The sequence below is a fragment of the Heterodontus francisci genome, chromosome 34 (assembly GCF_036365525.1).
Source record: "Heterodontus francisci isolate sHetFra1 chromosome 34, sHetFra1.hap1, whole genome shotgun sequence".
NCBI classification, from domain to species: Eukaryota; Metazoa; Chordata; class Chondrichthyes; order Heterodontiformes; family Heterodontidae; genus Heterodontus; species Heterodontus francisci.
Genome location: NC_090404.1, coordinates 37,157,320 through 37,229,408, shown reverse-complemented (window position 1 = coordinate 37,229,408; position 72,089 = coordinate 37,157,320). Strand labels below are relative to the sequence as shown.

Here is a 72,089-nt window from a genome sequence, read left to right as displayed (position 1 = left end):
CACTGAACACACTGCACCCTCCAGGATCATCACAAACTGCCCTTCCATGAGACAGCTCAGGGTCAGACACTGAACATACTGCACCCCACAGGAACATCACAAACTGTCCCCTCCCTGGTTCACTCAGGGCTGTACACTATACATTCTGGACCCCACGATGAACTGACAAAATGTAGCCTCTCTGGGACAGAACTGGGTCAGACTTTGAACATACTGCAACCGACAGGGACATTACAAACTTCCAAAACACTGAGATAGCTAAGGATCAGACACCGAGCACACTGTATAGCACAGGGACATTGCAAACTGCCCCCTCCCGGGAACAGGTCAGGGTCAGACACTGAACACACTGCACCCCACAAGGACAACACACTGTCCTTCCCTGGGACTGCTCAGGGTCAGACACTGAACACACTGCACCCCACAAGCACAACTCACTGTCCTTCCAGGGAACAGCTGAGGGAGCGACACTGAACACACTGCATGCACCAGGGACATCAGTAACTGTCCCCTCCCTGGGAAAGTTCAGGGTCAGACACCGAACACACTGAACCTCACAGGGACATCACCAACCATCCCCTCCCTGTATATCTCACTGGTGGAGGTAACTGTAGAGGAACGCCAGCTGTTCCTCACCTTCTACTCAAGAATCCTCAATCTGATTCATGCAGAGTTCACACGTATTGGCTACAGCCTGAAAAGGTAGACAGATCATGGGGGTTTAACAGAACCTGCGGACCTCCCACAGACCCCACTTCTTTGGCATACAGACCTGGGACCCTGGATTCTAGGTCTCCCCACGTGTGAAACATCCTCCACCCCTGCTAAGACTAAAGACCCTGCAGGTTGGGCCATAGCCCTGGTCATTGGGCAATTGATCTCCCCATAGGAGAACCAATTCATCTTCCAGCCCAGAGTCCCCAGGTCCACCCCACTATCACTATGATGTGCTGTGATTTACAGTTTCCTACAATAGCTTTCCTCCCTGAAGAAGCTGGCTATGGCTGGTGCAGAAATACTTAGCAATCAAGTTGGTTTAATTTTTTGCAACAGTAATGCAGTGAGTTAATGAAGGTAATATGTTTGTTGTGCATCTGAACTTTCCAAAGGTGTATGATGAAGGACAACATCACGGACCTGTCAGCAACATTGAAGCTAAGGAGGTGGAAGAAACAATGGAAGCATGGATACAAAACTGGCTGAGAGCTTTAAGGCAGAGAATACTTGGAATGGTTGTTGTTGAGACTGGAGGGAATTATACAGTAGTGTTCTCTACGGGCCTATGTCAAGACCCTTCTCGGTTTGCTACATATTAATGACCTGGACTTGGACATGCAGGACATAATGTTAAACTTGGTAGATGACAAAAACTCATAAAAGTAATAAATAGTGAGGAGGAAGTTACAGATTTCAGGATGACATGGGCAGATGGTAAAATGGGCTGATAAGTGGTGGATGAAATTTAACACAGAGCAGCGTGAAGTAATACAATTTTGTGGATGTGATTAATAGCAGCAATAACAGCAGAATCCAATCCCTGCAGTTACTAGTGAACTCGCTGGTATCTTAGCAGGAAGAATGAGAAGAGGTAATATGAACTAAATGGGATCATTTTAAAGAGACTGCCTGAACAGAGAGAGCTGAGGGTGTGCATTTACAAACCTCTGAAGGTGGCAGGACAAATTCAGAATTACTGGTTAAACCCCGACAGGTGAATTGTGTCCAATCTCGGATACCACAGTTTAGAAAGGTAAGGGGCAGGAGGTTTGGAGGGATTTGAGGGGGAAAAAATCACCCAGAGGGTGGTTGGAATCTGGAGCACACTGCCAGAAGGGGTGGTAGAAGCAGGAACCCTCACAACATTTAGAAGTATTAAGATGAGCACTTGAAACGCCATAGCATTCAATGCTACGGGCCAATTGCTTGAAAATGGGATTAGATTTGTTAGGTGCTTGATGGCCAGCACCGACACGATGGGCCGAAGGGCCTGTTTCTGTGCGGTATAATTCAATGACTCTATGGGAAAGAATGTCAATGCCTTCGTGAGTGTGCCAAGGAGATTTACTAGGATGTTACCAGAGATGAAGTATTTCAGTTATACAGAGAGACTTGAGAAACTTTAATTGATCTCCTATGGGCAGAGAAAATTAAGGGGAGATTTAATCAAAAAATGTTGATCGTGTGAAGGAGGAGACATTGTTTCCAGTGGCAGGAGGGTGAGTAACCAGAGGACAGAAAAAAAACAATGGCGACATAAGGAGAGGTTCTTTTACCCAGTGACTTCTTGTGATCTGGATTGCACTGAGTTAAATATGGTGGAGGCAGAAGGTGTAATAAATCTCATTAGGGAATTGTATAAATACTGGCAGAGGAAATGTCTACAGGGCTATGGGGAAATAGTAGTGGAGTAGGATTAATTTGATATAATTGGATAGCTCTTTCATAGAGACAGCACACCCTCGATTGACTATATGGTCTCCTTGATTACTACATGATCCAATGTTTCTAAGATTCATGTGAGACGTTGGTTGTTACAGAGAAGCCTGCCTACCACCCCCTCCACCCCTCGAGGAATTGAATCCCGATGATGATAACTGCATTTCTACACTCTGCTCTGCCCATCCCCCACCACCCCGTGTAGTCAGTTGTCACACAGTCCTGTGGATGTGCTTTAGACTGCAATCCCCCGATGTTCCGTTGCCCTCACGGGTATTCATCGCTGAAATCTGATTTGTGAGTGCCGTACTCCCGGAAGATTCCAGGACTATCTGCGTATTCTCCCTCCTACCCACGGAGTGTTTACCTGAACTCTCTGTGGCTGTGATTTTTCAACTTCTGGAACGCAAGATCCTGGCACAGTGGCGCAGTGGTTAACACCACAGCCTCACAGCTCTAGCAGCCCGGGTTTGATTCTGGGTACTGCCTGTCCGGCGTTTGCAAGTTCTCCCTGTGACCACGTGGGTTCTCGCTGGGTGCTCTGGCTTCCTCCCACAGCCAAAGACTTGCAGGGTGATAGGCAAATTGGCCATTATAAATTGCCCTAATATAGGTAGGTGGTGGGGATGTGGTAGGAATATGGGATTAATGTAGGATTAGTATAAATGGGTGGTTGATGGTCAGCACAGACTCGGTGGGCTGAAGGGCCTGTTTCAGTGCTGTATCTGTAAATAAATAAATCAACAACTTTCAGCCTCCAGTATGTCCTGCAATATTTCCAGCCACTCCTCAAGTTCAGAAATCCTGAGCTGTAACTGGAGTGGCCAGAGAGACTGCCGGCGCATGCAGTTTCTGGGACACATGGAGTGTCCTGAAGTTCCCATTTGGCAGAGGATGTAAAGGCTTTCAACTGCCCTGCCATATTTCCACAACTAACTATCTACCTAGTGTAAATCAGCCACGCAATTATCTGGCCCTAGATCCTTCCAAGCATTTTAAACGCATTCATTACAGATTCTTCTCCTCCTTCTTCTTTGGCCTCCTTATCTCGAGAGACAATGTGTAAGCGCCTGGAGGTGGTCAGTGGTGTGTGGAGAAGCGCCTGGAGTGGCTATAAAGGCCAATTCTAGAGTGACAGGCTCTTCCACAGGTGCTGCAGAAAAATTTGTTTGTCGGGGCTGTTACACAGTTGGCTCTCCCCTTGCGCTTTGTCTTTCTTCCTGCCAACTGCTAAGTCTCTTCGACTCGCCACACTACAGCATTAATATGGTTCTATCTTCAAAGTATCGATGCAAATATTGCCAAGGTATCTGAAGGCTGCGTGATACTGACAATTCAGAGGTGCTTACTGTCTGTTAGCTCAGCAGTTCATAAAAGGAATTATTGTATTTATTCTGCATCACGGCCTTTCTGTGTGTTTTTAATTGCATTAAGCGAAATATGACAATATGTTTTGCTAAATTTCCAAAGGTGACATTTTTTTGTTCATGGGATGTGGGCGTCGCTGGCAAGGCCAGCATTTATTGCCCATCCCCAATTGCCCTTGAGGAAGTGGTGGTGAGCCGCCTTCTTGAACCACTGCATCCCTTGGGATGTAAGTACACCCATAGTGCTGTTAGGAAGAGAGTTCCAGGATTTTGACCCAGCCACAGTGAAAGAACCGCGATATAGTTCCAAGTTTTGATGTCGGTGGCTTGGAGGGGAACTTACAGGTGGTGGTGTTCCCATGCATCTGCTACCCTTGTCCTTGTAGGCAGTGGAGGTCGCAGGTTCGGTCGGTACTGTGAGGGAGCCTTGTTGCGTTGCTGCAGTGCATTTTGTAGATGGTACACATTGTTGGAACTGTGCGTCAGTGATGAAGGAAGTGAATGCTGAAGGTAGTGGATGGGGTGCCGATCAAGCGGGCTGCTTTGCCCTGGATGGTGTCGAGCTTCTTGCGTGTTGTTGGAGCGACATCTATCCAGGCAAGTGGAGAGTATTCCATTCCATTCCTTGCCTGTGCATTGTAGATGGTGGACAGGTTTTGGGGAGTCAGGAGGTGAATTACTCGCCGCAGGATTCCTAGCCTCTGACCTGCTCTTGTAGTCATGGTATTTGTACAGCTCTTCCAGTTCAGTTTTCGATTAATGGTAAACCCCAGGAGGTTGATAGTGGGGGATTCAGCGATCATAATTTCAAGGGGAGATGGTTAGATTTTCTCTTGTTGGAGATGGTCATTGCCTGGCACTTGTGTGGTGCAAATATTACTCTTGGCAGTGAGTAACCTGCTGGATAATGGTCCGTTTGAGTAGAACAAGCTCCATCATGACGTCACGCATTTTATGAGTTCCTTTCTCACACGGATAGGATTTTTGAGACCAGTTTACTTGCAGGTTGGGCCTTCATATATTTGATTGTCAGATGACACACAACACAGTCACTATGTTAATATCACCCTAACCAACTGACTTTGAGACTCCTAGATTAAACCCTCTACTCAGTTAACATTTGTAATCTTAATTAATACATATTTGAATAGGTATTTGCCACTGAGTTAGTGGAATGGTTTACAGCAACCAACTTCATCAATGGCGTCTGTTCTAACAGAAAAGGCTGCCAGTGAATGATCAGAAGCAACAACATTGGGCCAGGTTGGGCACTCTGCAGAAAGATAGGAACTGGTACAGTTGCGATCAGAAATCAATGAAGACAGTTTCATTGTGTCCTGATATGCACGTGGTTTACAAATAGTCTTTTCAATCTGTTATTGCTGCCACACTTAAGGTGCAGCGATTAGTTCCAGATGTTTCAGCATTTCTCAACGTTAAACATAATCACTTGACAGCGTTTGAGAATCAATCAGTCATAGCTAACTGGAGTTACGTGGAGGTCAGACCTGGTCGGGAAAGCGGGTTCCGATCTCTGAAAGGAATTGTGAAATTAATTGGATCTTTGTGACAATCCAGCTTTTTTTGAGCCATTCTTTTCCTGGTTCAGGCCTAGAAATTACCAATTGATTGACTGCAGCTTTGCAATGTGCTATAATATAATTTGCCTTCACTGCCTCCGTGTTGTTAGTTTCTGATCTTCAAAAGGTGCACAACACAGACTCAGTTACAATTCAGTAGCAGAGCAGACATGATTATCCTCAATTACAAACATTAAATCACTTATTCCAATACCAGTTTGACTCTGTATTAAGAGATGGTGTCAGCACTGTAACTGTATTGTTAAAATGAACACTTTTTAACTTGCAGTTAACATGCCGCCCCAATTCCTCGAACTGTTTCTTCACATATTAAATTTCATCCTCATTGATACGGATGCCTTTTGCTCAAGGGAACCAAACACTGACTACACAACCTAAGGAGTTTGCAACTTCTGCAACAACTCTATCCGAATCTACATTTAACTCATTCTCACTGACAATATCACAGATCATACGAATAAACGAACATACGAACATATGATCTAGGAGCAGAAGTAGGCCATTCGGCCCCTCGAGCCTGCTCTGCCGTTCAATAAGATCATGGTTGATCTGTTTGTATTCGAATTCCACTCTCCCATCTACCCACAATAGCCCTTGGTTCCCTTATCTATCAAGAATCTATTTACTTGCACTTTAAAAATATTCAATGACTTCGCCTCCATCACCTTCTGAGGCAGAGAGTTCCAAAATCGCATAACCCACTGAGAGAAAAATATCCCCATCTCTGTCCTAAAAGGTCGACCCCTAATTTTAAAACAGACTGACACCCAAGAGGAAACAGCCTCTCCACATTGACCTTGTCAAGACCGTTCAGGATTTTATAAACTTCAACCAAGTCTCCCCTCATTCTTCTAAACTCCAGTCAAAACAGGCTCAGTCTGTCCAACCTTTCCTCATAAGACAACCCACTCATTCTAGGGATCAATCTAGTAAACCTCCCCTGAACAGCTTCCAATGTATTTACATCCTTCCTTAAATCAGGAGATCAAAACTGCACACAGTATTCGAGATGTGGGCTCACTAATGCCTTGTATAACTGAAGCATGACATCCTTACTTTTATTTTCAATTCCTTCCATTTTAAAGGATACCATTCCATTAGCCTTCTTTATTACTTGCTGTATCTGCATACTAACTTTTTGTGACTTACGCACTAGAACACCTAGATCCTTCTGCACGTCAAAATTCTGCAGCCGTTCTCCATTTAAGTTTTACTCTCCCTGCCAAAGTGAATAACTATACATTTTCTTACATTATACTCCATCTGCCAGATTTGTTCCCACACATTCAGCCTATCTATGTGGGCCAGCAACCTCCTCATATTCTCTTCACAACGCACTTTCCTACCTATCATTGTGTCATCTGTAAATTTAGCTGCTGTGCCATCATTCCCTTCACCCAAGTCATTGATATAAATTGTAAGAAGTTGAGGCCCCAGCACAGACCCCTGCAGGACTCCACTCTTCACGTCCTGCCAATCAGAATAGAACCCATTTATGCATATTCTATGTTTTCTGCTAGCCAACCAATCTTCTATCCATGCTAGTATGTTACCCACTCCACCATGAGCTCCTACTTTGCACAATAACATTTTATCTGGCACTTTGTCAAATGCCTTCTGGAAATCCAAGTGCAGTACGTCAACGGGCTCCCCTTTATCCACAGCATTTTCCACTCCTTCAAAGAACTCCAACAAATTGGTGAAACATGATTTCGCTTTCACAAAACCATGCTGAATATTCCTGATTATTTTGAATTTTTCTAAGTTCTCAGCTACAATCTCCTTAATAATCGCTTCCAACACCTTCCCCACGACAGACGTCAAGCCTATAGTTACCTGTTTTCTGTCTCTCACCACAACCCCCTCCCCCACCAACCACCACTCCCCCCTCCCCTGCGCCCCCCACCACCCGCCCCCCCACCCCCGCCACTTCTTGAATTGAGCTATTTTCCAGTCCAATGGAACCTTTCCAGAATCTAGCGAATATTGAAAAATTAACACCAACACATCTACTGGATCATGCTGCTCTACAACCTGGAGATCAAAGTTCATTCGATATCTATTTATAATATAATACAATTCTCATACAGAGAATATGTGATCCAAAATAGTTCACTATATTTGCTGAAAGATGCAGTGGGATGGAAGATATCTATCTCTTAAAATGAGACACTCTCAATGATATGCCAAGGGACGTGTTAAGGGTTGGTTGACAGTTGCATTTTTTACAGTGATAACCCTATCCCTCTGAATGACATTTATTTCATTCTCAACACTATTGACTTATCATGAAATATAAGCATATGATTTATTGAAATGGTTGCCTGTTATTTTTTTGCTACCAGGTAGTCATTTCTGTTCACATGAACTCTGTGCCAGTAGAGTGTATTTGTACTCTTCCAACAAAACTATATGCTGCTACTAACAATGGCTCCAGATCCACAGCAATGTGGTTGACTTTAACATGCCTTCTGAAACGGCCCAGCAAGCCTCTCAGATGCATCTAACCGCTATGATGTCAATAAACAATGAAACAAGATGGACCACCCAGCATCTAACTAGGCACTGGCAAACCCAAACCCGTCGATGCTGCAAAGTCCTCCATCATAACTTCTGGGCACTTGTGCCAAAGTTGGGAGAGCTGTCCCACAGACGAGCCCAGAAACAGCCTGACATAGTCATACTCACAGGATAATACCTTCCAGACAATGTGCAAGACACCGCCATCACTATCCCCAGGTCTGTCCTGCACCACCGTCAGGACAGACCCAGCAGAGGTGGTGATACAGAGATAGACAGTTGGGAGGGAGTTGCCCTTGGAGTCCTCAACATGGACTCCAGACCCCATGAAGTCTCATAACATCAAGTCAAACATGGGCAAGGAAACCTGCTGCTGATTACCACCTACTGCCCTCCCTCAGCTGATGAATCAGTACTTCTCCATGTTGAACAGCACTTAGATGAAGCACCGAGGGTGGCAAGGGCGCAGAATGTACTCTGGATGGGGGACTTCAATGACCATCACCAAGAGTGGCTCGGCAGCATCACTGCTGGCCGAGTCCTAAAGGACATAGCTGCCACACTGTGTCTGTGGCAGGTGGTGAGGGAACCAACAAGAGGGAAAAACATACTTGACCTCGTCCTCACCAATCTGCCTGCCACAGATGCATCTGTCCATGTCAATATCAGTGGGAGTGACCAACGCTCAATCCTTGCGGAGACAAAGTCACACCTTCACATTGAGTGTACCATCCACCATATTGTGTGACACTACCACCGTGCTAAATTGGATAGATTTCCAACAGATCTAGCAATGCAAAACTGGGCATCCATGAGGCGCTGTGGACCATCAGCAGCAGCAGACTTGTACTCAACCGCATCTGTAACCTCATGGCACGGCACATACCCCACTCTACCATGACCATCAAGCTGGGAGACAAATCCTGGATCAATGAAGAGTGCAGGAGGGCATGCCAGGAGCAGCACCAGGCATACCTCAAAAGGAGCTGCCAACCTGGTGAAGCTACAACCAAGGAATAATTGCATACCAAACTGCGTAAGCAGCATGTGATAGACAAAGCTAAGTGATCCCACAACCAACGAATCAGCTCTAAGCTCTGCAATCCTGTCACATCCAATCGTGAATGGTGGTGGAAATTAAACAACTAACTGGAGGAGTTGGCTCTGCAAATATCTCCATCCTCAATGATGGAGGAGCCCAACATATCAGTGCAAAAGATAAGGCTGATGCATTTGCAAAAATCTTCAGCTAGACGTGCTGAGTTGATGATCTATCTCGGCCTCCTCCTGAAGTCCCCAGCATCACAGGAGCTAGTCTTCAGCCAATTCTATTCACTTTGCATGATATCAAGAAATGACGTGAGGATCCTGCAAAGGCTATGGGCCCTGACAACATTCCTGCAATAGTATTGAAGACCCGTGCTTCAGAATTTGCCCCGCCCCGAGACAAGCTCTTCCAGTACAGCTCCAACACTGGCATATACCCGGCAATGTGGAAAATTGCCCAGGGATGTCCAGTACACAAAAAGCAGGACAATTCCAACCCAGCCAATTACCACCCCATCAGACTACTCTCAATCATCAGTAAGGTGATGGAAGTTATCATCGACAGTACGATCAAGTGGCATATGCTTAACAATAACTTGCTCAGTGACACTCAGTTTGGGTTCCTCCAGGGCCAATTAGCTCCTGACCTCCTTACAGCCTTGGTTCAAACATGGACAAATGATCTTAACTCAAGAGGTGAGGTGAGAGTGACTGCACTTGACATCAAGGCAGCTGTTGACCGAGTATGGCATCAAGGACTCCTAAAAAAACTGGAGTCAATGGAAATCGGGAGAAATCTCTCCGCTGGTTAGAGTCATAACTAGTACAAAGGAGGATGGTTGTGGTTGTTGGAGGTCAATCATCTCAGCTCCAGCACATCACTGCAGGAGTTCCTCAGGGTAGTGTTCGAGGTCCAACCATCTTCAGCTGCTTCATCAATGACCTTCCTTCAATCAAAACATCAGAAGTGGGGATGTTCGCTGATGATTGCACAATGTTCAGCACCATTCGCAACTCCTCAGATACTGAAGCAGTCCGTGTAGAAATGCAGCAAGACCTGGACAATATGCAAGCTTGGGCTGATAAGTGGCAAGTAACATTCGCGTCACAGATGTGCCAGGCAATGACCATCTCCAACAAGAGAGAATCTAACCATATGCCTTTGACCATCACTGGCATTACGATCGCTGAATCCCCCACTATCAACATCGTGGGGGCTACCATTGACCAGAAACTGAACTGGAGTAGTCATATGGCTACAAGATCAGGTCAGAGTCTAGGAATCCTGCGGCGAGTAGCTCACCTCCGGACTCCCCAAAGCCTGCTCACCATCCAAAAGTCACAAGTCAGGAGTGTGATGGAATACTCTCCACTTGCCTTGATGGGTGCAGCTCCAACAACACTCAAGAAGCTCGGCACCATCCAGGACAGAACAGGCCTCTTGAGTGGCACCACATCCACAAACATTCACTCCGGGCACCACTCATGCACAGTGGCAGCAGTGTGTACCATCTACAAAATGCACTGCAGCAACGCACAGGTGCTTAGACAGCACCTTCCAAACCCACGACCTCTACCACCTAGAAGGACAAGGACAGCAAATGCATGGGAACACCACCACCTGCAAGTTCCCCTCCAAGTCACACACCATTCTGACTTGGAGCTATATCGCCATTCCTTCACTGTCGCTGGGTCAAAATCCTGGAACTCCCTGCCAAACAGGAATGTGGGTGTCCCTACCCCACATGGACTGCAGCAGTTCAAGAAAGCAACTCACCACCAACTTCTCAAGGGCAATTAGGGATGGGCAACAAATGCTGGCCTAGCCAGCGACACCCACATCCCATGAATGAACTTTTCAAAAAGTCTCCAAAGGAGACAAGACAATTTCTCCAAACAGGGTTTCCATGGTGGATAATTCCAACCACTACCGCTCGACATCCAATCCCAGCACTAACAGGTTGAAGTTTCTGGACTGAAAATATTTTAAGCCACTGGAACAGTTTTCGGGTCCTCACCCCCTTTTTGTGCCTTCTGGTTCAAGCTTCCATAAGGCAGCCAATTGAGAATCTGCCTCCGGGGTCATTGTCCAGTTAGGGACAGTGGGTGGCCTGAGGAAGCAACAGGTCGATTGAGCGCTCATATTACAAGCATGGTGTGCAGCCTCCACCGTGCCTGCATTGAGAGTGCTGCAGAGGGGAATGTCACAGGAGCTGGAAGGACTAATGGAGGCACAATCAGTCTGAAAGGAGCGGTTACCACTGCATCACCCACAGCACGATCAGTAACATCAGTCTCCAGGAGCTCCTCACACAAGGCAAGCCTCTGTCAATGGAAGAAATCAGCCTTGCCACATTTTGCCATTAAAGGTCAGAATGCCTTGAACTCTCAGGCAGCTTTGGTCGTGCAACCGCCTCCTCTGAAGACGTTCTGCTCTGGGATATGTGCGATGCTGGGAAAATTGCAATGTCGATTGGAGATTGCAGTTAATTGCCTAATTGTGCACCTCCATTAGCTTCCGGCCGCTGCCGCTTCCGGCTGTGTTGCTGATATTGGAGTCAGCCCGCCCTGGGAAAAGCCGCCAGGTGCGGGAACACATCGGCAAAACAGACGGACGCATTTTTCACTAATGTTGCTCGTCTGGACTCCAAAACTGTCTCCCAGGGGCTTGTAAACTTATCTCTAAAGATCCAGCCATGGCTCAGTGTTAGTACCAACACTTCTGAGTCAGAAGGTCAGGGATTCAATACCCACTTCAATCATTCCAGTACAGTACTGAGGGAGGGTCATCCAAATGTGGCCTTTAACTGAAGCCCTGTCCACTTCTCAGGTGGGTGTCAAAGATCCCATACCGCTATTTCGAAGAGAAAGGCATTTTTCACTGTGTCTTGGTGAATATTTATCCTTGACCAATCACAAAAGCAGATTATCTGGTCGATTATCTCATTGCTCTTTGTGGAACCTTATTCACATATTGGCTGCTGTGTTTTCGATAGTGCAACACTTCGAGAAAAGAACAGCATGACCGGTAAAGCCATATAAAGCCATAGTGATTTCATGAAAAGCGTAATATAAATTCATGTCTTTCTTTATGAGCATCCGAATTAGGAGCAGGAGTAGGCCACTCGGGCCCTTTGAACCTGTTCCTCCATTTAATCAGATCATGGCTGATCAGATTGTGGCCTCAACTCCACTTTCCCACCTGCCTCCGATAGCCTTTGACTCTCTTGGTGGTCAAGAATTTATTTACCTCTGTATTAAATATATTCAATGACGCTGCCTCCACCGCTCTCTGGGGAAGAAAGTTACAAAGACTCGCAACCCTCTGGAGAGAAAAAAAAATCTCCCCATCTTCGTCTTAAATGGGTGACGACTTATTTTTAAACTGTGTCCCCTAGTTCTAGACTATCTCACAGGGGGAAACGTCCTGTCAGCTTCCACACTGTCAAGTCCCCTCAGGGTCTTATATATTTCAATAAGATCACCTCTAATTCTTCTAACCTCCAATGGATACAGACCCAATCTGTCCAACCTCTCTTCATCAGATAAACCCGACATCCCCGGTATCAATCGAGTGAATCTCCTCTGAACTACCTGTAATGCATTTATATCCTTTCTTAAATAAGGAGACCAAAACTGTACGGAATACTCCAGATGTCCTCCAACCAATACCCCATACAACTGTAGCAAAACATCTCTATCTTTATATTCCACCCCCTTGCACTAAACAACAGCATTCAATTTGCCTTCCTAATCATTTGCTGTCTCTGCATATCAACCATTTGTGATTCATATGCCAGGACACCCAGATCCCTCTGTCCCTCAGAGTTCTGCAATATCTCTCTATTTAAATAATATGCTGCTTTATTATTCTTCCTGCCAAAGTGGATAAGTTCACATTTTCCCACATTACTCTCCGTTTGCTAATTTTTTGCCCACTCACTTCACCTATCTATATTCACTTGCAGACTCAAGTCCGCTTCACAACTGACTTTCCAACCTATCATTGTGTTATGAGCAAATTTAGCAAACATACATTCGATCCCTTCACCCAAGTCATGGATATAAATGGTAAATAGTTGAGGTTCCAGGCCTGTCGCTTTTGCCACATGCTGGAGAGCATTGTTTTCATTATCAATAACATTCACACTGTTCTCAAGACAAATAACCACTGCACGAATCTATCTCTTTGACCACATACGGCAAAAGTGCGAAGAGAAATGCAGACTGGTTTCAATCTCATAATGAAGAGCTGGAACCTGTCATAGCCGCTAAGCGCATTGCACTTTTGAACTACAAGAAAGCCCCCAGCGATTTAACATCCGCAGCACTTAAAGCAGCCAGAAGTACTGCACAAAGAACAGCTAGGCGTTGCGCAAACGACTACTGGCAACACCTATGCAGTCATATTCAGCTGGCCTCAGACACCGGAAACATCAGAGGAATGTATGATGGCATGAAGAGAGCTCTTGGGCCAACCATCAAGAAGATCACCCCCCTCAAATCTAAATCGGGGGACATAATCACTGACCAACGCAAACAGATGGACCGCTGGGTTGAGCACTACCTAGAACTGTACTCCAGGGAGAATGCTGTCACTGAGACTGCCCTCAATGCAGCCCAGCCTCTACCAGTCATGGATGAGCTGGACATACAGCCAACCAAATCGGAACTCAGTGATGCCATTGATTCCCTAGCCAGCGGAAAAGCCCCTGGGAAGGACAGCATTACCCCTGAAATAATCAAGAGTGCCAAGCCTGCTATACTCTCAGCACTACATGAACTGCTATGCCTGTGCTGGGACGAGGGAGCAGTACCCCAGGACATGCGCGATGCCAACATCATCACCCTCTATAAAAACAAAGGTGACCGCGGTGACTGCAACAACTACCGTGGAATCTCCCTGCTCAGCATAGTGGGGAAAGTCTTTGCTCGAGTCGCTCTGAACAGGCTCCAGAAGCTGGCCGAGCGCGTCTACCCTGAGGCACAGTGTGGCTTTCGTGCAGAGAGATCGACTATTGACATGCTGTTCTCCCTTCGTCAGATACAGGAGAAATGCCGTGAACAACAGATGCCCCTCTACATTGCTTTCATTGATCTCACCAAAGCCTTTGACCTCGTCAGCAGACGTGGTCTCTTCAGACTACTAGAAAAGATCGGATGTCCACCAAAGCTACTAAGTATCATCACCTCATTCCATGACAATATGAAAGGCACAATTCAACATGGTGGCTCCTCATCAGAGCCCTTTCCTATCCTGAGTGGTGTGAAACAGGGCTGTGTTCTCGCACCCACACTTTTTGGGATTTTCTTCTCCCTGCTGCTTTCACATGCGTTCAAATCCTCTGAAGAAGGAATTTTCCTCCACACAAGATCAGGGGGCAGGTTGTTCAACCTTGCCCGTCTAAGAGCGAAGTCCAAAGTACGGAAAGTCCTCATCAGAGAACTCCTCTTTGCTGACGATGCTGCTTTAACATCTCACACTGAAGAATGCCTGCAGAGTCTCATCGACAGGTTTGCGTCTGCCTGCAATGAATTTGGCCTAACCATCAGCCTCAAGAAAACGAACATCATGGGGCAGGATGTCAGAAATGCTCCATCCATCAATATTGGCGACCACGCTCTGGAAGTGGTTCAAGAGTTCACCTACCTAGGCTCAACTATCACCAGTAACCTGTCTCTAGATGCAGAAATCAACAAGCGCATGGGTAAGGCTTCCACTGCTATGTTCAGACTGGCCAAGAGAGTGTGGGAAAATGGCGCACTGACACGGAACACAAAAGTCCGAGTGTATCAGGCCTGTGTCCTCAGTACCTTGCTCTACGGCAGCGAGGCCTGGACAACGTATGCCAGCCAAGAGCGACGTCTCAATTCATTCCATCTTCGCTGCCTTCGGAGAATACTTGGCATCAGGTGGCAGGACTATATCTCCAACACAGAAGTCCTTGAAGCGGCCAACATCCCCAGCTTATACACACTACTGAGTCAGCGGCGCTTGAGATGGCTTGGCCATGTGAGCCGCATGGAAGATGGCAGGATCCCCAAAGACACATTGTACAGCGAGCTCGCCACTGGTATCAGACCCACCGGCCGTCCATGTCTCCGTTATAAAGACGTCTGCAAACGCGACATGAAATCGTGTGACATTGATCACAAGTCGTGGGAGTCAGTTGCCAGCATTCGCCAGAGCTGGCGGGCAGCCATAAAGACAGGGCTAAATTGTGGCGAGTCGAAGAGACTTAGTAGTTGGCAGGAAAAAAGACAGAGGCGCAAGGGGAGAGCCAACTGTGCAACAGCCCCAACAAACAAATTTCTCTGCAGCACCTGTGGAAGAGCCTGTCACTCCAGAATTGGCCTTTATAGCCACTCCAGGCGCTGCTTCACAAACCACTGACCACCTCCAGGCGCGTATCCATTGTCTCTCGAGATAAGGAGGCCCAAAAGAAAGAACATTCGATCCCTTCACCCAAGTCATGGATAGAAATGGTAAATAGTTGAGGTTCCAGGCCTGTCGCTTTTGCCACATGCTGGAGAGCATTGTTTTCATTATCAATAACATTCACACTGTTCTCAAGACAAATAACCACTGCACGAATCTATCTCTTATACTAATGCAGGTAGGCAATCCATACGAATTAGTACTAATCCCATTCATCCATTACCTGCTTTTTCACAACCATAGAATTATACAACACAAAAAGAGGCCTATCAGCCCATGATAGCTATGCCAGCTTTCTACGAGAGTTAACCAGTTATCCTCAGTCAATTGCTCTTTCCCCATAGCCCTGCAAATATTTCCTTTTAACCGATTTCCAATTTCCAATTTCCTTTTGAATGCTCCTATTAAATATGTTTGAGCCGCATGTCAAGCAGCACAAACTAAATCATAACAGCTCACTGTGTAAAAAGGTTCTCTTCACCTCTCCCTTCAATCTTTTCCATTTATCTTAAATCTGTGTCCTTTGGTTTCCGACCCTCTTGCCAGTGGAAAGTGTTTATACCTACCTACTTTACTAAAAACCCTACTCATTTTAAACACCTGTATTAAATCTCCACTAACCATTTTTCTGAGAAAAATCCCAGCTTCTCTATTCTCTTTACATAACTGAATTCCCTCATCCTTGGTAAATTTCCTTGGCATCATCTTCATCCTTTCTAAAGTGCAGCGCCAGGAATTGAAAACAAGACTCCAGCTAAAGCCTAATCACTAACTTATAAAGATATAGCAGAACTTGTTTGTATCTGTACTCTATGCCTTTATTAATAAAAGCATCTCGTTTGCTTTATGAATGGCCTTCTCAACTTGTCCTACCCTTTACAAAATTGTGTGTGTGAACCTCCAGTTCTCTTGTCCTTGTTCCCTCTTTAAAATTCATCTCCTAACGTTATGACAACAATCTCCAAAACACCCCAGCAGTGTCGCACAACAGTGTTTCTATCATTTATCGATTTGCCATTATTAACCATATATCAGCCTCCGTGGAGATGTCAGTCCTGATATCTTTGCATTGCACCTTTCGTTGTTTCCTGTTAGCTTTTCATCTCCATTAACCCTCTCCAAGTTTGCATGGTTGAGAAGTAAGTTGATCAGATATATCAATTTTAGCTGCAGCTGTTTGAACTGCTCAACATGGGCCGGGTTCACCCCCAATTTACATAATGTCATGTTTTGATGCCTGCAGGAAATCAGAATTAAGAAGTTAGTTAGAAGTACTTCCTCACCTAAAAAAAAATCCGAACAGAGATCTGTACACCAATCAATATTCAGCTAAAGTGAGAACAGTTGATCGACAGACGACAAGATTTATTAATATGTAGCGTTACTGGTGTGTCTTTAAGTACAAATACTTATTTAGGATCTAACTTTTAGATGGAAAACATTATTAGTTTGCTGCAGAATAACGCTCAGTTCGTAGAATGCCAGTCACTGAGCCATAACTGAGCATTGGTCCCATACCAGCCATCTGTAGCATTTGGGTAGATTGTGACCTAGAGCCGAATAATACCAGTAACTGGTGCCAATAAACTTTGGAAATGTTGGTGCATGGCGGGCTGTCTGATTTATGTGAAATGCTTTGAGCTATTTATCAAACTTACTATTATTTTAATAGTCATCAGTCCGTATTCTCTACCATTAAAACTGATCGATCCACTTTAACTGCTTGCTGAGTAAACTTCTAATTGGTTTAACTTCGAAATATGTTATTCACTTTTCTCAACCATTGTCCACGAAGAAATAGCAGAAATGAAACGTGTAACAAACGACAATTCTAACTTTAGTCCGACATTATTCGACCTTAACATCTACTTGCTTTGAGAAAAAATTCTGGCTGAGAGGTTTTGAGAGGAATTGAAACACGGGGATCTGAAATTGGATCTTGCAGTCTCAGCTTTAACTTGGAATGTGCAATCTCCAAACAGGTCAAAGCCAGACTTACTATAAACCCAGTGATAAGGACAGAAAATAGAACAGCTTGAGATATATGACATCATCTTATTCCGTGCCTATTGCAAGTCGATTAATACATTGTGGAGATTGTTCTGAACGGTGACTGATGTGAGGAAAAGATTATTATTACTAGTTGGTGATATGGAAATGGGAAGGTAAAGGTGATCACACACAACGACTCAGTTAGTTCCTTGTTTTAGTTCCCTTATGATACGGAAATTTCAGGTTATAAGTGACACGGGGGCGAACCCCGCCTGTGTGCTGCGGTGAAAACCGTCAACATTGATTGGCTCAACTCAAGCCAGTATTTGCTTGTTAAAAACCATTAGGATCGAAACTACTTCGATGCTATTTGTGCATCTCAACTTATTGTGCTATGTTATAAAGCACACACATATATATATATATATGTATATATATATATATGAACCCATGAAAATGGAGAAATAAGTGTCATTATACGTAAAATAAAGAACTTGCATTTCCATGGCACCTTTCACCACCCTATGACATATCAAAGTGCTTCACAAGCAATGAATAACCATGTTGATATATATTGTTTAAGGTTAAGACGTTACATGGTGGCTCACTTGGACTTGCATTCCCTCATTTACATTCCCGGGGCAACATTCAGAAATCAAAAGTAATCGGTGTAACTTGACCACTCTGATGAATATTTCTGAAGTAAAGGTCCTTATCTTTAACCATGAGGCCAGCGCCCTTGCACCAGGTTCCCTGCTTGGCTCATGCATGGAAACTGATTAGTTGTAGTCAGTATCCAAGAACTGGGAGAGGCCCCATGGAACCCCAGTCCAGCCAGAGTTAGAGTGCTGTGGTGCATGTGGGAAAACTCTGCATAAATATTGCTTTGGACTGATGTGACTGTTGACACTGGTGTTCGGCGTGAACGCTGCAAGGAATGGTCCTAACTATAGTAGTTAATGTGTGTCAATTTAATGTTAGTGCCAGTGTGATCAGAAAACTGAGGGGATTAACAATACTGAGCATGAACCTGCAGAATGTGTCAGTGATACTGACTGTGGGATTAGTCATGAGAATGTAAATGTTAATGTCATAAGTAAAAGTGATAGAGGAAGTTTATCCTCGAAGTCATCCTTGGAAATCTCAAAAGTCTCCGGTAAGTTTGAAAGATTTTGCTTCCACTTCCCTGTCAGAAGACGATTCCAAAGATTGGTCATTCTTTCTGTATAGAAGCTCAATCTTACATCAGTCCTGAACGTCCCTTTTCCAGTGTGCACCTGCATCTTATGTACCTGCAATCACAGTTGAACTTGAATTCGAGCTTGTATTTAACCTTTCCTATTCCACTTATACATTCTCCTCTTTCAAAGACCAAATAATCCAAGACTTGCTGATCTTTGCTCATAAGCCAGCCCTCTGAGGGTAGCGATGGTCTCAGAGACCCGTCCTTGCACTAGTCCCAGGGCTTGGATCTTTCTATTGCTCAACTGGGGCCAAAACTGAAACCTATATCCACGGCAGGGCCTGAAGGTTCACTATGTAACGTCAACGTGATAGTCTTTGAACTGTGCCTTTGAACTGAGGTAGCGATGCAGCTGAGCATCCAGTCTCCTTCTTAAAAATGGCTCTGTTATCTACTATGGTTCCAGGGTCATTGTTAACCTTTAGCAGCTGCCTGCTGTGGGAATGAGAGTCCGCACTGCCTGAATATCTCAATGTTCTGAGTGACCCATAGGACTGGCACACAATGAGTTAAAACAGCTTGCTGCTGAACACAGAACTGCAAGGCTGAATATCGGATTGTCAGCCATGTATACATTGTCTGAAAGTAAGCACTCAACAATATCTTTAAGGATCTAGAATATACCGATGGGAAATGGCTCTGAGCTAATTAATGTTACATCAACATGATAAAGGGTCAGTCAGAAGGGATTGAGCACAAAATCTATTTTCGTCTGTACATGTATCTTTGTTTAACTTTGCTTCTATCACCTGCATTAGAACTGATGCTAATCAGACTGTTCTGATGGAAGATCATCGATGTGAAACGTTAACTCACTTTCTCTCTCCACAGATGTTGCCTGACCTGCTGAATATTTCCAGCATTCTTTCTTTTTAATTAGAAATTAAGGCTTTAGTGTTACAATATCTACTGCTGTGGACTCAGAAGTTTGTGGAAGATGTTGAGACCAGGGATAAAGAAGAGCAGCTCGCAGCAGCCAGGAATCACGATACAGATAACAGAATATTAAACTGCAGCATGCGAAGTTGACAAGAGACCCAACAGGCAGATGAATTAGAGAGACCCCTACCACCCACACGCTGTGAAGTGGATGGAAGGACAGCAGGAGTTGGTATTAGCTTGGCCAGTGGAGACTGACACTGATGATGTCTTGTGGTGTTCGGAAGTTTCTCCAGGAACAAAGGTTGATAAGGGGACTTTGGGACAGGACGCATGGCTGCGGATTTCTTCTGCACCCGCTTTAAGTTCCCTGAATTCGGGTTCCAAATTCAAGTGGTTCGAGTGGCGATGTTTGATATGGACGAGGAACAATCCGGTGCCTTTTCAGCTCCTCAGAGACTTGCCACCCCACGACAGTTCACCCAACCCCAAGGTAGTGCGGGGAGAGGGAGGAACATGTGTGGGCGAACAAGGCAACAGCAAGGACATAAAACTTCCTTTCTTTATAGTGGTTGGGAAGGGAATGCTAACTTTGGTGCTTTGGGGGATTCCTGGCATAACAAAATGAGGGATAGAGTTACAGGACATGACAAGAAGAAAAGAGATCATGCAGGAGGACATGCAATTCAAATATTAACAGAGTTTATATCAGACTTTTCCGAAAGAAAGAAACCTTGGCTGCACACTTGGGGCATAAGAAAAGAGCAATAGAAAAGAATTGGGCATTGGAAAAAAAAACACAGCAAGTGCTAAAGGTGCTGTGAGAAAGAAATAGGCAGCAGGATTCTGTGCTTTTATTTTTTTTTTAAATAAGTGGTTTGAATTTTGCTTTTAGTTTCTTAGAATATGTGTTTGTATGGAGAGGTTTCCTGACCTGCAAATGTAAGTCTTAAAAGTGTCTTTGTTGTAACTCCTTCTTGATGTCAACACCACCCACTGTTCTGTTCACAGAGCGAAAATGCCTTCAATACATTGTCATCTTGTTTTTAAAGTTGGAAGCATTAAGAATTTTAATTTACTTCCTTCCTGTAAGCGTGCTTGATAATCGCTTGCTCTATCGATGTAGATGCATGTACATTATTTGTAAGATACTCGAGTCATGCATTTAGAATGATTGGGCTTGAGACTTAGGAATAGCCATAAAATTTAGTAATTTGAGTCTGTAACCCATTATAGGGATCAACATTTCTAAGTCGCAAGGAAATATGAAAGTATGAATTTGATTGTTCAACATGCTTATTTCAATAAAAGTTTGTCTATCTAGAATTGTGGAAAACTTCGGATTACATTTTAAGCTAAAGATGCTGCAGTGAATTTATTTGACTAACCTTTACCGTGTGCATGATAGAAAATATGGGATTTTAAGAATGGTTTCAAAACTTGCAGAATGGGTTTGAGATGTTGAAGTATTGCAAAAGGCAATTATAGCGGTTGCCGAGGATGAATTGCCAGGACCCGATTTTAACTCACTCAAAATCGGGCCTGGGACCCCCGGCTGGGTCTCCAATGATCCCTTGACATTTTACTGTATATTATTAAACATCTCCCATATACCATAGAAAAGTATTCAGAACTTTACAGGAGGCAACAGGCCTGGGTGAGGACGTAGACTGCAAACTTGAGATTTTGAATTAGTAGCACAGATCAGGAATTGAAAATTAGTTTAAGCGAATAAAGGATAAACTAATCTGTGATGGAATCAGGGAGAAAATGAAAAGATTAAGTTCCCTTTCCCCTGCTACAAGATACGGGAGTTTTTGTAGGAGTTCTACAGCCTATGTTTATTTTAAAAAGCCTGTAGGAACGTTTGGAACCCACAAGCTTTGGGAAGCTCCGCCCTCTTTAACCCTTTTTCTCAGAATGTTGAGGTATCATTTCACTGTGAAAGCTAACGTTTTCTTCAGTTATATTCAGCATTTCACTGTCATTTGGAAATCAATGCAAGGAAAGAAAAAATGACATAATTTACTTTTATTTCAAGCACGTGATTTTATCTTTTATGTAATGTGTTTCCTTAATAAAATATCCATTTGGATTAAATTGGAACGATTGAGGATTAATTAACCTGTTAATTTGTGGAAACCATACTTTTATTGTGGCCACTGTGTTATTCTGGTTGTTGTAAATTGTGTGGTAGGCTTCCTGCATTACAAGAGGAACTACACTTCAAAAAGTACTTCATTGACTGTAAAGTGCTTTGAGACTTCTGGTGGTCGGGAAAGACGCAACATAAATACAAGTTTTTTTTTTCATTCTGAATAGGACACTGTCACTTAAACAATTGCCATTTCTTTGTGAATTTCTGGCCAATGCTAAGGAGTCAGTGATCTGAGGTGATTCTGATTGCTAAATTATCTTCGTAGTTCTGGAATGTGTGAAGAGGAAAAGGGAACAGGTGGGGATGTTACTGCTATTGAGCAGTATGATAACCATCTGAAGACATCTTGTAGTTGGATTGACTACAGAATTGTTTTACAGAATATTTAAATTAGGTAGTGGTCTTGTTAGTGATCATACTGATTTAAACTCATTTATAGTTCCTAGGGATGGATAAAAATGTAATATTTAAATAAAAGAAGCTGGAATTTATTTTTATATGTAATTACATCAGGATCTTTGTGAAAGCTGTAAAGCCAAAGAGCCATTGTAAAAGTAAAAGATTTTGCATTTTATTTGGCATTAAAAAATACTTGAAAGCTACGAGAAACTGGATAATACAAGCTGGCATTGATTAATGATGCAAAATATACACAGAAAATGCTGGAACGATTCAGCAGATTCAGCATATGTGGAGAGAGAAACAGAGTTTTGAAAACAGAGGGCAGCACCTTGAAGTGTCAGGTCTGTTCCTCTCCCCACAGACGCTGTCAGAGATGCTGAGTATTGTCTGCATTTTTTGTTTGTATTTCAGATTTCCAGCACCCATACTATTTTGCGTTTGTTTTGTTGATAGATGATGTCTAAGTTTGTCTTTCTTTGAAATACAAAGCAGTTGGGTGGCACAGTGGCACAGTGGTTAGCACCGCAGCCTCACTGTTCTAAGGACCCGGGTTCGATTCTGGGTACTGCCTGTGTGGAATTTGCAAGTTTTCCCTGTGTCTGCGTGGGTTTTCTCTGGGTGCTCCGGTTTCCTCCCACAAGCCAAAAGACTTGCAGGTTGGTAAGTAAATTGGCCATCATAAATTGCCCCTAGTATAGGTAGGTGGTAGGGAAATGCAGGGACAGGTGGGGATGTTTGGTAGGAATATGGGATTAGTGCAGGATTAGTATAAATGGGTGGTTGATGTTCGGCGTTGACTCGGTGGGCCGAAGGGCCTGTTTCAGTGCTGTATCTCTAATCTAATCTAAAAAAAAGTTAACTTCACAAGCATTTGTGTATTTTTTTTCTTTTGCTTACCAGTTTTACTTGATTTGCATTTAATTCACCATAATTGAATGTAACTTTATATGGGGATTGGGTGTTGTGTATATATAGTGTTCTGGTGAAGTGGGCGATGGAGTGGCTTGTTCCCGCTGTTCACCTCCCAACTGACCACCGCAAGTGTTTTTATTACCTAGTGTTTTAACCCCTTGTGTTTTATTTGTTAGATAGAGAGTGACATGTTTTCTTGTAGGTTTAAAACAAACACACATAAAAAAACTATTTACTGAATAATATTCATTCCCGAAATGGTCGCAATCACACCCACACATGCAGTCACTCACATATGCCCACACACAAGAATAGATATTGAGAGAGGAAAATGGTAAGGGGTTTGAAGTGAGCTAGTTGTTTGGGTTCATGATACACTTGTTGAATCTTCTTGAAGGAAAGTATCTTTAAAGTTACAGGCTTGGGTGTTTCTAGTTTTCTGGTGGTTTAGACTTTAGGCTGGATGTGCTGGCCACTTTCAGTTCTCTGCTGCAACCAGTTGAAGAGTAGAATTCGCAGTAGGGCTCCTTCCTTGTTTTTTGCTGGTCTTCTTTTCACAGCCCTTGGCTGAACTGCTTTTCTGTGATGTTCTCATGATCTCACACCCTTTGCCCTCCACAGAGCCACCTTTCCAAGGTACGAGTCTCTCACATTAACCTCGGTTCGAAGACTCATGACTCCCTCCCCGCTGTGACCACACAATGCGCCAGTATGTGGCGACTTCATACCTTTTTCATTTCAGAAGAACCCATTGAATTCAAGAATGTCACTTGATGTTTTTGGGATGGGTGCAATTGACACCTCTTAGCCTGGAATGTATTCTTTTGTCCTTAACATACAGTGAGGGCTTGAATAACCAGGCCAAGTCAGCTGATCTTCGGCGGCCATTTTGCAGTGCATAGTCCACTTATTAAAAGAAAAGCCATTTTTTTATAACTTTTCAGTTTGATTCTGTATTTTCATCGCTGCAATTCTCGTGAAAGTTGCAATAGTTTAAGTACTTGTAACGGTTTTGGTGGCGCTAATGACCAGATACAATAAGTATATGCGTCTGCAAGTTGACTATTATTGCTATAATAAATCCTTTCTAATTATGCGGTGTGGTTATTTGCAATTATATCTGCACAAAGTGGTCATAGACCAACAGAATTTAAAATGGTATCTGGGGAACCCGAGTGTGCAGCAACCCTAATTGTGCCATTTGGAAGAAAGGAATGTGGAAGTAGAGAACAGTGTTTCAACCGTTGAATATTTGAATCAAGCAATTATTGACATCACACATGAGGATGTCTATACAACTTTAAATCAGATTGGACATGTCAGCTGGTCAGAGTCTTTGTTCGGATGCAAACCGACAGCTACAACTGTGATGAACATAATAACACAACGGGTGCTGTTTCAGTCAATTATGTTTGTAATTTTAATTTACTACAAATGACGTTGTCGAAAACATGGATGACAACTGGCTATTCATTTTGAACGGGCCAAAATGACAGTATAAATGTTACCCAGATAATTGCTGCTGGAAAGGTCAGTAAAGAATTCGCAGAGTATGAGAACGAGTGTCCATACTATTTGAATAGCTTAATGTCCTGTACAGCGTGTAGGACGATCACACATTTAAGTAAAACCATCGCACATTGAGCTAAACAACGTTCTGCTGAACATGGGACTGAAAGGCTGAATATGAGATTGTAAGCCTTGTACTGTGTAAGGGGGCACAGGGAACGGACATCTCCCACAAATAAAGGGGATAATGCAATGTCTGAAAGTAAGCACTCAGAATTTATGTAATCATCTGCAGCATTCTGTCTGATCACTGATGCCTATGAGAAAAAGCACTGAGCTAATTAAGACCATGTCACTATGATAATGGGATAGTTGAAAGGAATTGAATTAAGTGTGAGTAAATCACTGCAGGGGCCATTCTACTGGGATGGTGAAGTGTGATGTCTCAATAAAGACTTGATCTTTCACTTGTATAACTACAAGTGTGGGTCCTCTATTCTGTTAGCGAGTTGCTGTCTATCAAGTCCGTATCTACTACAGTTTACTTTCAGTGTCAATTATGTGTATTGCATTTCATATGTTGTAATCCTGTCCACGATAATATATTATTTAAAATATTCGTGTAACCCACGGGTTGTGCATTTCGATTGTTCCTTTAATCTGCAATTTGGAAGTTATATTATTTTCTGAATTGGGACCATGTGTAAAATGTAACAATACCTGACTCCCAGCCTTAGGGCACTCCACTCATCTTCTAGACCCTAAATCAGACACAAACTCGCACCATCTACTTACCCTCTGTCAACAAATTGCTTCCTCATCTTCTGGTTTACCGATGACAACAACGGAAAATAAAGCTGAGACAGGTGTTAAACAGACTGCCAGATTGTTACTACCCAAGCTTCAATCAACAATAATGGGGAAAAAACCCTTCCCTTGGTGTTTTAATTCAGTGCCACAGCCTTTGCTGTGGAACTTCATGGAAAGCTCTGCGGATGTCGAGTATAGTACAGTATTAGTATATTTAGCAGATTTAATTCCATTGACTGCATTGCAGTAAATACTAGGTGCTGTGTATAATGAGCGGTCAGTCCAATAGTGCCCGTTTCGTGCCACATCCTGACATGAACTCCTACCTCCCAGAGTGTCACCAGAACAGTTTTCTGAAATGTCGAGGACAGGGTGCAGGCCATATTAGATTTAGTGATGAACAACAAGCCAAAATTAACTAAGAAACGGTCATTGGAAATCTTATAAATGGCTTTAGTGACCACAATACGATAGCTTTTGATATTAAGTTTCAGGAGAAAGATGCGGCATAAACCAAGGTTTTAACTTTAAGTCAGTCTGAAATCAGAGGAATGTGGAGGGCTGAGCTCTTAATGGGCAAACCTACAGAAAAAATGGGAAGCATTCAGACAAATATTTAGAACAGTAAAAGACCAATATATACCCCGAATAAGCAACCTTCCACTTGCATTGTCTAATAACCATGGTCAACATATGAGTTAAGACACAGTATAAAAGTAAAGGAAGCTGTGAACACAAATGTCAAGAGAAATGGCAATCAGGAGGATTGGATGGAATATAGAAAACAACACAAGGACACAAAGAAAATATTAAAAGCTGCAAGATGGAAATACGAAAACACTTGCAAATTTTATATAGGCAAATAAAAATGCTTGTCTTTATAAATATGTTAAGTGTAAGGGAGTGGCTGAGTGAGATATGGACTAATTAAAGACAGACACAGGTGATTCTGTAATAGACAAGAAGGGAAGGAACTATTTATTAAACAAGTACATTGTGACAGTTTTCATGGTAGAGGAAGAGGGTAAAATACCAGCGAGAGAAGGGAACGAAAATAAATCAAGTGAGTACTTTACTACATTCAGTAATGGTCAAATGATGGTAATTGTGAAAATAATGGAACTTAAGATAAATACATCTCCGACACCTGAAGTTTTCCATCCCAGTGTATTAAAATAAGTAGCTCAGAACATTGCAGAGGGTCAGATACATCTTCTCCAAGTTATCGTCATCTGGGAATTGTGCCGTTAGACAGGAAAATTGCAAATTTCACTGTGTTAAGGTGTCAGCCTCAGTTGGTAGCACTCTCATCACCCAGAGTTGAACATAGAAATCTAGGCTGACACCCAGTGCAGTACTGAGGGAGTGCTGCACTGTTGGAAGTGCTTTATTTGGTTGAAATATTAAACCAAGGCCCTGTCTGTCCTTTCAGGTGGATGTGAAAGATGCCAGGACATGATTTCTAAGATGTACAGCAGGGAAGTTATCCCCTGTGTCCTGGCCAATATTTGTCCTTCATTCATCACAAAATGCAGACAACCTTGTCATTATCGCATTGCTGTCTGTGGGAGCTCGCTGTATGCAAACTGTCTGCTACTTTCCCAACATTGCAACACTGCAACAGTTCTCCATTGGCTGTTGAGGCGTCCTGAGTTGGTGAAAGGTTCTCTATAAATTCAAGTCTGTCTGTCTGTCTTTCACTCACTCACTCACTCATCTCGAGCCGTGGTGCAAAACGGGCGATTTGAATGGCTGTTCCTTGCATGCAACACCTAAAATTCAGTTCCATTGACTGGCTGGGATAGCTCCCGTATTGAGCTGCAACTCGTTATAAATTTCTACCACTAAGAATCTACAGGCCTGTCAGATATCCGTTACTTTTGTGGAAGCTGCAACAATTTATTATCAGGGCCAGAATGACTGAATACCTGAACAAATAGCAGCTGATCAGAGAGGGAACTAACTTGGCTTTATCAAGGTTAAGTCTTGTCTGAATAATTTATTTTATTTTATTTAGAGATACAGCACTGAAAAAGGTCCTTCGGCCCACCGAGTCTGTGCCTACCAACATCCACCCATTTATACTAATCCTACATTAATCACATATCCCCAATCCCATCTCCAGTATTCTCCTACCACTTACCAGCACTGGGAGCAGTTTACAATGGCCCATTTACTTATCAACCTGCAAGTGGGAGGAAACCGGAGCACCCGGCAAAAATCCCACGTGGTTACAGGGAGAACTTGCAAACTCCACATCGGCAGTACCCAGAACTGAACCCAGGTCGCTGGAGCTGTGAGGCTGCAGTGCTAATCGATGCAGCACTGTTCCAACCAGCTGATGTACAGTCTAGTTGATATTTTTTGATAAGGCTGATAAGGGAAATGTCTATGGATATTACCGGAATGGATTTCCCGTAAGCATTCGAGAAGGTTCTGCAGATGGAATTGGAGTAGCCTTTTGACATGGATTGAAAATTAGTTTCCTCATTTCGCCTCTCGTTCTTTTGTCAATCACCTGATATATTTCCCATGGTTACTGATCGTTTTACCACTGGAAACACTTTCTTCTTATTTACTCTACCAAAACCTTTCATGATTTTGAACACTCTAACAAATCGCCTCTTCACCTTCTCTGCTGCAGACAGAACAATTCGACGTATCCATTGCCTCAACATTACTGCAATCTCTCATGCATGGTATTGTACTGTCCACAAGGCGTTGACATCCTTCCTAAAATGTGGTGACCACAATTGAACAGAATAGTCCAGCTGAGGCCTATCCAGTAATTTATAAATGTTTTGCACAACTTCCTTGACTTCTATTCTATTCTTCCATTAATAAAGCCAAGACCACATATACATTTTAACATTTTTAACATGTCCTGCCTACCTGCAAAGATTTGTGTAAATACAACCCCAGGTCTCTTTGTACCTTCTCCCTTTTAATATTGTACCATTAATTGCATATGACCTCTCATTCTTTCTATCACTTTGTGTCACTTTATACTCTTCTGCATTAAATTTCATCTGGCATGTCTCTGCCAATTTCACCAGTCTGTTTATGTTCTTTTGATTTCCACTATTATCCTACTCATTGTTTGCTGCATTCCAAGTTTCATTTCATCTTCAAAATTACACCCTGGAAAACCCCATATATTATATTATATGTGTGTGATATATATATATATATCTATATATAGTTCCTAATATCGATTCCTTCTTCCAGTATATATATAAAAAAAACAACCATTCACCGATACCCTCTGCTTTCTGCCACTTAGCGAAATCTGTACCCATGCTGCCACTATCTCTTTAATCCAGGAGTTTCAATTTTGCTAACAAATCTCTTATGTGGTAATTTGTCAAACATCTTTTGAAAGCAAATATACACAAAACGAACCACAGTACCCTCATCAACCTCTCTGTTACTTCATCAAATAACTCAATTCTGTCAATGAAACACGATTTGTCTTTAACAGATCGTTGCTGCCTTTAATTTACTAGACTATAACTTTCAAATATGAATTAGGTTTGTCCTGGATAATTGTCTGTAAAGGTTTTTCCACTACCGATGTTACATTGAAGGGCCTGTTGTTGCTGGGTTTATCCCTCTCCCCTTTCTTTAAACAGGAGTAGAACATTTGCAACACTCCAATCCTCTGGCACTACCGCAATATCCAAAAGTGTAGGAAGATTGTGGCCAGAGCTTCCATAATTTCCATCCAGGATGCATTCTCATCCGGATAGAGTGACTTTTATACTTGGAGGATTGCCATCATGTTAAGTACATCCCCCTTATCTATTATTTCCTATCCAACATCACTACTGCCTCCTCTCTTATATATTGACAGCTTCTTCTCTATTGAAGACAATTGCAAAGTATTCATTAATTACCTTAACCATGCCCTCTGCCTCTCTAACCAGCCTCACCATTCCTTTGACTATCATTTGACTGTATGGGTTTATAAAAGACATTTGGGTCCCCTTTTATGTTAATCGCTAATGATACTGGCCTGCCTTTCCCCCCTTTTTAGATTCCCCTGTAATTTCTATATTCAGCTTCATTCTCCACTTACTTTGAACATTACATTTGCCACAAGTGCTCGTTTTCTCTCTCATTTTAACCTCTATATCTTTGTTCATCCAGAGGACTCCAACTTTTTCCCCCTTCCTTTCTCCCTAATGGGAATATACCAACTCTTTGAAGGCCTCTCATTGTTCAATTGCTGTTTTGCCTGTTCGCTTTTAATTCAGATCAACAAAGGGCCGCTTTTCAATTCATTGAAATTAGCCCACCTCCAGTTAAGTATTTTATACTTTATTATTCATTGTCCTTTTCCATAAATATTCTAAACCTTATGATATTGTGACCTCTGATCCACTACTGCTCTCCCACTGAAACATGCTCCACTTGCCCATTTCTTGACAAAGAACCAGTTGCAACGCTGCTTCTTCCTTGTTGAGTTGAAAATACAATAATCAAGAAAGTTCTCTTGCACACATTTCATAAATTCCTCGCCCTCTTTATCCGTTATATTGTTACTAACCCAGTCTATATTAGGCGATTTAAAGACCTCTTGCTCGCCATTCAGTAGTTCTTGCATGGTTTTCTAATTGCCTGAAAATTTGTTCTGAATGTTGGAAAGCATGGAAAATTAGGAACTGTAGAGATTTGGGAGTCAAGCATAGAATTAAAACAAAAGTTATTAGACAGGTGGAGAAAACACTTAAACTAGTTAATAGAATGTTGGCCATTTTTCAACAGGGCTGGAATATAAAGGGGTGGGGAGAAGACATTATTCCTTAGTATTACAGACCCTCGCTGGAAGTATTGGTGCACCGGGGAGAATAGCTGTAGTAACCGTTTAAATACATATCCACATATTACTACTCATTGTATAATGGCTAAACTATGTCAGACCTGGGGTATTGGAGACAATACCTGAAATGGGACCAGTAGGAAAATATTAGTAGATTATTTCGCATTATGATACGTTAACAGTCTTAGAAGGAAGATGGAAGCGCTGTTGTTGTGGGGAACCAGGGCATGATGGGATACGTGGCAATGTTTATGGAAAGCTGCACAACTTAGAAGTCTAATTGCCTTTACATCTGTGTAAACATAGCGTCCTTGAGACAAAGCAGGAGACACAGGATATTATAGACAATGAAATACCAAGCCTCAAGAATGGGAAGGAGGCAACGGGGGATGATTAGTAAGAAAATATACTTTAGTTTATTGAATGTGAAAGCTTTGGAATGTGTTGGGGGCAGGGGGTGGGGGCGGTATGTGGACAAATGAGTAATGGCTATTGTACTCTGTAAATTTGTACTACAGACTCTGTTTCATTGAGAAGCCTCTGGATGTTTCACCTGACACTTCTCCCTTACTCCCTTTATTTATTTTAATCCTGTGGACTTGAGACATGTTATTTTCTTCACAAAAATTTGGCGTAGTCGGCAGGATCCCCAAGGCTCAGTCTTGGTGCCCGGTCGAATGTTGGCCTCAGAGAGTGGGTGAATACATTTACTTTACCACCCATTAGATAGGGAGGTCGGCGTTCGGGATAGGAGGCTAGCAGGCTAATTTGAGGGACCGAACCAAAGGATAGGCCCACGGGTGGAGCAACCTAAGGCAGCGCAGCGCCAGGATCGTGGTACCTTGGGTAATCGAGGAGGTAATAACGTTCTCGGGGTTAACCAAGTGAAGGGTAGTGAGAGGTCCGCACCCACACAAAATAGTAAATAAGAACCTTCAGAGAGGAAATGAGAGGTCCGTTTCCCACGCAGGAACATCGTACGGGAACGAGAGGTCCATACCCACACAAATAGTAACAATACTCAGACTATAAAACATCAGCCATGGCAAATAAGGATCCAGAGTGGGGACCTGAAGGGTCACTCACCGAATTTCTGGCAGCCAAAAACAAGGAGAACTTTAGATAAAATGAGCAGGAAGTTTGGGATCCCTCGAGGACCCGATAAGGGGAAAGAATGGTGGAAAGAACAGACAAAACGCAATAAGTATATTATTCAAGTGCTATCTTACCATCTGTCAGTTTGGAAAGTCTGAATTAGCTCGGCTAGTTCAGGAAAAGAGACAGGTCACACGTGTTAGAAGGGTGAGAACTGAGGTGGGAAAGTGAGAGGTATCAGGCTGAGGTAAGAGGGACAATTTAAACTAGATGCTTTAGTGAAATTTAAAAGTGAGTAAAAACAAGTTACTGTTTCTTTGTTCGAGTCTGCATGAATGCTGGAAGCTTCCAATGTCTGTGTAGTTGTGTGATGTGGAGCTGACGCCAGTTCCGAAGAAGAGTCACTGACCCGAAACGTTAACTCTGCTTCTCTTTCCACAGATGCTGCCAGACCTGCTGAGTGAATCCAGCATTTCTTGTTTTTGTTTCAGATTTCCAGCATCTGCAGTATTTTGCTTTTATTTTAGTCGTTAACTCTTTGTTGTCCAGCTTAAATGTTGAAAGTATAAGTCTGTTACTTGTTCTCTTGTATTATTAATGCAGATGTATATTTTTGTGGGAACCTTGAGACATGTTTTGGGTGTGAACTAGTTGATGTGCGTGTTCCATCGGCTGGGGACTGGAAATTTAATGCAGATTTTTGGTACTTTGAATTCATAACCCATTACAGGAATCAATTTTTTAAAGTTGTTTGGAATTGAATAGTGTGAAGGTGATTGTTGAGTGTGTTCGGTTTCAAGTTAAGACTGTGCACCCGGAAATGGGATATAAAAATTTAATTATATTTTAAATTAAAGTTTGTATTTTTATTTTAAAAGTTGGTTTTGCAACTGTGAAAAGGCAATGAACAATTTTCTAAGAGATAAGCTTCAGTCTTGAATGTCTGAAGATGTCTGGCAGATATCCAATTTGAAGTTTAAAACACTATTTTAATTGGATCTAACATCTGTGATTGAGAAAATATTGGAACAAAATTCTGAGGGACAGGCTTAATCTCCACTTGGAGAGGTAGAGATTAATCAGGGATAGACAGTATGACTTTGTCAGGGGGCGATCGTGTCCAACCAACTTGACTGATTTTTTTGAGGCGGTGGCTAGATGTGTAGATGAGAGTAAAGCAGTTGATGTAGTCTACATGGACTGCAGTAAGGTTTTTGATGAGATCCACATGGGAGATTGGTTAAGAATGTAACAACCCATGGGATCCAGGGCAATTTCGCAAAGTGGATCAAAAATTAGCTGAGTGGCAGGAGGCAGAGGGTGATGGTCGAAGGGTGTTTTTGTGAGTGAAAGCCTGTGACCAGTGGTGTACCAAAGGGATCGGTGTTGGGACCTTTGCTGTTTGTAGTGTACATTAATGATTTAGACGTGAATATAAGAGGCATGATAAGTAAGTTCGCAGATGACACGAAAATTGGTGGTGTCGTAAATAGTGAGAAGGAAAGCCTTAGATTACAGGACGATATAGATGGGCTGCTAAGATGGCAGGAGCAGTGGCAAATGGAATTTAATCCTGAGAAATGTGAGCTGATGCATTTTGGGAGGACTAACAAGGCAAGGGAATATACAATGGATGGTAAGACCCTCGGAAGTACAGAAGGTCAGAGGGAGCTTGGCGTAATTGTCCAAAGATCACTGAAGGCAGCAGCACAGGTAGATAAGATGGTTAGGAAGGCATATGGGATACTTGCCTTTATCAGCCGAGGCATAAAATATAAGAGCAGGGAGGTTATGATGGAGCTGTATGAAACAATAGTTAGGCCACAGCTGGAGTATTGTGTACAGTTTTGGGCACTACGCTGTAGAAAGGATGTGATTGCACTGGAGAGGGTGAAGAGGAGGTTCACCAGGATGTTGCCTGGGCTGGAGCATTTCAGCTATGAAGAGAGACTGAAAAGGCTAGGGTTGTTTTCCTGAGAGCAGAGAAGGTTGAGGGGGGACAGGATTGAGGGATACAAAATTATGAGGGGCATTGATATGTTAGATAGGAAGGAACTTCTTCCCTTAGTGGATGGGCCAATAACCAGGGGGCATAGATTTAAAGTCAGGGGCAGGAGGTTTAGAGGGGATTTGAGGAAAACAATGCTCACCCAGAGGGTGGTTGGAATCTCGAAAGCACTGCCTGAAGAGGTGGTAGAGGCAAGAATCCTCACAACCATTAAGAAGTATTTAGATGAGCACGTGAAACGCTATAGCATGAGAGGATACGGGCCAAGTGCTGGAAAATGGGATTAGAATAGTTTGGCGCTTGATGGCCAGCACGGACACGATGGGCCGAAGGGCCTGACTCTGTGCTGTATAACTCTATGAATGTATGACTCTATGGGCGAAAGTTTAAAATCGGTTCTTGTTTTATTTTGCAATTTAAATTAAAGGCATGTCTTCGTGACTGTTTTAAAGTAACAAATGTCATGAACTGGATATTGGTTTAAGGGACAGAAGGATAAACAAAGGAGATATGGGAAAGATTCTGTCTGTTTAAAGTTTGTTTAAGTAGCTGGTGTTAAATCTTTTGTTTTAAGAATGTGAAATTTTAAAAGAGCACGTAGTTTATGTGTAGTTAATGAGCATTGGTTTGAATTAAATTGTAATTATGAAGGTTAATGGACCTGTTATGTTGGGAAGACTGGAATTTCATTAATGACCTTCCAGAGATAAAGCTCGCTCATAAATAACATTGGCAGTTTTGACTTTAAATTGTTTAGTGCTGTGAATTGGAATTTGGAATCATTTTTGTTGCATTAAAAATTCCATGAGGTAGGAGCCTCTTACAAAATGTTAAAAGTTGGGAAACAATTGGAGTTTAATCTAAAACACTGTCTTCCCTGATGGAGATGTTTTGAAGTTTAATGGGAAAATCAAATTAAGACAAACTAAAAAAAAAAAACATGAAAAACAATTCTAGTCAGTTTCTCTGCATATAGAGAAATATTTTTGGGAAGAAATCAATGGAATGAAGAAAAACTTGTCACCCAAGCAACACTGTTATTTGACTTTGGAATAACTCTGAGATGCAAAATGTTAGTGTCATTTAGAAAGTTACTTTTAAGAAACTAAAATGTCATCTAAGATAAAGAACAAACAAATAGACGAAGGACACAAAGGAAAAGGCAACTGTGCACTTTGTCATGAGCACATAAGGCCAAGAGAGTGGGTGCATGGTGCATAGCAGTCATGAGGAAAGATAAATGATCTAAGAAGGTTGGCAGTAAATAATTTGGGGTTGTTTTTATCATTTCAGAGAACTGTCTTGAGCAGACATAGACAGGAGTCAGAGAAGGGTTAGGAGAAGTTAAATTGGAAGCACCACAGTAAATTAAAATGCTGTCAGAAAAGATGAAAAGGAAGGAAACTTGTGTGTGCATAAGTTTCTGTTCGTGTATTATATTAGTGTACTGTGATTTCCTTGTCGGCCTGTGTTAGCTTTGTCTGTGTCATCAAACTAATGGTTTATTAACCCTCAGTGGCCTGGTCTACATGATGTTCTAAAGTTTTGATATCTCCAAAAGTTGATGAGAAGCTGTTAAAGTACACACTTTGTTTTGGCAGGTTGAGTGAGAGAAGGTTTACATTAAGGTGGGTGGACTGGGGGGGGGGGGGTGGGGGTGGGGGGGGGGGTTTCACGTTAGGTAATGATACTCGGAACTGTCAATTCGATTTTTCCTGTGGTTGAAACGTCGACCACCCTTTCCTTCCCCCATGCCTGTGAGAGGCCGCTGTTTGAAGTTTAGCAGATTTAAATGAAGGACCAAGACTACTGATGCAATTTATTTCCTTTCTTTTATTTCTTTCATCTTAAGTTAAGATGTATGAGTATTACACAAATTGTGTGGATAATGTATGTGTAGAAGTCTTAATATGATTTCTTCCCTAAAGGGTGCTTGCGCAAAAGGGGTGTCAGCACATTTTTTTCAAAGAAGGATGTCACAATGAGGAATATGAGTTGGATAAAAGGAAGGTGTCAACAAACCAAATGTTTTACGTTATAAGATTCGATTTGAGATTTATGGCTAAGAATCACATCCTGACTGTATTTTGATAAATGTGGGAATTTTAATTCAGATATAAATTCGCGCATGTGAGAACAGGGTAATGTTTAATGTCGGATACTGGTAATTGGGAAATGTCTTATTTGTCTGAAAAGTATGAGCTTAGACTATTCCATCGCTCATGGTTTGTTCTGTCTTCGTCGGTAAAGGGGTGGTGACATCATCACTGGTCCATCCCAGAACATTCGCCCCACCCCCTTTCAGACCAGCAGAAAGTTAACCCTTTCCACCAGCAGTTTAAGCTGACCATACAACTTTCAAAATCTATTGCAACAGCATTGCTGACAGCTTCAGGAATTTGATTAGATATCTACAATGAATTGAAGATGATGAATTAAATTACATTAATTTGAGTTGGTATTCTAACCTGAAATTTAAAGAGATTCTAGGAAAAAAATAAAACCACACACACTGTCTTGGTGGTTTCTGCTTGGACTACGTATGAAAACAACATCACTGTGTGTCAGCTCAGAGCTTTGGTACAGGTATATCCTGAACAGAAAATGCTTAAAGTGATGGGATTGATATTTTATTTTCCAGGAATGCCGCACAGGATGACACCACTCCCAGGGTCTCAAGTCAAACCACATGACTGACATTCTGTTTCTGCCAACAGGAGGGTCAGCAGCAGATCTCTTAATTATTTTGTTTCAGGTAAACCGCCAGAGCAATGGCAGCCCGGTGGGTAGCAGTAAAGCTGATCATCCTCCTGGTAACAGCGGCAACATGGGAGGCACCCACCGTAAATATTCACAGAAGCACTTGCCTGCATTCAGGACAGTACTCAAAACTACTGAAAGGAGGGAGCAACTCGAGGGAGTCCAACACCGTAGTGAACATCATGGCAGGATGGACTAATCTGCCTCCATTTATTTGTGAACTCAAAAGGAAGGGCCTGTGACATGTTGGCTCAGGACCTGGTAGATAACGTGGTTTCAAATATTGAGGATATAAGATTTGGTACCCCCATCCCCCACATCACCCCGTCACATACATCAGGCTATGAATAGATTAGATCTTATCAATATACATGAGAAAAGACAACAGCTGGTAGTCAGTTATAAACACTTGATATCCTTGTATATTAAGCGCCATTTTCAGTCATCTTTCCATTATTGTCACTACAACATACCCCCAGTACAGCTTGTAGCTCACCAACCTTATTCACCACACTTTGTGCATTGTAATCCTGTCATTGCATTCTTCATCGTACTTTTCATTCTGCTCCCATCTAATACAGAACGATACTCTTCCCTACTACTGTCTAACACTCTCACAATATGCACCTTAGTCTTCTTTTCTGTTACTTTATTTTGGTGCCCATTCCCCTGCCAATCCAGTTTAAACCCTCGCCAATGACACGAATGAATCTCCCCGTGAGGATGTAGGTCCCAGTCCTGTTGTGGTGCAACCTTTCCCTTTGAATAGGAATAGTAAGTAATATTCACGACACACAAATGCCAGGCAATGATGATCTACAATACGAGAGAATCAAACCATCTCTACTTCATATCCAACAACATTTCCATCGTTGAATCCTCCAGTATCAACATCCTGGGGTTACCATAGAACACAAACTGATCTAGACCAGCCACATACATACTGTGGCTACAAGAGAAGGTCAGAGGCTGGGAATTCTGCGACATGTAACCCACCTCCTGACTCCCCAAAGCCTGTCCAATATCGAAAAGGCACAAGTCAGGAGTGTGATGGAATAATAATAAAAGCAAAATACTGCGGATGCTGGAAATCTGAAACAAAAACAAGAAATGCTGGATTCACTCAGCAGGTCTGGCAGCATCTGTGGAAAGAGAAGCAGAGTTAACGTTTCGGGTCAGTGACCCTTCTTTGGAACTGACAAATATTAGAGTGTGATGGAATAATCTCCATTTGCTTGGATGCGTGCATTTCCAACAACACTCAGGAAGCTCAACACCATCCAGGACGAAGCAGTCTGCTTGATCAGCACCCCATCAACCACTTTCAACATTTACTCACTCCACCATCAACGTACAGTAACAGCAGTGTGGACTATATACAAGAGGCACTGCAGCAACTCACCAAGTCTCCTTCGACAGCACCTTCCAAACCCACGACCTCTACAAACTAGAACGACAAGGACAGCAGACGTGTGGGAGCACCACCACCTGCAAGTTCCTCTCCAAGCCACGCACCATTCTGACTTGGAAATATTACGCTGTTCTTTCTCTGTTACTGGTTCAAAATCCTGGAAATCCCTCCCTAACAGCACGGTGGGTGTACTTGCACCAGATGAACAGCAGCAATTCAAGAATGCGGCTCACCATCACCTCTCAAAGGAAATAAGGGATGGTCAATAAATGCTGGCCTTGCCAGCAATGCCAACATCCCATGAGACAAGTAAAAAAAAAATCTGTGTCCTCTACTCCTTGTGCCATCAGATATGGGAATAGCTTTTCTCTTTCTGCACTATCCAAACCGATAAAAATCTTATCCTCCGCTGTCAGATCTCCTATCAATCTCCTTTGCTCCAATGAGCACAACTCCAGCTTTTTTTTAAATTCATTCACGGGATGTGAGCATCGCGGGTTAGACCAACATTTATTGCCCATCCCTATTTGCCCTTGAGAAACTGAGTGGCTTGCTGGGCCATTTCAGAGGGCATTTTAAGAGTCAATCACATTGCTGTGTGTCTAGAGTCACATGTAGGCCAAACCGGATAAGGATGGCAGATTTCCTTCCCTAATGGACGTTAGTGAACCAGATGGTCTTTTGCAACAATCGACAATGGTTTCATGGTCACCATTAGACTAGTTACTTTTTTAATTCCAGATTTTTTTATTAATTGAATTCAAATCTCACCATTTGCCATGGTGGGAATTGAACTCATGACCCCAGAGCATTAAACTGGGCCTCTGGCTAATAGTCCAATGACATTACCACTACACTGCCTCCCACTTCATCAACCTAACCTTGTCGTTAAGTTCCCTCTTCCCTGAAACTATTCTGATATATCTCATCTGCACCATCTCAATGACTCGAACATCCTTCCGAAAGTGTGGTGACCAGAACTGGATGCAATTCTCTCGTTGTGGCCTAGCCAGATGTTTATAAAAGTTCAACATAATCACCATGCTTTTATACTCAATGTCTCTATTTATGAAACTCTAAATCCCATTGGCTTTACTAATCACCCTCTCAATACATCCTACCACCTTCAAAGATCGATACACCTGTACCCCCATGTCACTGCCCACTAGTGAAGTCTGTGCCATTTAGTCATATTACCTCTCCTATGCCTTTTTTCCAAAATGCATCACATCACATCTCTGTATTAAATTCCATCTGCCACTTGTCTGTCCAATCTGCTCGCCTATTGATGTTCTGTTGCAGTTGATTGTCATCATGTTCATTGTCTGTCACACCTCCATGTTTCGTAGCATCAGCAAATTTAGAAAGTTTTACTCTGTATTCTAATACCCAAGCCATTTACGTATATAAAAAACAGTGCTGCTGGCACTGAACCTTGGAGAACACCACGGCCCACCATCCACAACTCGATTTTTTCTGTCCTTGAGGCAATTTTTGATTCAAGCTGACACTGACCCTTCTATTCCATGAGCCTTAGTTTTGGTAACCAGCCTTTTATGTGGTAATTTATAAAAGGCTTTCTTAAAATCCCCATGTAGACAATATGCATTGCTTTTCCTTCATTAACCTTCTCAGTTACTTCATCAAAATATACAATTAGATTAGTAAAGTACGATCTGCCTTTTACAAATCTAATGGACGGGAATCTGTTTGCAGCTGGTGAGATTGAAATACACTAAAGGGTTGTAAAACCAGCTCCAACCAGCAGCTCCGGGTAATATATAACTACAGCCCAATGCAAAGCCAGGTTTTAACGACAACTGCTTTAAATGTGGAACACCCATCCTCTTTAGCCTAACATTGCAAAGTATCTGTGCAGAGAATGGAGCTCACGCAATGTTGCTTTGCCCCTGATCTTTGAGCAAAGGTGCAGGTGGCAATGTCTCTGACTCAGCCAGCTCAACATCAGCCCACCCGAGGTAGTATGACACTGCTACCTGTCGTATAAATGCACTCATTGACCCATCTCCTAGTTTTACTTCCTGAAAGTTATATGAGAATCTCAGTCTATAAATAGCCGGGGGCAAACCCGACCTTTGATGTTGCACTCCCACGCTAACAGATGGTTAATAATTTGCACTAGTATTGAAGATAGGAGCATAGGAAATGCGTCGCAGTGACATTCCTCTTTCCATTTCTTAATTGGAATACTCACAAGAGTAAAATAAATTAAATAATGTCTGAATTAAATCAGCAAAAGTGGAAATGCTTCCAAATGCTCGAAATGCTAATTCACCAACTTCATTAACACTAATATCAGGCGGTGATGTCATGCAGAATGAATGCTTTTGGTATCAGACATCGGAAATCAGACTGAGTTAATATCAGTAATAATCAAATGGGAAATAACTGTCACACTGTGAATTCTACCTTGATCGATTAACACTTGCATGCTGCCAGGTTAAGTAAATGACCAAGATTAGGAATGACAATCCCTACTGGTTAACACCGCTTTTGATTTCATGGTCATTCCCTTGGTGTGAATTCTATCACTGGACCCACATTCCAGCAAATATCAATCGCAAATACATTTGTTTGAGAAGATTATCGGCAAATGTGCATCAAAGCATTTCCAGACAGTGGTTTAATGCCCATTAATTTCTGGAAAAAATAACGCGCAAAGGAGCGTAATTTCACGGTTTTCATTCGAAGAGCATGTGCACAGGTCAGCAGCAGAAAATGCACTTTTGACTTTTGCAGAGAGACCAATATTTGCAGAGTAATTTTTCAAAATAGGCACTGAGGGCTGATAGACTTGCCTACCATGAAGGGTTCAGAGAGAACTCGCCTCTGCCCTCAAGGGAAAGTTACACATATACCTTCCAACGGGAACGTGGTTTGGTCCTTTTCAGGATGTAGTGCATGTTGCTTCAGTCAGAGCGATTGCAGCTGAGTCATTGTGCATTATCCATGAAGATAGACCAGGAGTATGAACTCCAACAGATGGTTGGAGAGCGCTAGATCAGATAAACACAACTAACAGCTGCTGGAAAACGTTTCGGGTACGAAGATCACCTGCCCCATTAATCGTAAGGCACATAGTCGGATGAATAATTCCCTTTCAGCAGCAGGGATCCATAATCTGCTAGGTCATGTCACTGTTACACAAAGACAGCCAAAGTCTCAATGCGAAGTAATGAAATTCGATTATGACATCAAATGAGGAGAATTATGGAATTCGCTTACACAATCAAAGTATTACACAGAGTGCTCTTCCGCTATGAGTCAGAGTCATTTACGACCATAATGAGGCCATTCTGCCCATAGAGTCCATGCCAGCTTTATGCAGATCAATCCATCATTCCTAGTCCCCTTGTAGACAAGCTTGGGTTGTTCGATTTTAGTTTAACCTGACCATTGTTATCCTGTATCCACTGGAATGATTAACAAGGTCAGGGAAGCCATTTTGTAATTAACACGTGACCAAAGAAGCTACCTTGTGCTCAGTGCTAACTTTTGTATCCTGTACTGATTATTAAATTGCTACTCATCATGAAACCAATGATTATTAAAGTGATGAATATTGATTGAGTTATAATTAATGAATCAATCATCATTTTAGAAAGACTGGGTTTTTATTTAAAGTGTGTTAAATCTCGTTACTGTGAGTTTCTGTCTCTGTGTGGGAAAGAGCAGTTTCAGCAAAATGTATTCAAACAATAGACCTTTCCAGATCCCCGATAAAGTACATTGGATGGCATATCTTGGCCTTCAATTGGCAGGCTTTGATCAATAGAAAACTTGTTTAATATCAGAATCAGACTTAGTATTAAACCATTTCAATCTACTCATGTCCGAGATTCTGAGACCAGGTGGCCGTTAGTAGAAGACATCATTAAGAAACAATTAAATTTGCCGAGCAACAGCTAGAGCCAATTATTGTTTTACACGAGCCTGACTCTGAGATGACCTGCTGACCACACAGGGGTTAAAAGCAGGGATCGTGTAAGGTTTTGTTGCGCAGAAACACTAGAAAGCTTTGGAGATAGAGGCATAAATAATCAGCCAAGTTCTCCATCTGAAGAGGGATCTAGATGAATGAAGAGGACTGCATCACTCTAAAACAAAACTCGACCAGCCCGTGCAACTGCTACAGCTGTAAAGTTATATTCCCAAGTTTGTTAAGTACTATTTTCCTTCCAATTATTAAGTACTATTTTACTGTCAATAGAATTTCTGGACTTATTAATCAAGTATCCTGTTGTTTTAACTGGTAAAGGTATTTCCCGAAAAGATTGTCCACAAGGGTCTTTCCAGACTTGAGAGAAATTTACATCCTATTCAATCCCCAGGCCCTGCAAGTTTATTTCCTTCAAGTGAACATCCAATTTCCTTCTTAAGTTATTGATTTTCTCAGCTTCAACCACCGCCGTGGGCAGTGAGTTCCAGGTCATTATCGCTCACTACGTAAAAGCCTTTTCCTCAGATTCTCCCTTCAACTCTTGCCCAAAATCTTCACTCCATGCTCTTTAGTTCTTTTATCATCAATTAATGGGAACAGTTGTTCCTTGTCTAACTTATGTAAGCTTGTCATAATCTTGTCCACTTCTATCAAATCTCCCCTCAATCTCCTTTGCTCCAAGGAGAACGACCCCAGTTTTTCCAACCTCACCTTTTCGCTGAATTTCCTCACCCCTGGAAACAGTTTGCGAAATCTCCTCTGCACCCTTTCAAGGACCTTCGCAGCCCAGTTGTCGCCAAATGCAGAACTTTATAATGGCTCGGCATAACTTCCCTGTTTTGGTACTCTTTAGCTGTATTTATGAAGCCCAAAATCCCACAAACTTTACTAACCACTTTCTCAATGTGTCCTGCTCCCTTCAAACTCTTTAGAACTATGCCAATAAGTCGATATTGTCTCATCCTATTTCTCCTGCCAAAATGCACAACCTCACACTTGTCAGTATTAAATTCCATCTGCCATTTATCTGCCCATTCTAACAGCCCAGCTATGTCCTGTGTAGTTGATTGTTATCATCCTCACTGTTTTCCACTCCTCCAGGTTTGGTGTCATCGGCATTTTAAAAATATTCTACTTTGTATTTCCAGATCCAAGTTATTTATAGATAGCAAAAATAAAACAGTGGCCTTAGCACTGACCCTTGGGCACACCATTAGCTCAACCAGTCTGAATCGTCCTTTACCCCCGGGCAAGTAAATATTTCGAATCACATTTACCCGCTTTAATTCCACATCCCTTCACCCACTTTCCTTTATGCAGTTATTCAATCTAATCGTGAATGTTGACATAGTATCTGCTTCAATCACTAATCCAGGAAGTGAATTACACAGCATGACAACCCTCTGTGTGAAGAAGTCTCTTCTGCCCTCAGTTTGAAATCCCTAACATATAATCTCCTGTTTCTAGATTCCTCAGCGACTGAAATCAGTCTGCTTCTATGTAACCTGTCACATCTCCCCTATCCCATTTCTTCCTAATTTTAATCATGTCTATTATATGGACGCATATTCGAAGTTGTTCAAACAAAAAAGGCTCCATTTTCAAGTATTTGCATTTCCTCATATCAGGCAACATCCCAGTACAACTTTGAAACCTCATTATCCATAATATACGGTGCATCAGAATACTGCACATAATACTCGAATTGAAGTATATGAAGATTTTATATAGGTTCATCATTATCTCTTGTTTTCTCTGTCTGTACCACTAATGATAAAACGTGGAGTCACATTAGCATTTTAGAGCCTTAGTAACCTGAGGTGCTTCCTTTAATTTCCTCTAAACCTTTATCCTGAAATCACTCTGCCATTCCACAACACCAAGCTTACTTCAATTCAGAAGATAATTACTGTTTTATTTTACAAAAATGCATCAACTCATATTTACTGATATTGACTTCAATTTGCTACTTTTCAGCCCATTCACCATTTTATCACTATCCCTTTGTTCTTCTAAATAATTATTTAGGCATTATATTTAAATTTCTTAACACTCTCTTTCGGCCTTGATCTAAATCATTGATGTAAGTGTTCCGAGAACATGAATCCTGTGGGATACCACTGCCCACTTCAAACCACTGTTAACATAATGAGTTCTCTGTTTTCTCTCTTCTAGTCTCTTTCAATCCAGTTTACTCTCCTCTCAATTCTAAACTTTTTAATCTTTACGTAACGTCAGCTGCAGTAACTTTTCAAAGACTTTCTTAAAATCTACATACAGTGCAAACTATGTTATGAAATGTCGAGAGATGACAACACAAATCAAAGCTGCAGGTATGTTTCTATTAATGCAGCGGATGCCAAACTTGGGGCTCATGGTTACCGTGGGGTCGCGGCTCCATTTGCCACAGTAAAGGAATTAGAGTTTTCAGTCGTAATTATTTGAAAGAACGCTTTTTACTGCATTCGCTGTGTCAAGCTGATATACATGCACGGATGCTGTTACTATTATAGTATTAACATATCACCATTTCTTGAAACTGAGTAAGGATAGTAATGCGATCAACTTGAATGCAAACAAACCCAACACAGCTAACGTGAAGTCTGTTCTGTATAACTCTACTGAACTGTTCCTGTTAATTGGATGCAGATTTTCCAGTGTGACTACGGATGTGGGAAACAAAATGCAACAGCCCATGGTGAGTTATACTCACTGCTCATGGTCTCTCAAGCCGCCCTATGCAAATCAGCCTAGTCTCCCCAGGTTTATAAGCTCGGTGATCAGACACACACCGTTACACAGAACAGTCAGTGCTGAGGTCTGGAGCTCACATTGTTTAAATTGTTCCCTGCTGGTGAACAAACCATGAATATTGTTTGGGTTTCGGTCCTTTTAACCTGGTTACCAAGTAAGTGCTGTTTATTGAAGAGATTACATGTTAATTGCATAAAACTGCGTGGCTGTGTGACATTGTGGAAATTGTCTTACCTTTAAACTCTTGTATTGTTTCAGACAAGCGATGTACTAAATATATTTTTCTCCATTCAGATGCCTTCACTGCAAGCGTGAACCAAACACCAAGAACGGCAACGAGAGAGACAGGCGAATCCCTGACCATTAACTGCATCCTCACTGATACTAGCTGTGGTTTGTACGGCACATCTTGGTTCCGGAATAATCCGGGTTCAACAGATTGGGAACGCATAACGATTGGCAGACGATATGTTGAATCAGTCAACAAGGGAGCAAAGTCATTTTCTCTGCAAATCAAGGACCTGACAGTTGAAGACAGTGTCACCTATTACTGCAAAGCGCAAACCACTGTAATGTGTCTGAGCTTTCACCAATACAAAAACATTTTCCAATCTCCTAGGGAAGAAAATACGAATTGTTTCGCTCTTTTCACTGAAACTTAATTTGCAGCATTGATTCTGAGACTGGAGATAATTTGCAAATAGCAGTTGACAGACCGCGCAGCAAAGACCCCCAAACGGGACAGTTGGATATGCAGAGCCGCTGTTGAACTTACATTTATGCAAGTAAACCTGTTTTTGCACTGGGCTGTACCACTGTGTAGATACTACAGTAGCCACAGCAATCGAAGAGCTGGTTCCTGTAATACACAAACTATGAACCCACTATTTTCATTGGAACAAGGGCAATATTTCTCTGATGCTGAAGTATGAAGAGTAGATACTCAGTATTTTGGAGGGATAACACTCTTCATTCTCAGTAAACCTTGGCAAAATGTATTATTTCGGGAATCCGGATTGCAGCATGCGTCTCGACCTGAGTCACTTGTATTGATGTACATGAGACCTTTTTGCACTGATCTCCGTGACTGTGTGACTTCGTATACACCACAGTAATGAATCTTGAACTCCTGCAATACATAAACTGTCCCCACTCTTCTTATTAAGAAGAAAATGCAAATTAACCTCTGAATGGCCAAGAAACCTCATGGTTAAATATCCCTTGTCTCTGTCAGACACTGGCTTGTATATTAAAGCCTTTTCTTTATTCATTGAGGTGATTATTTTGTAATTGTTATCATCATATTCATAATAGAGCATTGATGTTTCTCCAGGATTTGTATGAGTGGCTGAGAATTATAAACGTCTAATGGGATTCCAATATAGAGGCAATGATTTGAATCATATTTACTGCATCTTTCAATCAATATCTTGGAATATCTGAAGGATTTTCTGTGATGTATGCAACATTGGATTTCTTGTGCTGGTGTGAAATGATGTGTGGCTGCTCTGACACAGTGATTCAGGCAACAGCACAAACCTCTCAAACAGTTATTTCTTTGACTATTAGTGAATGTGGCTGCATAATGCGATTTCTTCCTCATCGTTGTTACTACACAGAGTTTGAAATCAATTTTAGGTCGACCTTTGTTTGAAATCTATCCTCATTCTCCGATGTTAAATCAGCGGATTGTTTTTTTCAGAGCTACAGGAGTTCACATTGTACATAGAAAATAGCTGGATGGATAGCAACTGACAGGAAAATGAAGATTTATTAATCACTAATATATTCGAATGATCCTTTTGATCAGTGTTACTTTGTTATATTTATTAACGGACCTTTGTTTCATTGACCCTTTTTGAACTGGGCTGACTGGGAGCTGACTGACTGTGTAGCTACAGTTACTACTACGACGGAGCTGGCACCGTGCTGACTGTGAACTCTGGTAAGTCACCTCTCTTGCTACTTTATCACTAAAATCTTTTCGATAGAGGGTAAGAAAAATCAGTGCTCTCGTTCAAAATCGCCTGAACAACAAACGCAATAGCTGCAGTTTTTCAAATGACTCGGTTAGGTTAGCTATCAGTTTATTTGGCTTAAACTTAGAATATATTTTTCAAAAGCGATTTTACCCAAGAATAAATTGAACATGGATTTAATTCTGTAATTTACCTCTCATGTATGACTTTAAATGCTGATCTGAATAGATGATGTTAGTTTTAACAGATAAAACTGACCGAGTCTTCTGAAGTTACTTCCTTACAGAGCTGTCCCTGTATATCCTTAATGTAAACTATTTCTGATTCATAAATTAATGCAATTCTGGGGCGAGAGAAATTTTCTCCAAGCAAGGAGTGGATGAAATTGTATAAACTGCTGTTTACGAATTCTGTGCCGCTTCTAAAAACCTTTTTGTATAAAAGAGTATCTGTTCAGTTAATATCGGCACACAACCTGCAAGTACGAATTCTGACATTTGTGACTCTGGATTAAAGGCGCACATGTCAGCGACCTAGAAACTGACCCATTATCGGGACGAAATTGGTCTCATCCTGTAGCGCAAAATGGGGGATAGTGAATGGACAGCCTGTTAAACAAGGCGGCAGCTATTTTTACTCATTGACTTGGAAAACGTTGCCAAGGTTTTAATTTCAAACTAAGTAAAAGTATCAATGAAACTATCGAGCTTCCAAAAGAGCTTGAACTGTGAACCACAGTGGAAAGTCCATGAGACCTGGTGAAAAACCAACTGCCGATTCACGATGAGCTGCTGTTGCGCTACTAGACCAATTTCACCCCCTAGACTGTTATTCTGTTGGAATCCTGTGTACATGGAAACCATATCCCTGGTCACCCATGTTTCAGCTAATAGGAGGGCTCTGTGCATAAGACTGCGCCGAACAGCAGAGAACTTTGAAACTACAGTAAGTTACAGTGTAAAAAGTAGGTTCTCTTTTAAAGTATGTGTTTGGAAATGAAATAAGCGGTCTCTTTATTTACTGCTTTAAGGAGAATAATGACGTCTTGATTTACTTACTTATTTTAAATTTGAGGAAGCAGTCTATTTATTTGGAATCTGAGTGCTCGATATTCATCTTGGGCAGTGATGTAAAACGGGTGGGATCAGATCGGCTGCCCGTTCTATGCAGCGCTTAATATTAAATTCCGTTGGGGCGGTACAGTGGTGCAGTGGTTAGCACCACAGCCTCACAGCTCCAGCGACACGGGTTCAATTCTGGGTGCTGCCTGTGTGGAGTTTGCAAGTTCTCCCGGTGTCTGTGTGGGTTTTCTCCGGGTGCTCCAGTTTCCTCCCACATGCCAAAGACTTGCAGGTTGATAGGTAAATGGGCCATTAAAAGTTGCTCCTAATATAGGTAGGTGGTAGGGAAATATAGTGACAGGTGGGGATGTGGGAGGAATATGGAATTCGTGTAGGATTAGTATAAATGGGCGGTTGATGGTCGGCACAGACTCGGTGGGCAGAAGGGCCTGTTTCAGTGCTGTATCTCTAACTAACTGACAATGGAACTGAATATCAGGCACTGCCTATAACAGGCGCCTGATCCGATAAGGCCTGTTCTGTGCCATCGCCTGAGAAGAATTTCTAGCCCATTGTATTTGAAGGTGAACAGTGAGATACAGATTAGACTAGAAACATTGCTAAGGTGCAGCTTTCATCGCAGAGATAGAACATGTCGCTTATCAAAAGGAAAATCTCTCTAAGAAGGCAGGAGAGTGGATGTTGAGAATAGCCGATTGGTTCCATTTCACACCTCGATACATGTTGTTCCTCAATGGAATTACCTCCCAAATCAATTGATACCTCCCAGTTTAAATAAAAAGCAAAAAAATGTCAGCTTTCTGATGTGATATTCCAGGACCAACCACCTAATTCTGTCCACTACATTAATTCAGAGGTCAATTTGTTTATTTAAAAGTGGTTGCAGAATATTGAACTTAGGAAAATCAAGCGTTAAATGTGGTTCCCTGAGATGAGCAACGGTGATATTTCGAACTAATTTCATTCTTTGCCTCCTCTGCCTGAATGCAACGAGGAAAGCAATGGTATTAATATCTGTCAATGGTATTTACATTCACACTATCATAGGCAAATCATTTTATGTGATCTTCCAACTCGCCCAATGATTAAGAATTTACTACTTGCATTGTTGGTGTTGGTCATTTTCCAGCTAATTAATTTGTTTATTTCCACTTCGTCCTTTCATTACTTCCTCTTTGATCGTTTTAAAAAGATGTATATATTTTTCAACCAGTCTTTTGTAAAAGAAAATCATATATGATTGGAGATTTATCTATTTTTCTGTGATTTTATTTTTCGCTGCCAATATTTTCTCGACTCCTGAACAAGCCCGCCCAACTCTGCCTATGTTGTGTGCCTTGAATATTTAAATTATATCTACTTGTTTGTATATTTCACCCTAACACAGCAGAGCGCAAATCTCTCTGGTTCACAGCACATATTGTAAATTCCATTGGGTGCTTCGGAATGTTTTGAACCTATTTGTTTTACCGATTGCCAAATCCTCGAATTCAGCCACGTGATTTTACTGAACTAGTCCCAGCCTTCCACTGTCCCACAGACCAGTTTGCTCTGTGTCTCACTTTTCTTCATTCAAATGAGTGGTAACGTCGCACTCCCAGTACCCGCTTTTCAGTCCATTGAAACTTAAGGGGTTGGGATTGTGCAAATTCCAGATCTGTGCTAGAAGTGTCGAATCGTAATCATGCCCCATACTTAATTTCTTGGCCACCTGTAACAGACTGATGTAGAATCCATCTTTTCTCATTGATCCAGTTCTGAGGAAAGTTTCACAATTTATTTTCACTTCAACATTTCCCATAGTTCCACAAATAAGTTTTATTCGCAATTTCTTGAAACCCACATTGTTAGAATTCTCAACTATAACAATATTTATTCAGCAATAGTCAAATTATAAACAGATCCCTCAAATCAGCAATAACGACTTGCATTTATGTCGTGCCTTTAATTTAATTAGAGACACAGGGTTCAGTACTGAGGGAGGATCTAGAAGTAGGAAAAAGCGAGATGAAGACAAGTAGAAGAATTTTAAATTGGAAACATAGGGAAGTAATAAATATCAGCGAGGACAGGACTGATTGTTGATTGGAACTTGGTGCAGCTGGCGACTGTTGGGTAAACTGATGTTTCTGCATTGCAGGAAATAAAGCTGATAAAGGCATGCAGGAAGGGATCAGTTGCAAATTGTCTGAGGTAATATTGCGGGCAGGTGATGTTAGAGACTGAAGTGGGCGTTCATTGTGTTGAGAGAATATGGGGTGCAAGGATATGAGGCTCTGGTATGAAGAGGATGTAGAGACTGTGAACAGTCTGCTTGTGCCGAAGACAGTGGTCAGGTAGGCCGATAGAACCAGTGGTTAGGGAACAGAGTTAACGACAGGGCCAATTAACAGAGCTAAATCTAACCTAAACAGTTTGTTTAACAGTGTGTCACATTTATATTGAGAAGAAACAATCCCAAACTAGCGTAATAAAGAGATTCTCAGTTCCAACCTTGCTTTTACATTATTCCTAGTATATTCACTGAAACGGTCAGAAGTGACATCAAATTAACACTTTGTAATTTTATAATGTTTTCCTCATTTGACAGAGGATTCTGATTTACTGCTGATGAATGAATTAATAATTCATAAATGGCCACTCTTCTCGGTCACGTTTCTCCATATTGGTTCGTTCTGAACCATCCTGTTGTACTATGTATACCTTGCATCATTGTCTTTGTCGATAACCTGCAAGCTTGCAATGACTGAACGTTAGATGTGAGGATTCCGAAAATCTAATGATTAGTATTGGAGATTAGCTTGAACAGAAGTAGATATTGGATTGTAATCAAATATTGGTAGGTAAAACAGTAAGCATAACAGGAAGTCTTCAAAGATGAGATGTTTCGGCAATAGGGTTGGTGCATTTCCAAGAGAGGCAAGGGAAGAGCATCCAAAGATAGAGCTCCATGAAAGAGTAAAGCTATAGCATTGAAATGATACAAAACCGGAAGCTTATGATAATTCAGTAGAGAAGCAAGCTGAGTATAGGAAGTGCAGGGGGAACTGAAAAAGGGAATGGAGGTGAAAAGAAAGAGTATAAGATTAACAGCTAAAATAAAAGGGAACTCAAAAGTCTTTTATAAACTTATGAATAGTAAAATGATTGTCAAATGAAGGGTGGAACTGATTAGGGACCAAAACTTATATTTTTGTGGAGTTCGAGGGCTTGGCTGAGGTACTAAATAAATAGTTGCCATTTATCTTTACTGAAAATGAGGATGCTGCCAATGTCACAGCAAATGAGGATGTAGTGGAGAAAATAGGTTAAAATAGATAAAGATGTGATAATTCAAAGGTTGGCAAAGCTTCAAGTAAAAAGTCACCTGGACGGATGGAATGCATCCAAACTTGTTCAGGGAAGTAAGGGTGGGCATAGCTGAGGTTCTGACTGCAATATTCCATTCCTCCTCAGATATTGGAATGGTCCCATAGGACTGGAGAACATAAAATGTTAGACCTTTGTCCAAAATGTGAAGAGTTATAAACCCAACGACTGCAGCCAGTCATCCGAATGTAGGTGATTGAGAAATTGGTAGAGGCAATAATGTGAGGCAAAATAAGTTGACACTTGGGAAAATAAGGGTTAATTCTTGACAGCATCTCAGATTTGTTAAAGAAAAATCGTGCTTAGCTAATTTGTTTTAGTTCATTGATGGTGTATTGGAAAATGTTGATGAGGGGAGTGTGAATGATGTTGATGTAAATTGAAATTCAATAGTTGTTTTGATAAAGTACCACACAATAGACTTGTTAACAAATTTTAAGTCCATGTGATTTTGGGGGCAGCGACTGCATTGGTACGAGATTAACCAAGAAACACAAAGCGGGGAGTAGTGGTATACAATTATCTTTCGAACTGGGAACTCGCATACAGTGGTGCCACCCAGCATTATTAATACTACTGCTCTTTTGTATATAAATTAATGACCTGGACTAGAGGATACAGGGCTAATTTCAAAGTTTGGAGATGACATGAAACTTGTTATTTTCGTAAACTGCGAAGAAAATATGGACTGATTGATCAAATAGGCAGACACATGGAAGGTACAATTGAATGATGAGACGTGTTAAGTGCTGCATTTTGGTAGAAAGAATGAGGAGAGACAATATAAACTAAATGATGCAATTTTTAGGGGGTGCAGGAACGGAGAGACCTGGGTCTGCATGGACACAAATAGTTGAAGGTGGCATTTATCATCAGAGACAGAGATTACAAATGCATGGAAGATATGCTGGATCTGAAAAGTCAATGGTTAGGCCCCAACTGGAATTTTGTGACCATTTTATGAACCGCACTTAAGGAAGGAAATTAAACCCTTAGGAAGGGTGCAGAGGAAATTTACAACAATGGAACCAGTGATGTTAGTTCTGAGAAAGCTTTATTGAAACTGGGATTGTTCCTCTCGGAGCAGGGCATGTTAAGGCAAGATGTAATGGAGCTGCTAAAATCCCGAAGTGTTTTGATAGAAGAGTTCAGGGCAAACCGTTTTCAGTGTCAGAGACGTCAGGAACATGTGGACACAGAGTGAAGAAAAGGAACTGGAGGAGAGATAGAGAGCTTTTTATGTATTGAGTTGTTACGATCTGAAATGCACTGCCTGAAAGCCTAGTGGCAGCTGATTCAATTGTAACTTCCAAAGGTAAATTGGATAAAAACGTAAAGGGAGAAAATTGCAGAGCTGTGGAGGAAAAGCAGAGAGTAGGACGAATTGGATAGTTCCTTCAAAGAGCCAGGCACAGGCACTATCATGGAATGACCTCCTTCTCTGTTGTATCATTTAGTGACTCTATGATTACAGATGCTCTAAGTTTTATAATGTTGCTTCTTATCTGGCTGCCAATGGTGGGACGATGGAAATCAGAGATGGGTAAGAGACCAGGATTGGAGAAGGACAGAGATCGCGGAGGGTTTTAATGTTGGAGAAGGTTTCAGAGACAGACATGAGAATTTGACCACAAGGATGATCATTTTAAATTCGAGGTGTTGTACAACTGGAAGCAAATGTATGTCACCAAGCACAGGAGTGAGGCATGAACAGGACTTGGTGCGAGTTAGTATGCAGGCAACAGAATTTTGGATCAGCTCAATTTTATGGAGGATGAAAGGTGGGAGGCCGGCTTGGAGAGATTGGAATAGGCGAGGCTGCAGATAGGCGGAGGCAGGGGCCGAGGCAGGAAATCTTACAGATGTGGACGTAAACGGCGTTTGCAGTGACGAGGATATGGGATCAGAAGTTTATCTCAGGGTCAAATCTGACATCCAGGTTAAGAACAGACTGGTTCCATCTGAGACAGTGACGGCAAAAGACTGAAGTCAGTTTGGGAGCAAGTGAAATCTGGGAACTTTTCATGAGAATAAATTATAACAGACATTCAAATTATGAGAGCAAAATACTGTGGATGCTGGAAATCTGAAATAAAAACAAGAAATGCTGGAAATACTCAGCAGGTCTGGCAGCATCTGTGGAGAAAGAAGCTGAGTTAACGTTTCGGGTCAGTGACCCTTCTTCGGAACCCAGTCTTTGGCTGTTTGAGGAAACCGGAACACCCAACAGAAACCCACACGGTCACAGGGAGAACTTGTAAACTGCACCCAGACAGTACCCAGAACTAAACCCAGGTCGCTGGAGCTGTGAGGCTGCGATGCTAACCATTGAGCCGCTGTGCCACCCGTTCTGTTTCAAAAACAATTCCCTGTAAAGTTAAGAAATCAATTTGCTCCATAACCACACAAATCAAAACAGATGATTGGTACCAAACAACAACAACATCAACTTGCATTTATATCGCGCTTTTTAATGTAATAGAATGTACAAGGCACCTCACAAAAACGTTATAAAACAAAATTTGATAACGACCCACATAAGGTTATATTACAGTGCATGGCCAAAAGCTTGGTCAAGGAGAAAGGTTTTAAGGAGTATCTGAAAGAAATAAAGAGAGATAAAGAGGCAGAGAAAATTAGGAGGGATTTCAGAAAGGCAGCTGAAGGCATGGACACCAACTGTGGAACAATTAAGATCGGCGCTGCTCAAGAGGCCAGAATTAGATGAACGCGGATATCTCGGAGGGTTGTGGAACTGGAGGAGATTACAGAGGTAAGGATGGGCGAGGCCATGAGGGACTTGAAGGCAGTGATGAGAATTTTCAAATCAAAGCGTTGGTTGATCGAGGCACAATGTAGGTCAGCCAGCACAATGATGGTGTGTGAACAGGACTTGGTGTGATTAAGAAACGGTCAGCAGAGTTTTGGATGACCTTACTTTTAGGGAGGATGGGCAGGAGTGCATTGCAACGGTCGAGTCTATAAGGTAACATAGGCATGAAAGACGTTTTCAGCAGCAGAAGAGCTGAGGCAGGGGCGAAGTCATGTCACATTATGGAGGTGAAAATAGGCGGTTTTAGTGATGGGGAGTACGTATATGTGGTCAGAAGCTGATCTACTAGTCAAATATGACACCAAAGTGGCAAACGGCTTGGTTTACCTTCAGACAGTTGCAAGAGAGAGAAATGAAGTCAGTAGCGAGGGAATGGACTTTACAGCAGGAACTGAAGACAATGGCTTTTGTCTTCCCAATATTTAGTTGGAGTAAATTTCTGCTCATCTACTATTGGATGTTGAACTAACAGTCTGACAATTTAGAGACAGTGAAGGAGTCAAGAGAAGTGGTGGTGAGGGGGAGCTGGGTATTGTTAGCACACATGTAAAAACTATTGTGTCGCTGAAGGGCTGCATGTAGATAAGAAATACGAGGAGGAATGGGGGAAATAATAAAGGATATACATTCAATATCTGACCATCACTGCATCCACATCAAGGGTGAGGATAATTTTGCCCCAGCGCATTGATCATTCTTTATTCAGAAATTAACAACTTATAAAAAGAAATGAACGTTCATTCAATATCTAAACTTCTTTCTCCCAACACGCCCACTGTGATATCCCTACATTTCTTACCAATTTCAATAGACACAGCCACACACCAACAGAAAATTGCAATGTGATAAACACAGAGGCATTGGATAATTAGCAACTGCCCCTGGAAACCTCCTTTATCAGACTGGGGCCTTGGACTTGTCCTATCCCGTAATATGTCTTCACAAACAAGCAATCCCTATATAACACAACTCATAGAACAGCAATATATTGTGATATTGAATGTAAATGGATCAGTGACATTTCAGAAGCAGTTTAAAAAAAAAAAAGAAGTAATTTCTTATATGCCATCTATTAGTATTAAACTTTGCTCAGGCAGTGGTTGTGAGCCAATCATATTATCTTAAGAATCAATAGCTGGCCTCTAATATTGAAAATATTTCACAGCAATACTAAGGAAAATAAAACAAATGACAATTAACCAGAGACCGTGATTTCAATAAATAAATGAAGGCTTGAATTTCTATCGGATCTTTCACGTCCTCAGTACGTCCAAACGCTTTTTGAAGAGTAGTCACTATTGGAATGTATGAAACGCGCACAGCAAGATCCCACAAATAGCAATGTGATAATGATGAGATCATCAGTTTTAGGTGTTGGTTGAAGGATAAATGCCGGCCGGGACATGAGGGAAATGGTCTTTTCATAATTATAGAAGGGAGTAAAATATCCTTGTAATTCTAGGACCTGCTCCACCAACCATCAGTCTCCTCTACTCTGCAACTGACGAACTGAGAATAAAGGGGTTGGTACAACTGTTTTGCCTCATCAGTGAATACAACCCAGAAAGCATTACAGTGAGCTGGGAGAAGGATGGAAACTCCATACAGTCTGGCTTTACCACCACATCCCCAACTAAAACATCGAATGGAGATTTTAGCTCCAGAAGCATCCTTAAAGTGCCCCTGCAGGAATGGAGTAGCGGTTCTGTGTACAGCTGCCAAGTATCCCATTCTGCAACCAACAGTGTACAGCGGAAAGACATTAGATCAAAATCAGGTGAGGAAATGAAACTAATTCAGAAGCTTGCACGAGTGAAGTATTCCCACTTTCTGTATCAAAATTGGATTAGTTGCGATGTTATTGTGACCATTTATCGATGAGGATTAAACATTCCTGAACTGGTCCAGTGAATGACATCTGTACCAATTCATGGTGTACTGGAATTCTATAGTAAAAGTTGTTGGGAATGTTTCAGCAGCAACGTCCGAGCTACCTGAAGCTGTTCTTTCAAAGAGCCAGCACAGGCACGATCGACCGAATGACCTCCTTCTGTGTTACATCATTCCCTATTTCAGCGGCAATGACTGAAGTACTGGATGGTGCTCACTGTCAGGCTAGTATTGCAAAAGACACTAACTTGACATGAATATGATGCCGTGGTCAATGTAATGCATCGAACATAATCTTTTACGATATTAGGAATAATTTACAAAGATCGTCTCACATCCCATTTAATTAATTCACCAAATCAATCCAGGTGAAACAGGACAGAAATACAGATCAAAAGCGTATCTTTAGAAAATAATGGATCAAATTTCACAGTACGGTTCAGTTACTCGTTACATTTCTGAGGATTTATTATATCTGCTGCTGCATTCGGTACATAATTGTGTAAATAAAATGAAATAGGTGAGAGTGGGACAGAGAAAGTAAGAACAGTGAGTGAGAGAGGGATAGACATTGAGAGAGAACTGCTACTAAATTAAAGAGACAGATATGATCAGAAAACCGAAATAAAACAGCAAACGATTCTTTCTTTTAAATATTTTATTTAAAACGACATGGGTAAGAGCCAGGGAAATACGACTATTTGGACAACAATTCTAGGGAGTCATCAAACACGATCGGCCCAATTCATTTGTCTATTTCTCTCTTTCTTTCCCTCTCCATCTCCCTCAGATTTTCTCTCTGTGTCTGTCACTCTCCCACTTTATAACCCACTGTCTCTCTCTCACACTCCGTTTCCATGTCGCTGCATGTTTTTTTTTAAATCTCTGTTGGTGTCTGGCTCTTGGACTCCCTTTATCTCTTTCTCTCCCCTCTCTCTTTATATCTCTGCCTCTCACTTTTTCTCTGACGGTCTCTCCATCCCACTCTTTCTGCTGTTACCTCTCTCTCTGCTACACTGTCGCTGCCTGTCTCTCCCTATCGATTTCTCTCTCTCTTGTCCTGTTCCTGATGCTCATTATCTCTGTGTTGCTCTCTGTTTTGTCGGTTTGTCTCTTTGTATCCAGCTCTCTTTTTGTCTCTCTGCCTGTCATTCAGTATAAATTATTTTTTCAAATTAGTGATTCAACTCAAACTGTGCGTAAACAACAGAATGATGTTTTAAATTCAATAATAATCAGTGAAAATATGCTCATCAGCTATCAGTTGTCACTAAAATTAAATTCTTCCTAAACAAACGGATTTGTCAACATTGACGCATTGTCCTGTTTCTGAATCTCTGGTTTCTCACTGACAGAAATCACAGTATTTCTCAGAGATCCCTCCATTGAAGATATCTGGATCAATAAGACTGCCACCCTGGTGTGTGAAGTGGTCTCTACAGTTTCCACTGAGATTGCGATCTCTTGGACAGTTGATGGTAAGATGAGGATTGAAGGAGTTCAAACCGAAGCAGCTACAAAGGATGGAAACCAGTACCTGACAATCAGCCACTTGACAAGCAGCGTGGAAGAGTGGGATAGCGGGGTTGAATACTCATGCTCAGCACATGGGGGCCAATCATCAAATCCGGTAACAAAACAAACAAGAAAGACAAAAGGTGGGTAAAAATATATCACCCTGTTTTTAAATGACAGTGGAAGGAAGACTAACCCTGGTTCAAATTCTGTTACAGTCGAGCCAATACAGCCAAAGGTCCGCCTCCTGCCTCCATCACCAGAGGAGATTCAAAATACCAGCACCGCCATTCTCACATGCTTGATAAGAGGATTCTATCCTGATAAAATAACCGTTTCCTGGGAGAAGGACGGAGTTGCTTTAATCTCGAACATCACCAGTTTCCCCACTGCTCTTGAACAGGACCAAAGCTTCAGCACAAGCAGCCTTCTCATTTTACCTGCAGCTGAATGGAAAAAGGGAGAAACATACACCTGTTCCGCCTTACATCCACCTTCAGACTCTACCGTGAAGAGGGCGATCAGCAACCCGGAAGGTAAGGGCAGTTACACAATATATACTCACACAATCAGTGCTTTGTACTTAATCTAAAGGCAACATCAAACAACAGGGGCACTAGTGATCAGATTCCTCTAGTTGTAGGAACAGTAAAATGTGTGGATAACAATTAATGCAGCCTAAACTCACAGGCCGCACGGAGACAATAAAATGATCAGCACTCAGTGTGTGCGCCGCCAGAAACATGTGAGGACCCAATGGTAAGAATGAAGTAGGAGAAGGATTTCTCCAACTTCACTGTACGGTTCACTGCTGATTGTCGGCTATCTTTAAACAGCAATAAACCGTAGCTAAAAATGCATAGAGTTCCATAATGTGGGGAGAAGACTTTGGGTGCTGTTTACTTCATTCTGTACTGCTGGATTTAAGTCCGACACAACACTGAGTGCCGGCAGTCAGTTAAAAGCTAAAAACAGCCAGTTATCAGGCGACTCAGCCAATTTTGTCAGTAGCTTTTTGCATTTCAATTCTTCATATCTTCTGCACCGCCAGGGTTAGAGGTCATAGGAGGAGTCTAATAACGTCATCATGAACAGAATCCAATGCTGTGACCTTTTGTTTTCATGAGTGTAAACTAAACTGTTTTCATTTCTGATTGTTTTTATTCCAATCAAATTACAAATAATGAGGTATATTGGAACCCACTACGTTCTGGCTGCGGGGCTGCAACTGACCTCCAGCACCAGTCAGTCTGATGCGTGAACGTCTGCAGCATGAGAACGGGAACAATTTGTCCCAATTAAATTCCAGTCACAGTTATTCCTGATCTGTGGAATAAATGATTGGAAATATTATTTGCACAATAATAATCCCACCACCTCCGTGTGAAGGATGAAGAAGCAATAAAATTCCCTGGATCTGGGGTTGGATACCGTTTCTTGCTGAGTTCGTTGATTTCACCTGATGGTGTTCGGGGCCTGAAATTGGTCTTAGTGTCCCTAGATTCATGAAACAGCAATAGTGCGTGGTTCCACTCCTGATCTATGGTAAATGCGTGTGTGCTATTTCTGGGAAGAAGAAGAGAGGACTTGGCTGCAATGTCCTCACGGTACAACAACCTGCTGATATTTGCTGTGTTTCGGGTCTCATGAACAGTAGACCATTGGGTCAGGTACCGGAGGGCGGCCAACAGATCTCGTACAGCAGTGAATACAGGAGAGGATAGAATAAGGCAAATATTGTTATCAGACGCAGTCATAAACACTAACAAACAAGCTTCTAGCATTGGTGAGGAACCCTACACTGTAATAGTCAGCTATGCAGACCAAAAACAAAGAACAAAGAACAAAGAAAATTACAGCACAGGAACAGGCCCTTCGGCCCTCCAAGCCTGCGCCGATCCAGATCCTCTATCTAAACATGTCGCCTATTTTCTTAGGGTCTGTATCTCTTTGCTTTCTGCCCATTCATGTATCTGTCGAGATACATCTTAAAAGACGCTATCGTGCCCGCGTCTCCCACCTCCACTGGCAACGCAATCCAGGCACCCACCACCCTCTGTGTGAAGAACTTTCCACGCATATCCCCCCTAAACTTTTCCCCTCACACTTTGAACTCGTGACCCCTCGTAATTGAATCCCCCACTCTGGGAAAAAGCTTCTTGCTATCCACCCTGTCTATACCTCTCATGATTTTGTACACCTCAATCAGGTCCCCCCTCAACCTCCGTCTTTCTAATGAAAATAATCCTAATCTGCTCAACCTCTCTTCATAGCTAGCGCCCTCCATACCAGGCAACATCCTGGTGAACCTCCTCTGCACCCTCTCCAAAGCATCTACATCCTTTTGGTAATGTGGCGACCAGAACTGCACGCAGTATTCCAAATGTGGCCGAACCAAAGTGTTATACAACTGTAACATGACCTGCCAACCCTTATACTCAATACACCGTCCGATGAAGGAAAGCATACCGTATGCCTTCTTGACCACTCTATTGACCTGCGTTGCCACCTTCAGGGAACAATGGACCTGAACACCCAAACCTCTCTGAACATCAATTTTCCACAGGACTTTTCCATTTACTATATAATTCACTCTTGAATTGGATCTTCCAAAATGCATCACCTCGCATTTGCCCTGATTGAACTCCATCTGCCATTTTTCTGCCCAACTCTCCAATCTATTTATATTCTGCCACCAGACCTCGCTGAGTTGACGAATCTCAACTGCTGGCTTTTTGTAAATGCAATGGCCGAGATACATCCGGGTTACTGAGGCGAACCCCATCGTTTCCTCTTACATAGGGTTATCGAACATACAGCACAGAAACAGTCCATTCGGCCCAATAAGTCCAGGCAAGCGTTTATGCTTCACTCAAGTCTTCCTTCGGTATTTCCCCATTTAACTCTTTGAACATAACGCTCCATTGCTATCTCCTTCATATGCTTGGCTAGAGTCCAGTTAAATACAATTATACTGTTCACTTCAACCACTCCTGTTGTCAGGAGTTCCCTATTTTCACCTTTCTCTAGATAAAGAAGCTTGTTCTGAATGCCCTATTGAATTTCTTGGTGACTACCTTATGTTAATGGCCACTAGCTTTGCTATTTCCCAAGTGGAAAACTTCACTGTGTCTACTCGACCAAACCTTTCATAATGAAACAAAAACTATATTAGAGAACACCTCAGCCTTCTCTTTTCAGTAGAAAAGGCACCTAGCCTGTTCAATCTCTCCTGAAATGTATACCCCCGTATTGATGTTGTCATCCTTGTAAATAATGTTTGCGCCCTCTCTAATGCCTCTGCATCATTTTTTCAATATATAACAAGCATACTGTGCGCAGTAATCCAAGTGTAGTCAAATCAAGGTTCGATGCAGTTTTAGTGTAACTTCTTTACCTTTCAATTCTAGTTTTTTTTATGACCTTGTTAATCTGTGTTTCTAGTTGTAATGATTTATGTATCTGTAATCCCAGATCCATTTGCTCCTCTTCCACATTTATATTTTTATTTTCTAAGTAATATGCCACCTCTTTAACTTTCTTGGTGAAATGCAATACTCTGCATTTATTTATGTTAAATTCATTTGCCAATCATTTCTCCATACTGCAAGTATCTTCATATCGTCTTGCAATTTGTTGCAGTCCTCCTCAACATTGGCTATTCGCCTGAATTTGGTGTAATCCACAAATTTAGAAATTGGATTTCTGATTTTAACATCCCAAACATTAATGGTCCTCCGATCTGAGGAGGTCAGGTGGAGTTCGATGTGTTTGCACCTCTGCTGAGGGCAGGACTGGACGGGGCTCTGATGTTGTTGCTGTAGGATAAGCTGTTGGCATTCACATTTTCTGCTGATCTACTCAGTGTCCAATCGTGAGAGGTACTCAAGGCAACCGATTCAGTGGAGCCTGTACTGGAGTAACAATGACAGCAGGCATTTATATAGCACTTTTAAATGCCTCGTGCCTCTTCACAGAAATCGATAAGAAGTGAATCTAAATGTGCACGCTGTCTTTGTTTCAGAATACTGAGGTGAAGATTTGAGTGTTGAAATCAGCCCAAGTCCTACACATGACATTTCTGCTTGTCGTTGCCTCAACATATCTCAGGGTTGAAACTCAGTTTGCTGTTTAAACCAATGGAGATGATTCATTTTATTACAATCAGTCATCTGACATTCTCACTTTTTTGTGCCTTCCTTTTTCCTTTTTCTGCCAAAAATAGCAACTTTTGGAAATGAAAGTAAGATCAAATCCCTTCAGATAAGAGGGTTCTTGTAACATACACCATGAAATATTCTTCACTCATTTTATGAAGGGATGTTAACTTCATGGGATGAAATCAGGGATCCCAGTGAGTAGACAAATACATGTTTACATCTGCCAATCTGGAAGGAGAGCCAATGGGAATGATGAGAATCCAGAAACAGTTTGCACAGCACTCCCTTCTGAAACATCATTGAGAGAAATTCACCAATTTTAGTGTAGATTAGAAAAAAAAGTAACAATGTTGGACATGCGCAATAAATATGTAACTTTGGTCCCTTGTAGAGATCTTGAGAATTTCAGAGATGACATCCTCGCTGAATATAATGATGGTGGTTTCGATAATGTTCAGAGAAACAAATTTAACTTTTAGTGAAAACAAAGGAGAATGTTTATTCATTTAGATTTCATGCCATGTATAAAGAAAGTAATGATTCTTATGGTCAGAGTGACTATTTTACTTTAAAAACTGAAGGTATGTTTTCCAATATCTTAAGCATTTATCTCAATTTTGTAAAGGTCTGGATACTAGAGAAAACCTTTCAACTGTAACTGATGTCAATATCGTGTACCTCTGGGCCAGGTATATCATCGTAAAATTATAGACTTCCTCACTTTACACAATTAAACAATGGTGTCTTTAATCTCAGCCTTCCAGCAATGCTCCTTCCTAGACCAGAGTGGTGGTTTTCACGTTTTCCTAAATACATTGTAGCTTTTAAGTGATGAGCGAAGTCAGTGTCAAATGATGTAGAACATATGCGTGTTGGTTTTGAGGCCATGCTTCCATTCATTGCTCAGGCAGAGACAAGTTCATTTCAACCCAAATGCTTCGACTGAAAAAGTGGAGAATTTTAGTCACTTTATAGGAGGTATATTTGAACCCACCACATTCAGGACACAGGGCTGCAATTGACCTCTAGCATCAGTCAGTCAGTCTGATGTGTGAACCTTTGCAGCATGAGAGCAGGGACAATTAGTCCCAATTAAATCCCAGTTAGAGGAATTCCCAATTTATGGAATTAATAATCGGAAATATTTTTGCGGACATCATCCAGAGAAGCCAGGAGATGAAAGCAACAAGACCAGAAGGGCGCTGCATCTTATTAGCTAAACAGAAACAATCTGAGAAAAGTCCTAACCTACTCCAGTAAGTAGAATTATTTTATATCTCTTGGAGTATGTTGTTGTTGTTACCCGTGAATTCAACATGACAGCTTGAAATAATCATTCCCTCTTCTTTCCAGATGATTGTCATGAGGCAGACATTTCTGTCAATATATTGAACCCCCTCTTTGAAGAGATTTGGACTCAACGAACGGCGACCATTGTTTGTGAAATCCTTTACAGCGACTTAGAAAGCGTCATCGTGTCCTGGCAAGTGGATGGGAGTGGGAGAACGGAAGGAGTCGAGACTCAGAGTCCCGAGTGGAATGGATACAAATTCGCCATCGTTAGTAAACTGAAAGTCACTGCGGCAGAGTGGGACAGTGGGGTGGAATACGTCTGCTTCATAGAGGACAGCGAATTACCAACACCAGTGAAAACTTCCACCAGGAAAGTAAAGGGTAAGCACAGATAATACTCGGTCAGATGATAAATGATGTTAACAAATCACCCAGTTTCTTCATTAAATGTTCCTATGTCATCTGGGACCTGGGAAGTCACCAGACGGGTAAAAAATAGTATGAAAAAATAGAAGTGGTTTGACACTGTTGCATCCTAACAGCGTCAGTGCTTTTTGATTGTCTCCAACTCTTTGCAATCTGACGTCAGACCACATTGAAAAACCACCAAAATAAAGAAAATTAAAGGCACCCATGAACAAGTAGAGAAATATGTAAACTCTCACAGTTCGGAAACTATTCCAAATGCCCGAATGCACATTATTTCCAGAAAAGGGGAACATGAAGTGAAGACTGAAGAAGAAACAGACTCAGTTTAACCAATATTTCTCTCTTTTCAGTTGGTGAAATGCATCCTCCTAAAGTCTACGTTCTACTTCCATCAGCGGAAGAGATAGACACTGAGCAGACGGCTACTCTGGTGTGTCTAGTCACTGGTTTTTATCCTGCTGAGATTTACATCGCTTGGATGGCCAATGACACCCTTTTGGATTCAGGTTCTCCTAGCCAAGCAGAGATCGAGAAGAGAAATGGTTCCAGCTCCATTGCCAGCAGATTGAAAATCACTGCGGTGGAGTGGAACAGTGGCACCACATATACCTGTTTAGTGGGACACCCGTCCCTCCAAAGGGATTTACGCAGAAGCATAAATAAATCTTATGGTAAACCTACTTCAGTTAATGTTTCACTTGTCCTATCTGACAGTGTTAAATCATGTACATAACCCAGTGTGGGTGAATATCTGTTTCCCATAGATGTGTTACTGTTGTGATGTTCATAACTGTTTGAGTATCTGAGTCAGCGAATCTCCTGTTTATCACATGTCACTGTCACCCTCTATGTCGACGAATAATTGTTGAGATATTTCAGTAATATATGAAACCATATCAGTCAATGAAGGATAGTTATGGTTAGAATCCGATAACCCTGGATAACCTTAACACAGCTGCAATCGTTTTGAAGATCCCTTGAAGGGTTGAGTGATGTTATTGGATCAATAGGAAATTGTGCTTTAGTCTGTATGTGGATCTGCTAATTGCAATAAATGTAGAATGAAAACCTGCTGGCTCCCCTATTTGTCGTTTGTGTGCGTGTTACTTTCACGATCTTCATTTTAAACTTGATCCAAATATGTATGATATACATTGTCTAATCTTCCAGCTGTGCAACACGTTTCCATTCCCCCATTTTTAGAGATACAAAGGGTTCTTTCAAACAGATTACACTACTCCTAACCGTGTTTGCAGCTTCCAGAGCTCTTGTGGTTTACATTTGGCCAATGATGTATCTAGTTGTAAATCGATATGAGTAAAGGTAGAACAACATCCAGTCACTATTTAGTACGACAATAATTTCCCAAAACTAGTGATTGCTTGTATTCACTCTTACTTATCCAGTCATAGCTAGATCTTCAGTGAGATCTCCACCAGCTCCCGCACCAGTATATCTGGAGTTCCATAAGGATCTATCCCTGGTCCTCTCCTATTGCTCACATACATGCTGTCTCTGGGTGACATCATCCAAAATCAGAGTCCACATGTACGCTGCTGACACCCAGCTCTATCTCACCATCACCTCTTTCAACCACTCCGCTGACTCTGATTTGTTTTTATTATTTGATGGGGTATGTGCATCAATGTTAAGACCAGCCTTAGTTGACATTGAGTTGGTGTTGATGAGCTGCCTTCATGAGCCACTGCAGTCCATCTGCTGTAGATATACCCACAATGCTGTTAGGAAGGGAGTTCCAGGATTTTGACCCAGTGACAGTGAAGGAGCAGCGATATAGTTCCAGGTCAAGATGGTGTGTGTCTTGGTGGGGAACTTGCAGGCGGTGGTGTTCCCATGCATCTGCTGCCTTTGTCCTTTTAGGTGATAGAGGCTGTTGGTTTGGAAAGCTATTGTTTGAGGAGCTTTGGTGAGCGACTGCAGTGCACCTTGTGTATTATACACGCTGCTGTCACTCTGTGTCAGTGGTGGAGGGAGTGAATGTTTGTGTTTTGGGTACTAACCAAGGGGATTGCTTTGTCCTGGATGTTGTCGAGCTTTTTGAATGTTGTTGAACGTGCACCCATCCAGGCAAGTGGAGACTATTCCATCACACTCCTGTAGACAGACATTGGGGAGGCAGAAGTTGTTACTCACTGCAGAATTCCCAGCATCTGACCTGTTCCTGGAGCCATAGTAATTATGCGACTGCTCCAGTTCATTTTCTGCTCAATGGTAACCCCCAAGATGTTGATGGCAATGCTATTGTTGTATTGAACTATTAATCTGTGCAGTTTCAAAAGCTTTTGTTTCCAAGGTATGACTTGACGTTGGAATATCCTCAGCACTTTAGTGTCATTTGAGCTCATTGTCAGCTGGCGGGCTTCTGAATCACAATATTGTGGGTAGAAATTCGCCTCAAGTGATGGCGCCACCGCCTGAGAGGAATTTCAACTCCAGTGGGTTCAAGCTCCTCTGCCTTACTTCGGTTTCTAATCCAGGCTGACAATTCCACACAACAGCGGGTGCGGTTTTCCAGATAAAATGCTGCTCCGTGGCCTCGTCTGGTTGTTCGGGTAGATGTTAAAGATACCCTGGGTGTATTGAAGGATTAGCGAGCTCTGCCGGCGGCTCCCAGAGCAACACTTATTAGACTAAATTCCCATTGACCACATTGCTGCTTTTTGGGCGTGGTTCTGGGTTAATTGACTGTGATGTAGTTTATCAAACATTAAAAAAGTAATTATTTGGACGTACAGCTTTGTGACCTCTGGAAGCCGTGAAAGGCTATGTATGAAGTGGAATCTATTCATCTTCTCATAATGGTCAGTTAAAGTGCAGCACAGGATCCGACAGTTTTTCGAATGGGAAGCTAACCTGTATTCACAGCGAATTGCAGCCTGCAGTGAGACAGCTGATCCGATCATTTTTGGTGTTGCATTATCTTCTCAAGGAGAAATCAGACCGTTCTTTAACGTAACGCACTTTGCCTAATTACTGTGACTAGCCAGCTGAGTCAGAAGCTGCAACAGCTGTTTCATGGGATCCATACAGGATTGCATCTGTATGAGTGGTGGAACCACTGTTCAGATGTGTGGTATCGGTCTAAGAAGGAGGCTGTCTCGCTGATTTGGGAACCGCTGTTCTCTGGGTTGTGGTTAACTCGCCATGTTGGAGGCTGCCTGATTGAGTGGAAGAACCGCTGTTCTTTGAGGTCCGGCGTCTCTCCACTCTGGAGAATGTCTCGGTTAAGGGGGGCGGGGGGCGGTAGGGTGGGGGGAGCGCTGTTCTATGAGATGTGGTATCTATCCATGCAGGCGTGTGCCTCAGTGAGTGAGGCAACCGTTGTTCGATGAGATGTGGTATCTCTCCTTCCTGGAGTGTGTCTTAGTGAGTGGGAGAACGTCTGTTCAATGGAATGTGGTAACTATCCATGCTGGAGGGTGTCACAGTGAGTGAGGGATCACTTGTTCCTTGGCGTGTGGTATTTCTCCCTGCTGTAGGATATTTTGACGACTGGGGGAACTACTGTTCTATAAGGTTTGTTAGGTATCCATGCTGGAGTATGTCTCAGTGAGTGAAGCAACTGATGTTTGATGGGGTATGGTATCCATCTATGCTAAAGAATGTTTCAGTGAGTGAGGAAACCACTGTCCTATAGGGTGTGGTATCTCTCTCTCTGTTGGAGGGTGTCTCCGTTCGTGGGGGAGCAGCTGTTCTATGGGATGTGGTGTCTATCTGTGCTGAAGTGTGTCTCGGTGAGTGGGGAATCCATGTTCTATAGCCTGTGGATTCTATCGATGCTGCAGGTGTCTCAGTGAGTGGGATAATCCATGTTCTCTACCTATTCATGCTGGAGGGTGTGGTGGTGAGTGGGATAATCCATGCTATATGGGATGCGATAGCTATCCATGTTGAAGGATGGCCCTTTGAGTGGGGGAGTCTCTGTATAGTGGGGGGTGATATCCTACCTATGCAGGAAGACGTCTCGATGAGTAGGGGAACCGATATTGTATGGGCTGAATTTCTGTCCATGTTAGAGTGTGTCTCAGTGAGTGGGAGACCTCTGGTCTCTAGGATGCGGTATCTGTCCGTGCTGAGGATGTCTTGGTGAATCGGGGAACATCTGGACTGTGGTCTCTCTCTCTGCTGAATGTGTCTCAGTGCGTGGATTCGCCACTTTTCTATGGGGTCTGGTATCTATCCAATTAGAGAATGCTTCTGTGAGTAGAGGAATCTATGTGCTCTGGATTGTGGTATCTATCCTTGAAGGAAAATGTCTCGTTGAGTGGAGGAACGGCTGTTCTATGGGAAGTTATGTCTCTCCACGCTGGAGGGTGTCTCGGTGAGTGGTGGATGCGCTGTTCTATGGGGTGAAGTATCTACCACGCTGGAGATTGCCTCGGTGAGGTGGTGAGCAGTGTATCTTACTCTGCCATCGTTGCATGATGGATGCTGTTCATTCAGCTTGTGGTCAGATGCACTAATTTAGTCAGCAAATTGGTATCTGTGTTTCTCATTATGCCAATTTGTGAGTGGACCCCGCTTCATTCAATAGAGTTGGCTCACGTCCGGTTGTGCAGTGTTAGCAGGTTGTATTTCACTTTGTTATCAAACTATCTCTGGGTCGCCTAATCCCACAATATCTCATCAGCTAAGGAAGCGCATATGGACACGTATAACCAACCCATGTTCAGCTCTCGCTTTCACATTGTAAAATTAGGAGGATTTGCTTGGGGTGCTGAATTTATCCCCTGTTCAGCTGTTCTTAAGAAGATATGACCTGTCAGTTCAATCTAGAATAAAACTTCAGACCGTAACCCAGGATTTGAGATCTTTGAATTTATAATATGACAACATTTACTCTACGTCAGGTCAGTGACTCCTGTGGTTATGATAATTTTGGACTCAGGCTCCAACAGTCTGAATGTAATGCAAATATAAAGGTCGCCCTCTAATCACAACAGATATCCCCCCCTCCCCGCTACCTCCCCCAACAGTCACATACCCCCCCCACCCCCCCCCCCCCCCCCACACACAAAGATGCCTCGGCTAGGATTACCATAACCCGATAACTACATAAGCCAATACTTGACTTGAAATACACTGTTGTTCAATAAATGATATTAGATAAGTCCAGCAACAACAGGCTAGTCATTTGAACTGTAATTGTGGGAATGCTTTTTAGAAACGCTGATCCAGGACAAAATTAACAGTCACTTGGACAAATGTGGAATATTTAAGGAAAGACAGCAAGGATTTGTTAAGGTAAAATCGTGTTTGACTAACTTGATTGAGTTTTTGATGAGGTAGCAGAGAAGGTTGATGAAGGTAATGCATCTGATGTGATGTATATAGAATTCCAAAAGGCGTTTCTTAAAGTGCTACATAAGATGCTTTTCCACAAAGTTGAAACCCATGGAATAATAGGGATAGTGGCAGCATGGATACAAAGTTGGCTGAGTTATAGGAATCAGAGAATAGTGGTGAATGGTTCTTTTTCAGATTGTAGGAGCATAAAAAGTGAAGTTCTCCAGGGGGTCAGTACTAGGACCACTGCTTTACTTGATAGATATTAATGACCATGTCAATGTTGTGCCGGACACAATTTAAAAATTTGCGAATGAGACAAAACTGGGCAATATTGTGAATTGTGAGAAAGATGGTGATAGACTTCAAGAGGGAATAGACAGCCTATTGTAATGGGCGGATAAGTGGCAGATTAAACATAATTCAGAGATGTGAAGTGATAAATTTTGCTAGGAAAAACGAGGAAAGCCAATGGAAACTAAAGGGGAAAATTCTAAATGGGATTCAGGATGAGAGAGACCTGGGGGTATACGTGCACAATTCGTTGAAGGTGGCAGAGCAGGTTGAGAAAGTGCATAAAGAAAGGCAGACGGGATCCTAGGCCTTATAAATAAAGGCACAGAGTATGAAAGAAAGGAAGTTATGGTGAACCTTTATAAAACACTGTTTCGATCTTAACTGGAGTATTGCGCCAAATTCTGGGCACCACAGTTTAGGAAGGATGTGAAGACATTAGAAAAGATGTGGAAAACATTTATGAGAATGGTTCCAGAGAGGCAAAACCTTTTTTATGCAGCGAGTGGTTATGATCTGGTATGTATTCCGTGAGAGTGTGGTGGAAGCAGATTCAATCCAAAAGGATTCAAAACTGTCCTCACAATTGGATAAGCACCTGAAGAGAAAAAGGAAATGCAGTGCTATAGGAACAAGCAGGGGAGTGGGACTAGGTGAGTTGCTCTGGCAGCGATCCAGCATGGAAACTGCAGTCTGAATGATCTCCTTCAGTGCTGCAAGGATTCTATGATTTGATGGTTCTATGATTGTCAGTAGTAGGGAATTGTTAACTTCAGTTTTATCGCTGAATCCAAGACAGAAAGCATAAAGTAACCAGACATTTTGTGTTTCTGTTCCAGAATATTGGAGACATCTTATAGGAATATTCGATATGATGTGCTATTGATTCCACAATACAATACCAGCCGAGTAAATAGATAATTGTAACAGTAATATATCAAATCTTGAGTATGAAACCTAAGAGTATGGCAGCACCAGCCTGGTAAATAACAACTAAATCTATAAACAGTGAGATGGGTCTAACCTTATTGTGCAGATGGTAATGTAAAATAATGAATTGAAATCCTAAAACAGAACTTGTCTTTATCTAAAATAAAAGCATAATACTGTAGATGCTGGAAATCTGAAATAAAAACAGAAAGTGCTGGAAATACTCAACAGGTTAGACAGTATCTGTGGAGACAGAAGCAGAGTTAAAGTTTCAGGTCAGTGACCTTTCATCAGAACTGGCAAAGGTTAGAAAAGAATTATGTTTTAACTAAGTGAAGGAGGGGGTGGGGAGGGTATGGTGGTGGGGTAGTGGGGAAGAGAACAAAGGGAAAGGTCTGTGATAGGGCAGAGGGCAGGAGAGGTTAAATAACAAAGCTGTCCTGGGATAAAGGCAGAGTGTGTTAATGCTTGTAATTAAAGACGAAGCATCAGTGGAGAGAGAGTGTGAACGGCAGAAAAAATGAAGCTTGTCTGAATCTACTTTGCTGCAAAATGTTGATAGATTTCAGATTTCGAACATAAACTGCGCTGATCAGGCAAAGATGCATCTTAAGCCAAAATATCAGCCCGCTTCAGTTTTCATGCTGATTTCGGAACTAAATTTCGCATGTGAACTGCAAGGGATTTAATTCTATAATCAGGACACACTTCTGTTCAAAAGTTGCCGAGTTTATTTCTTTTAAGTAGATTTTCATTCATTATTGTCATTATCAGCTGTCAAAAGACAAATTAAGTTTAATCACACGCTCTAATCAGTATCATAAAGCATTTTTTTCCCTACTGGAACATGAAAAGGATGGATATATAACGTCTTTAATCAATCCTCTCTCCTGTATACTCTGCCTGACCTCTACTATCACCACACAATACATGCCTTTCTCCATTGTTCAGAAATTCACTTTAACGGGCATTGGGCTGGTTGACGTTTGAGCTACTTTCTCATATTTGGTCATTCAGCTTCTGATGCATCATTTACCTCGTGATTGCCGGTTTTCAGGTTAGTGCAGTTCTTTGTATGTATTCTGTTTACACCATGAACACATTTATACCAATATCCATCTATTTATTCTAGAAACTCCTCAAATAATGGAAAATCCAGAAGACCTCGAGGTAGAGGAAGAAGGATTAGAAAACTTCGATGAGGATGCAAGCTCTGCCTCAACAGTGTTCGCTTTTGTCCTCCTGTTTATCCTCAGTATATTGTACAGCACATTTGTAACCGTCCTTAAGGTAATAACAAATTTCAATAACACTGTGACATTGTGCAAATTGACTAGGAAGTTGGGTTTATACCTTGGATGTAGCTAAGGTGAAAATAATGAACTAAATATCCCAAAAGAATAATAATTCCTAAGGTCCCACAGTTTAAGATTGGACTTCATCAGTCCTTTCCATGTGATTAAATGGCACATTGACTAAACTTCCTGAAGAAGATGACTTCGCCGAGGAATACATGCAGACGAGAATTAATAGAACATATAGGAAGCAGCAGACATCAATAATGGAAAGAATTACTTTACAAGTAGATTGTCGGTCATTAGAAGCAAAACAACAGGAAAAAGATTCACTAAATGTTTATGAGTAATAAGTCAGAAATAGTTAGCGAACCATCCCGAGAATAATGAACATAATAGTTTTGAGAGAGAGAGAGAGAAAGGACGACCAAAGCAAAGGTTTGCAAGTAAAGCTGGATCACCATGAAGAGAGCTGGAAAGCATGATTTCAGAATGATGGGATGCTGATAACTGTGAAGTGATGAAGAAAGCATTGACCATGGAAGGACAGGAGAAAATTGCAGTTGTTAAATCGATGAAAAAACGGTGCAATGTATTCAAGAAGTTGATCAGCGAACACAAAATACACAATCACAGGAAGAGAAATTCTAAATGGGGGATCACATTACCTTGAAAGACAACTATTCGTGCAAGTATCAAACCAAAATATGGAAGGTTAAGGTGAAAAGATTGTCAGGTTTGACAGCCAGCAGCATTATAAAACCAGCAAAAAAAAGAGATAATGAAATTATAAAATGCAATGTGTGGTAGGAAACAATTGCTGGGGATCTGAAGGATGATATCAAATGTTCTTTAGATACATAAAGAAAAATAAGTAAGTTAAAAGTGCATGTGAGGTTGTTACACAGGAACATGGGAAACATTGGCTATGGAAGGATAGGAGAAAATTGCAGCAGTTAAATCGACGAACCTGCTCCGCAACTGAGTTACAAAATGGCTGCTCCGTATCTTAACTAGATATATACAACTTCGTTCCATGTCTTTTAATAATCTTACCTAACAAAAACGTATCAACCTTGGGTTTTGAATTTTTTTAATTGGATCCCAACCTCAACAGCTTTTAGGGAAAAGAATTCCAGATTTCCACAAGCGTTTGTATGAAGAAATATTTCCTGGCATTATCCCCGAACGGCCTAGCGCTAATTTTAATATTATTCCTGCCTTGTTCTGGACTCCCTCATCAAAGGATAGAATTTCTCTCTATGTAGTATGTAGCCTAACAAATTTTTCAGTCATACTAAACAGCTCAATGAGATGAAAGCAAAATACTGCAGATGCTGGAAATCGGAAATAAAAACAAGAAATGCTGGTAATACTCAGCAGGTCTGGCAGCTTCTGTAGAGAGAGAAGCAGAGAGAAGCTTCTCTCTCCACAGATGCTGCCAGACCCGCTGAGTATTTCTAGCATTCCTTGTTTTTAGCTCAAATAGATGACCACTTAATCTTTTCTATTTAAGAAAACACAATCCGAATCTATGCAACCTGTCCTCATAATTGCAATGCTTTCAGCCCCAGTATGGACAATTAA

General features: G+C 41.9%; 1 gene segment (V, D, J or C); it reads left to right on the top strand.

The window, feature by feature from the left end:
* Positions 1–44,145: 44,145 nt before the first annotated feature.
* Positions 44,146–63,744, top strand: LOC137349378 (Ig heavy chain C region-like). The segment is given in 8 exon segments: positions 44,146–44,280; positions 44,421–44,700; positions 46,022–46,071; positions 54,852–55,166; positions 56,635–56,937; positions 57,013–57,330; positions 62,308–62,628; positions 63,027–63,744. Coding segments are annotated over 8 exon segments (2,013 nt in total).
* The last annotated feature ends 8,345 nt before the right edge of the window (positions 63,745–72,089 follow it).